This window comes from Colias croceus, chromosome 7 (genome assembly GCF_905220415.1).
Source record: "Colias croceus chromosome 7, ilColCroc2.1".
NCBI classification, from domain to species: domain Eukaryota; kingdom Metazoa; phylum Arthropoda; class Insecta; order Lepidoptera; family Pieridae; genus Colias; species Colias croceus.
The window spans coordinates 4,087,809-4,159,897 of record NC_059543.1 but is presented as its reverse complement, the minus strand read 5'-3'; the positions used below and the strand labels follow the sequence as shown (position 1 = coordinate 4,159,897).

At 34.0% G+C, this 72,089-nt stretch overlaps 3 protein-coding genes across 17 annotated transcripts; all 3 read left to right on the top strand.

Moving 5' to 3' along the window:
• The first annotated feature begins 1,178 nt into the window (after positions 1-1,178).
• LOC123693358 (protein spaetzle-like) lies at positions 1,179-9,056 on the top strand. 4 transcript variants are annotated; one of them, XM_045638418.1, is made up of 6 exons: positions 1,179-1,387; positions 5,051-5,126; positions 6,068-6,198; positions 6,479-6,592; positions 8,432-8,532; positions 8,838-9,056. In XM_045638418.1, exons 1-6 carry the CDS (start codon positions 1,352-1,354, stop codon positions 9,010-9,012), a joined length of 633 nt encoding a protein of 210 aa, XP_045494374.1. In that variant the 5' UTR covers positions 1,179-1,351; the 3' UTR covers positions 9,013-9,056. The 4 variants fall into 4 exon arrangements, with proteins under 4 accessions (XP_045494374.1, XP_045494373.1, XP_045494372.1 ...); XM_045638417.1 differs by having other exon boundaries at positions 6,050-6,198; XM_045638416.1 differs by having other exon boundaries at positions 5,051-5,177.
• A 4,662-nt stretch (positions 9,057-13,718) lies between these two features.
• LOC123693298 (protein spaetzle-like) lies at positions 13,719-24,399 on the top strand. The gene is made up of 9 exons (XM_045638318.1): positions 13,719-13,770; positions 14,012-14,060; positions 14,974-15,065; positions 15,171-15,281; positions 15,527-15,627; positions 16,063-16,110; positions 16,551-17,025; positions 23,808-23,864; positions 24,373-24,399. Exons 1-7 carry the CDS (start codon positions 13,744-13,746, stop codon positions 16,723-16,725), a joined length of 603 nt encoding a protein of 200 aa, XP_045494274.1. The 5' UTR covers positions 13,719-13,743; the 3' UTR covers positions 16,726-17,025; positions 23,808-23,864; positions 24,373-24,399.
• Positions 24,400-26,726: 2,327 nt separating this feature from the next.
• LOC123693338 (calcium-activated potassium channel slowpoke) lies at positions 26,727-70,872 on the top strand. Of its 12 annotated transcripts, XM_045638393.1 has the most exons (27): positions 26,727-27,552; positions 47,868-47,929; positions 48,189-48,285; positions 48,560-48,671; positions 49,426-49,577; positions 50,682-50,849; positions 51,725-51,816; positions 55,379-55,489; positions 56,137-56,242; positions 57,076-57,228; positions 57,539-57,694; positions 58,567-58,679; positions 58,974-59,129; positions 59,783-59,859; positions 60,993-61,061; positions 61,527-61,577; positions 62,587-62,649; positions 63,324-63,362; positions 63,637-63,769; positions 64,735-64,800; positions 65,493-65,664; positions 65,938-66,162; positions 66,705-66,999; positions 67,530-67,666; positions 68,084-68,220; positions 68,549-68,774; positions 69,334-70,872. In XM_045638393.1, exons 1-27 carry the CDS (start codon positions 27,238-27,240, stop codon positions 69,448-69,450), a joined length of 3,600 nt encoding a protein of 1,199 aa, XP_045494349.1. In that variant the 5' UTR covers positions 26,727-27,237; the 3' UTR covers positions 69,451-70,872. The 12 variants fall into 12 exon arrangements, with proteins under 12 accessions (XP_045494349.1, XP_045494340.1, XP_045494341.1 ...); XM_045638384.1 differs by lacking the exons at positions 51,725-51,816; positions 61,527-61,577 and adding an exon at positions 53,170-53,261; XM_045638385.1 differs by lacking the exons at positions 51,725-51,816; positions 61,527-61,577 and adding an exon at positions 52,462-52,553.
• The last annotated feature ends 1,217 nt before the right edge of the window (positions 70,873-72,089 follow it).

Sequence of the window (72,089 nt, the reverse complement as noted above, 5' to 3'; positions counted from 1 at the left end):
GATAATAAATTTACTCAATTAGCTGACCCATTAAATTTCAAGCCACCACTTGATTTTTTTGATACTTTCGTGACGTGATATTCCACTATTTTTATTTCTACTTTTTTAATTAAAAAATACATAGATCCAACAAAAAATTATAAATACCATCTATTATTCTTCTTTAACTATTACTTTCTAAAATTTACAACGCTCCTGAGGGGATCCTAAGACCTTTCACACTTTTAGAGCACTTTACGATTACATTGTTGTATGTTGCTAACAAAGTTTTTATTTTAACGATATCTAGGCTCAAGTTCAACCTGATAATTGGATGTAATGCTTTGAGAATGCGAATAGATTTGTAGTAGGTATTCGTCTCTACATTAACAGTAATTTTGGATACATGTTTCTAAATGCATACTTAGGGTAAATTATAAAGTTGGTAACTACTACAGAGTAAAGAGAAATAAATAAATATTGAACTATAATTCTATTTATATTTAAACTTCTTATATCTTTGCAAGACACAACAAAGCTCGATTTTAAAGATCACGAAAAAGTGATTGTGTGGTGAATTCCTGAAATCGTATGTAGAGGCCCAGAACCTTTACATGAAGTATAAGAGATTCCCGATTTCTATGAATAATGTGCCTTTGTGAAAATTGTTTTAATATACCACTTTTAATTTTAAATACGGTAATACTGTGCCTAAATTCCATAATGATCCTAGAAAAATACCTACCTACCTATTAGATAGTAATTAATTTGACAGCTATTAATAAGTCGTTTAAATAAATTAAACTCTACCAATTAATGTTCATTCCTTTATAGATAGAGATATTTGAAATATTTAAATTATAATTACCAAGTCATTAAATAATTTTTATATAGTTTGGTAAAATGTCAATTAGCTAATGCCCAAACTATGAACGTACAATTTAAAGTACATTACAAATAAATTTACAAAATTGATGTAGGTCCAGACATAAGTAATGTTTATTGTTTTCTCAACGCTCCATGAACTTGGCTATACGTAAGACGGCTCAATTAAACGTGATAATAATACATCAGATATCAACAACCAGTCACCTCAGAGCTCCACGATCAGCAGGTACGGGGAACGGGAGCAACCGAACAATATAATGTGGAGGTCATGATAAACTGGTTACCGTTAATGGCATGCGATTTAGCTTCTACCGGTCATTTCCAACCAGTTGTCATTCGAACGCACCAACTAGTGAATGTGTGAACTCTACCACAGACTAAATAACAATTTTGACAATTTATTTTGCCAACAGTCCGAACGATGGATAGATTATTTCGATAAGTTTGAACGTTTGTGAGATCATGATTTGATCTGGATTTAGTGATGGCTTGGATATATTACGTTTTGTGGATATATCTGGTACGTATATTCTTTAATTATTTCAAGGTAGTTTTATCGCATAATATATTGATTCTTAAAATAATCTGAGTGCCCTAACGATCGTGCTTTTTTTATTATGTTTAACAACATTTTTTATTTATTATTTTTTCTTATCAGTTGTCCATGTAAATGTAATAATGGCTAAATGGTTATACAAATTACAAAACAGGTTTTATATTATCACTTCACAATAAACCTCTAGGTCTAGGTATATATATATATAACATAGACATTTAAAACATTGTACATGTACATGTACAATCACTTAACTCGTAGGTCATCCTTCATTTTCTATTTTTGCACCTACGTATCTAGAATAATAAATACTGTGCTAATAAAATACTGTGCACTGACTGAGAGATTAATTTTAAGGGTGCAATTAAGTCTATGTAGTGAGGAAGATGACTAAAAACGATAAATTTTGATCATTATAGGTTTAAAAACTGATTGATATTGCAGTACATAAAATATTGTAGTACATTATAATCAGTATACATATCCTCATCGTGTATTTTAATCCATTTTATCCACACATATAACTAATGTTTTTCTACACTGGTCCCCAAAACAAACGTGCCGTGTTGACTAACGATCAAAAAGTAAGAGTTGCGTTCACTTTCTTTTGATATACATATTTATTCGTCTATTATGAATATATTAATATGACTTCGTGCGAACGCTAAGAATGAAACAAATAAATGCAATGACCGTGAATTCTGTTTTGTTATGCATTCACAGATATGAAAACAGTTTATATATTCAATAAATAGGTAGTAACTACCTTAATAGTACGTACGTAAACACGTAGGCCAGAAAATGTAGAGACTTGTAGAGACTTTTTCTCTTCGTTTTAAATTTTATGTCACCTGCAGATAAACCTACTTCGTTAATTAATGTATTTTTCTATGACCTTCTTATTAAAAATGAATTAATCAACCAAATAAAACTTTATATATCCTAACTAAGTACCATACTATGATAAAAGTTAGTGTTAGGTATACGCAATTATACGATTCGGGTCAGGTTCAGGTGTTTATTTGACCTAGAAAATCTGAATAAGTGACGTTTAGATTTAAAATGTAAATAGAATTACATGTACTAAAATATCCACTGAAGTGTTAATAATAAATGCACATTTATATTGGGACTGCAATAGCGGTTCGTCGTCATGTCATTAGCGACCTGCGTCATTGTAAATCGAAAAATAATGTATTCTTTAAATATTCGTTTCTATATACCGTTTTAAACTACACAACTACACTAATATTATCTGAAGAGTTTGGCTGTTTATTTGGTTTTACGTGCTGATGTCTGAAACAACTGTTGCGAAATGAAAATCTTTTTATCCGACTTCAAAAAAGGAGGAGATTCTCAATTCGACCGTATATAATATATATTTTATATAGTTAGTCAATTTATCCATGATGGCTCAAAGTAAGGTTAAAAGGCGATTTTGACTATCAGGTACGACAATAGGAGTGAAGTAGCAATGAAAAATGTTGCAAAAATATTCGTTTGTGGCTAGACGAAGTGGCGTGGGCTAGCAAGTTTCTGTATAAAGCTATGTGTACTACCTATTTGTAAAGCGTATGGTAGGACAGTTAAATATTTAAATAACTGCAGCTGGAGGTAGAGCTTCTAGTTTATATTGAGACACTAGTCCTTCACAACGAAAATGCTACATCCTTTGTAATACTTTTAAGTTGTGAAGGCAAATAAATGAACTTTTTATTTTTATTTTATTATATTTATAGTGTGATTATAAATAGATGAATGGCATTATAGCTTATAGTCATTACTTCATAAACATAATACAATATTAATATTATAATATTATATCTTACGTAAATGTTGTGGACATGGAAATCTTATAGTAGGTACAAGATGTCATGAAATTGATTGCATTTGCATCTCGGAAAACTAAAAATAGACACATTCACCATTCGGATAATCGAGCAAAAAATAATTATTCAGACTTAATAATTACATTTTTTAATAAGCTCAATTTTAAATAGGTTATCAAAAACAAAAACTCAGAGCATTTTTAAGACGAAAGATCTAAAATTATTCACAATACAACACAGTAATTACAAATTGAAATACGGGAATTAAAACTCTATAAATTCGTTTTTTGCAAACCTTTATAATCAAGATAAGCAAATTGATTACAGCTAACAGCTAATGGCCAACATCGGACGGATTTTATGACTTTACGCGTGTTTTAATCATAAATGTTTCGCATTCATATCGTATCGGTAGCTACCTATGCTACAAGTTTTTTAGGCTCTTTTATAGTTAAATATTTTATTTTTATTTCTTGTTTTTCAATTAAAATTATGTTGAAGGTTGAAAAAAAATGGTCTTAATGACCTTGAAAAAATATAAACTTTCATAATAGTCAATAAAGAGTTTTGAACAGAGTCATTGAACTTATAGGTCGTATACATAGATTCTATATATAATTTGATAATTAAATGAACTTATAGGGCCTTAGGTATACGACCTCTTTTAGCTCTTTCTAACTGGTTGCAAGGTGCCTTATATACAGACATTTCAAAGTGGTTAAGTACGATAAAAATGACCTCTTTTTTCTACAATAATAGGAAGGCAGATCACTCAACCACAAAATAGATTAAACTGCGATTTTAAAGTTGTGTTCTCATCATAAATTATTTATTCATTTTTTCTTTATTATACTTATTAATGCATAGGTAAACGTACGTACTGTCCGAGTTAAATATTTAAATTATACTGATAACGTTTAGCAATTGTTATTACATAATTATTCACGACAAACTTACAGCCTTACTTTTACAGATTTGCTAACTAAAACGAAGTGTAAATAGAGTCTACAAACATATTGGAAAGGTCAAGGGTGCAAAATCGCGCAAAGTATGAGGAAAACCTGTATTAATGAAATGTATAATAATTAATATGTAATAACACCTACTGACTTGTACCCCTTAAACATAAATAATAAGTATACTAAGGTTGGTATACCTTGGACATTTAAAATGCTCATGGCGCCTCGTTTGGCTTCAAGGCTATTTTTTTGGGGGTAGGTACATAGGTACCTACATATTTCTCTATATGTACTAAATCTAACGCATAACTTAAATAATTTGGTATAAATGTATTATGAATTGAAAGTAGACAATCATTAATTAATCATTTTTACATAGAAAGTTTGGTATGGTTTTGGTTTTGGTTTCGTAAATTTTCGTATTTTTGGCCTTAATGCATAAATTTATTTTCAACATACCTATTTTTGTTTTGAGAAAAAAAATAACCACAATCTCGTAACTTTACGTTAACTTAACATAAATTATTTTAATTTATTTCATTTACATTCTGATTCAATGAAAAAAACAACAAATCTACTAGAGTAGTACAATTTTATGGAGCGTAAAATTATACGCACAAACGTACGAGATATTTTCCATTGTTTTTATTTAGTTTTTAGTTTATTTTCAGTATGTATTCGTATCAAGGACTATTTCGTTGTACCAAATAATCTTCTTGAGAACCACATTAGTTTTGCAAATAGATCCTTCCCTCACAAGTATCTCTTAAATAAACAGGATAAATAGGCTCAAAGTGTCATCTTGGTTTTCCGTAACAATCAATGTGTTGTTATTTTAGTTACAGATAACAAGCTACAAAGCCTACGAAGAAACAGAGTGGCGGAGCGGAAGGGCACCACATTTCCAAACCAATGGTTCGTACAAAATCCTGAATAGATTTGTGAAGCCTTTTATCAATAGACGAGGTTTGTAATCGACGATACGAGAATCCAATTACGCTTTGAACATTTAGCTAATATTACGTTAAGATGTAGTAATTTCTTTAATACGTGCGGGCTACGGTAGAGGGTATATTCAGCTTATAACACAACTAGTTTATAATAAATTGTGTTTTGTAATTAAATGACCCCTGACATTTTAAATAGTAAATGTAACTGAGATTCGAACTTAAATAAAGTGATTGTGTAGCAATATCAACTTAAAAATTATAACATAAATTGGATCTAACATTTATTGCTAAAAGTAAAACAAAATTAGTGATGTAAAAGGTTTCGCTCAATTTATTTTATTAACCAACAATGAAATTAATTATTTGCTTTGTCTTTTTTGCTCCTCTTGACATTTGCCGCCAAGTACCTATTATTCCTCATAATCCATACTAATATTATAAATGCGAAAGTAACTCTGTTTGTCTGTTACTCAATCACGCCTAAACTACTGAACCAATTTGCATGAAATTTGGTATGGAGATATTTTGATACCCGAGAAAGGACATAGGCTACTTTTTATTGCGAAATATGTACCACGGGCGAAGCCGGGGCGGACCGCTAGTTATCTATAATATAAAAATGAATCCAAAAATGTGTTGGTAAGCGCATAAATTTAGAACAGCTGAACCGATTTCTTTAATTCTTTTTTATTATATTCCTTGAAGTACGAGGCTGGTTCTTATGTAGAGAAAACCTGAATATGTACCACGGGCGAAGCCGGGGCGGACCGCTAGTAAAATATATTTACTTTGATGGGGTATTTAAAATATCTATGTAATTAACACATTAGTACCACAGAAAGAATGAGCAATTGTGTAACTTACTTGCTTTATTTCCAACATTTTCAGTAATGGAGAGTCCTATAGTATTTCCAGATCTAACATCGAGGTCGGGTAGTGACTTTCAATTGCAAATACCTGAGGAATGTAGACGACTAGGAATATGTGAAGACATCCCTAACTATCCGGAGGATATTGTCTCCAATGTTATACAACAGGTAAAATATTATAACCTATTATTTCTTTGTAACTTTATACTTGTTTATTGATAGGAACGTTTCAGTGTAGAATAATGTACTTACAAATTACAATAGATAAGCTTTCCGCTACCATTCATTTATTTACTACTTATAAATATTTACAATCATTCGTTAGACAAGTGTATGTATATATATATAATTATATACATATATAGTATACACACTTAATTTTGATCAAAAAACGTAAATATCTTGATGATAATAATATAATATACATTTACAAATTAACCATTTTCAGATTGAAAGGGATAATAAAACTAAATTCAATAGAGATGTACTGGAGCCTCCCCAGATCGCTGAGAGAATAGGCCCTGAAGAGGAAACTATTGATTTATGCGTTTCTTCCGAAAGGGTAAGTTTATTTTACGATAATTAATTAATATATGAAATAATCATGAGTAACTTGTTATTTTTACCAGTTTTTACAACAGCAGTATACTATTAAACCATCCATCAGCCGAAGGACGTCCACTGCTGGACATAGGGGTCCCCCAAGGTTTTCCACCGCGATCGGTCCTGTGCCACCCGTATCCAGCGGCTACCCGCGACCTTCACCAGATCGTCGGTCCACCTTGTGGGCGGCCTACCAACACTACGTCCTCCGATTCGCGGCCGCCATTCGAGGACCTTTCCGCCCCAACGGAAAAAAAAAATAAAAAAAAGCCGCTGGATGCGGGTGGCACAGGACCGATCGCAGTGGAAAACCTTGGGGGAGGCCAATGTCCAGCAGTGGACGTCCTTCGGCTGATGGATGGATTAATAGTATACTGCTGTTGTAAAAAATGGTAAAAATAACAAGTTACTCATGATTTTTCCATATATACTTTGTTAGCCTATAACTCTCATACCCCATGGATATGGGCATTAATTTTTCGGTGGGGTAAATTGTGCAGTACATACGTGCATACTCTGGGTTTTTGGTCCATACATTTTTGGACCATCACCTTTGCTTCAATTTAATCAAAAACTTATTAATAATATACTGGAAGTTAAAAATTACAAAGAGAAAAGAATATTATTTAATAGAATTATTTTGAACGATTTCGTTGCGGTTCATGTGCGAATTGTATTGACTTAGTTATTAATAACTGTGTCAAGAAGTGGTCAAAGGAAGTTAACAGTAACAGTTTCAAATACGCATCATAATGGTAGTTAGTATGAAGTAGTAGAAATGAGACTTTCCCATGAAAAAGTAGCCTGTATCACTCTTAAGTTTTGTAACTATATCTCCACACAAATATCACATCTATACTAATATTATTAAGAGGAAAGGTTTGTAATTATGCATGTATGTATGGTTTTCACGCATAAACTACTGGACAGATTTCAAAAATTCTTTCACCATTAGAAAGCTGCATCTTCACTGAGCAACATAGGCTAGGTTTTATCCCGGAAATCCCACGGGAACGGGAACTATGCGGGTATTTCTTTGACTGCGCGGGCGAAGCCGTGAGCGGAAACCTAGTCTACCATAAAATCACTTCATTGTGCGGTGAAAGAAAGACAAACAAATAAAAGACACACGTTCGCTTCGCTAGGGTTTTTTTTTACACTGTACAAAAATAATCTAGCTAGATCAATTGCCCCGTAAACTCTTTCTATAGGTACTAAGTTTCATTAAAACGTTGCAGCCCTTTTTCCATTTCAGATTAAATTCCTTGTAGGTATTAATTAGATAGGTGTAGTGTGGAAATTAAGAATAAATAATCTCGATCGAATTATAGAATAGCAATAGATACAACTAAAGGCATAGTTTGTGGTTTAATGTACCTACTTTTAATTACATCTTTCCTACCGCAAATTAATTAGAGGCTAGAGGGTAATAGAGAGCAAAAAACAAATTAAATCATATTTTAAGTTGATAAAAAATATTTAGAGCGTATGATATGCAAAATACCTTTATTATTCAAAGTTCATGGTAAACTTCCTTATACCTTAAATGAAGCAGTTTAGACAACAAAGTTTTTAATAAGATTTTACAATATTGTACGTACTTGCTGGAGCGCGCGGCTTTATTCACGTGATACCACGTGGTACTCATAATATAAACAATACTAACATCCATACATTCTTACAAACTTTTGCGTTCATAATATTATTATCTTGGATATGTACCCACTTTTAATTAAATTAAATAGGAGTCTAATTTTTAAGTATAAAAATATAAATAAAAAATTATTTTTATTTCCAGATATTTGTACCAAAAGTGGCACAAGATGTTAACAAAGACTGGTTTATAATAGTTAACGACAAGCAGAAGCCCAGGCAGACGTTCCGTGTCGAAATATGCAAGTAAGTTTTATCCATTTTTTTAATCACTATGAGAAGATAAGTCATATGATTAATATTCGAGGGAACAACTCAGCACGAATTTAGAAAGATTTAGGGTTTGATGTGCACCTATAGAAAAGTAATATGTGTAATATTGTTTTTCTAGTACCTAGATTCCATATATTGTATTTTCAAAGTACTCCCTAAGATTTTTTTTTATAATATCAGTCATCTGACTTCCATAGTTATTCCACTTTGCACTAGATGGCACTGCGCGAACAAATGTTACATCCAGAAACTTTTAACACATTAATTCACTTTTTCAGAGGCGGCGAGAGCGCATCGTGCTCTTCAATAGCGTTTTTTCAAAAGGGCTATGAGGCTAAGTGCATACAGAAATACGTCCTCCGCAACATGATAGCTCTAGATGACAACAACCAAGTCATCGAGAGGCCCTTCCAAGTTCCCAGTTGTTGTTCCTGCGTGGCTAGAGTCGTGTAATATTTGTATTTAATGTAATTTATGAAATATAGTATTTAAGTATTTTTTGTGTTTTATTTTATTGCCTATTATTGATATGACCAAATCAAATTAGCTCTATAATTGCATACATATCATACATAAGTGATGTTGAAACAAACAATGTATAACTTAATGAACATTCGAGTATACTTTTATCTTAATAACATTGCTAGTATCTGTATGATCCAGATTTTAAAGTATTTTTTTACATGAATCCTATATCGATTTATCGAACCCAAAACACAAATGTTCATTAATCATGCAATGCCACACCGCCATCCAGTTTCAAATTCAGTAAATTTTCTTTAACTTTCTGAGACAAGTGTTTCAAATTTAATAAGAAATAATTATTATTTAAGTTTTTAAAGCATATTTTATTCACGAAATATTTATATCATTGTGTAGATAAATTCGAATGTGATAGCTGAAAAAGCCTACACTAAAAAGGTCCACAATATAAAATAGAGTAATAAAACGAATAAAACATATCTAATATACAGGGTGTCCCAGCAACGGTATACTAAGCCCCAAGGAGGTTATAGTTTTGCATACGCTGAGTACGTAAAAAATACTTATAAAATTCTAGACGAATTTTTTTGACAAATAGATGAATTCTTAAAACTCTATGTGTACACCCCTAACAAGCAACCCGCTCAACTTTGCCACCCGCACGTGAGCTATCGTTTAAGATTAGGGTTCATACGCACTATGCGGGTAGCCGTCCGGCTGACCGCAGGATGCGGTTGCGAATGCGGCCAGCCGGACGGCTACCCGCATAGTGCGGTTGAAGAACCGTTGCGATTTGCGGTCATGTCGATCCATTTCAAAGATGGAAATGGAAGAAGTTGCAGCTATTTACTACATTTACACACGTTACGTATAGAAGAAAAGCAAAGAAAGAAGTACTGGGTGCATCCTTATTTGCAAACACGAGATGAGAGCAAGCATTTTGCAACCACGTGCACACACTCACTCAATGGCGGGCAGCCGCAGACTGAACCGCACAGTGCGTATAGCAACCGTCCGGCTGGCCGTCACTCGGGCCGCAGCTCTCCGAGCAACCGGAGCGGTCTGCGGGTAGCCGCATCGCAGTGCGCATAGAAATGAATATTACGTACATAATTGTGCTTGCGGTCAGCCGGACGGCTACCCGCAACGCGGCTACCCGCATAGTGCGTATGAACCCTAATGTTTTCATAGACAAAATGCTCACATTAGCGAAGCGGTATAGGTATGCCGGCTGCGCGAAGCTAGAGAAGAAAACATGGATTTTAAGGAAAAATAATGCAAAAAATTTTTGGCGTAATTTTGTTGTTTAAGTATTTTTTACGTGATCAGTGTATGCAAAACTACAAGTCCCTTCGCGCTTAGTATACCAATAGTGGGACACACGTTGTATAAACTACTAAGTACCTACTTACCGATGAAAAGAAAGCATTATTATGTAAATGTGAACTTTAATTTTATACTTTTCTGCCCATGAAAATTTCAAAATATGAACTTCAGAATGAAAAGTGTGGCCGATACTGGGCCGAGATCAATTACTGTACGCCAGCTTTCTTGAATCATGGGTCATAGGTCAAATAAGACCGCATTCAGTAGATAATGCATTTCATTACTCAATGAATGAATCATTTTCATTGGTAAAAGCTAATAATAAGTAATCTAATTCATTTGACTTTACTTATTATTGAACAATGATATCATCGGATGACAGCATTTCATTTAGTACGGTCAATGCCCTGCCAACTCTTTTCCCTTTCATGATCTCATTTATGTGACCTATAAGTTTCGTCCTACCAAATTAATTAAAACCTCCACCATAATGTCCAAGTAGTATGAAGCTAGTAAGTTAATTTTAATTCAAATTCAAATCATTTATTTGTTAGAATTGTGGTAATACAGAAGATGAAAATGAAAATGAAAAATTACTTTATTAATTACAAGAAATGTTACATAATATAGTTACATGACGTGCTGCATTGAACCCCACACTAGGATCCCCTGTGTTGTGGGGCTCAATCTCTTTCGCCGTATTAGGTACATAAAAATATTTCAAAGTTTAATTGCCATTTAAATATTAAGTGTGCATATGTGCGTGTGTGTATGCGTGCGTGTATATGAGTGTGTGTGTATGTGTATGTGTAGATGTTGAATGAGTGATTATTTTAATAGTCGGTAAATGTTTGAATTTATATTTTAATCAAGATATTATTATAACGAGATTTTCAGTTTCTAAGTAGTCTAGATTTAATAGCCAATTTGTAACATATTTTTTACAGCGGAACTTGGTCATAGGAAAGATATTTAGTTTTTTGTTAATTATGGAGTATAAGTGAGGACCCATGAATATAAACGCCTTGCTACCGAAAGACATATTACAGCTATGTTTCCTCCATGCAGGATTTCTTCGAGTGCGTTCGTTCGTTATAATTGTGTTTGGAGCTATTTTATGGAATTTTAGAATTACTGCTAGTATGTATAGCTGACGCACCGTTAGTATACCAGCCTCTTGATACAATTCTTTGGTGGGATATCTTAAATTCTTTTTAAATATGGTTTTAAGAATTGCTCTTTGCGCGCGCTCAACTTTTATAAGATGACATTTTTTTGCGGAACCCCAAGAGACGAGACAGTAGTTTAAAATAGATTGACAAAGTGCAAAATAAGTCATTTTGATCATTTTGATATCTGCAATTAGTCTTAGTTTTCTAAAAATGTAGGTTAATTTTCTCACACGTGTCTTTACTAAATCAGTTTGTAAATTCCAGGTAAGGTGTTTGTCAATAATCACACCTAGATACCTTATATAGGTGACATTTTCCAGAGCAGTACATTTGCAGTTGGAAGTGTCATTTTGACATCTATGTATTGTTAGGGATAATTCTTTCGGGGCATTGGTCCTATTGCTTATATTAAAATTCATAAGTTTGGTTTTACCTATATTGAGGCTAAGCAAGTTGTGGTGGAGCCAGTTGGCGACAGTTTGCATTCCGGTTTCTGCAGCGCTATACGCTTCCCTCCAAGATCTGCCGTGGAAAATCACAGCGGTATCGTCTGCGTAAGCAAAAATCTTAGCCTGGTTGAGTTTGAGTGAACAGAGTCCATTTACGTAGAGAAGAAAGAGCGTAGGACTTAAGACACTGCCCATCACATCATTTAAAAAATTGTTCACACAATAATCTAGTTACTGGCCTCTTACTGGCCTATTTGAAAAACATGTGCCCTTTGACATATAAAAAGGAAACAAACTAATCCTCTAACTCCTTCGGTAGGAGTAAGACCTTATGAAAAAATTTGTAATTCAACACTGAAAATACTTTCTCCGATTGCTGATTGACTTTATTTTATACTCGCTTAGCGCATCAATAGGTACACTTATTTTACAAATTATATGTACAATTATTGCAATCATATGTTAAAGCAATATTTATTGCTTAGTTCTACATGCAGCGGGAGCAAATAAAAGGATTCATGTATCGATTTTTCGTAATGTCAATAAATATGTAATGTGCGACTTTCAGGCCACTGCGACATTTTCATGAGTGTAGGCACTCATATAACTCTCAATGGCAAAAAAATCACTTGATAAATTATAAAATACTAATATTCTACGCTTAAAAAAAGTGTTTCAATTTGTAAATTAAAAAAAAAACTTTAAAACACTGAATATATAAATAGAAAATATTATTAAAATTAACTTCCTAGTTTCGTCTTAAGACGAACATTGGATATTTCCTGAATATATTTTCTGGTAAACGGATGATATCGCGAATTTCTCCTGAAATACTCCGGATTCGAATATTATGAGAATTATACGCTTTGCAGTTCCAATTCGAATATTGATACTATATCATATCCTTACTATTTCGACTAGACTTTATTTATAATATAATTATTAAATTTATTAGCAAGCGCTCGGGAACATACCATAATGATGCAACTATTTATATGTACCTAGTTAGGTATTAAAAGTTAAAACCTTTAATTTACTTTTGTACTTTTTACAGAATAATATTATATTGTAAATTTACCAAGAATATGGAACATAAATGAGCAATGAAATCCTGAAAATATAAATTATAACAGGACCACAATTTTTTAAATGTGCAATTACAGTTCCTTGTGTAATAATTTAAGCAGGTAATAAATATTATGCAAACTATGTTAAACATTTTTCCCTAAACATATAGGCTATTTATGCATTTATCTATTTAGCAAAAGTTACGCAAGATTTGTTTTGAAATACATAATATTATTGCCTTAAACATAAATATTAATTAGTTTTAATGCTTATTAGGTTCATCGAAGCATTTTTAATTTTTAATTCATGATTTCCGGACTGAGAATCTGTCATATTATAATAACGTAGGTACCTTTTAAAATCTATAAAATTTGATAAATGCAAGATTTACATTCACTGTAAATGTAAATCTTGGTATAGGTAATCATTGGTTTATTTTAGAATTATTTCAAAGCCTAAAATAAACCAATTAAATAAATTATTTAATTAAAGCTGAGGAAATTGGAAATATATCGGAAATCGCGAAAGATTCACAGAATAACGATAATATAATTGAATAATGAGCTTTATATGGGGACAGGAAAATATGAAATCGAGTAAGGTAAATCCAATATGGATATAGTGATATATATTAAATGGGAACTAATTCAGTAGTTCAGTTCAAAGTTTTCATGATAACGTGAAACATGGCTCATGAACGGACCTTAGTACTCGTAAGTATTTTTTTAAATATTCGTAACTATCTAATGATTTTATTTCATAATTTTTTTTTAACAAGAATTTGTTGCAGATTTTTTTAAGTAGTTTAGATAATTTATTTGAACGAAACTTTTTTTTAAACATTTTACGAGTATAGATAAATAATACGCAAAAATATTAAATTAAATAATTTCATTGTTCGATCAAAGATATAACATACATTAATATAATTAACATTTAAATACTTATTTTCAGATCTACATGCACGTTTTCATCACATTTACAGGAACTTTGGCCCAACTCGGTATGTATAATTGAGTGCCCAAAAAGTTAATAATGTAATGGATCTATTATTGCTAATATTTATGTATGAAACTGAATATTTTGTTCTATGAAAGGGATAAACTGACAAATAGTATTATAATTTTAAATGCCTTAAGTATAGTGTCCTTCGTCATTTTATTGTGGTGAACGTGGCAATGGATACACGCAAAAAAAACGCAACGGTTATTACAATACATAGATGGCTTGATTTCTCTTAAATATTAGTATAATTAATTTTGTCATAGAATATACTAGACAGCAAAAAAAAATAATTATTCTATTTATTAATTATAACTTATTTAATAATTATAAATTTTGTACGTTAAAGTAAAAATCTATATTACTTACATATAATAAATCTGTAGAAGGGTCAATTCTGTACACTGAAAATATTGAAAAAATAAATACCAGGGGGGAATACTGGATCGATATCAAACCCAAATATGTGATTAAAAAAATTTTTGTCTGTCTGTCTGTCTGTCTGTATGTGAAGGCATCACGTGAAAACTAACGGTTCGATTTCGATGAAACTTGGTATAATTATACCTTATTATCCTGGGCGTAAAATAGGATACTTTTTATCCTGGAAAAATCCGTAGAAAAAAAATTATCTTTATTTTTCAGTTTTATCCATACCTACATGTTGTTTTATTATAGCCGTATTTGGGAACAATAGATATTTATAAGACATCATTGTCAGAGTTACTCAAAATGGAGGAATAAACCATCCACGCGAAGACCGACATCCGCGCGGACGGAGTCGCGGGCGGAAGCTAGTTTATTTAATAAAAGTATCTACGTATAATCGTTGGTTGCTACGGGAAATGATTTTATCAATGACCTATTTATACTAGGATTTTATATATATTTTATAATCTTTTGTTTCATTATAGATGTGAAGATTCTTACAGAAGAATGTTTAACAGGAATTTGTGAATATGTTCCAAATTACCCAGAAGGATTAGCGTTAGATCTTGTAAAAGAGGTTAGTACTTAACAAAAAATAAGCACACGCATATCCCTATGGAATATATATTTTTTTCATGTTCTGTGATTTTTTTATATTGAATTTTATTATATGTTATTTCAGCTCAAAGCAAGTAAAAAAATTTCAAACGAGGATTTACTTGCAAATACATATGAATTAAATGACAAAACTGATAGTTCCCGCGAAACTCCTTTGTGCAAATCTGAAGAAATAGTAAGTATCTAAATATTGGCAATTAACTCATATTAGTAATGAAATGCTACTATGTACTGTTTGTATAAATAATGTAAATAAGTTTTACACTACATACTGAGGATTCTTCGTGCTTTGATTTTCTTTTATCGATAACAGGTAATTTATTAAACTCAGGATGATACGTTTTTGATGAAAATTATTTTTTATACTGTACATACCATTAGGTACACACATAAGTAGTAATAATATAACCATTATTTTAGATTTCTACTCCAAAAGCAGCTCAGAGTGCGAATGGCACGTGGTATTACATTTTAAATCCAAAATATGAGTTGATACAAAGATTTCGTGTAGAAAAATGCAGGTAAGTCTTTTTAATATGTAACTACATGGCTTTCTTTCTACCCCTGGCTTCGCCCGCGAAGAAGAAAAACCCGCATAGTTCCCGTTCCCGTGGGATTTCCGGGATAAAACCTATCCTATGTCTTTTCTCGGGTATCAAAATATCACTATACCATTGAGTAACAGACAGACAGAGAGTGTTACTTTCGCATTTATAATATTAGAATGGATTAATTTGTAGACACATAAATAAAACAAAAAATTATTCAGTATTTCTTATTTTATGAAAAATATTTTACTCATAAGTCATAACTTATTGGTCAACAGAATATATCTAATTTAAATGAATTGGTCTAAGATTCCATCCTTTGCCCATCTGTTTATGGGATGATTTGTTTTTATTATCATCCTCCTATTTATATTAATTTTAATAACTAATAAGAATCTCCTGTTGCAGCTCTAGCAATAGTAGAAAGATGAAGAGGGAAATTACTTCTTATTATGAGTGAGTACACTTGTCTTTAATTAAATTTTTTCTTCATGTTAACATATATTCAAGTGCTTATAATCAACTAGTGGTCCGCCCCGGCTTCGCCCGTGGTACATATTTCGCAATAAAAGGTAGCCTATGTCCTTTCTCGGGTATCAAAATATCTCCATACCAAATTTCATGCAAATTGGTTCAGTAGTTTAGGCGTGATTGAGTAACAGACAGACAGACAGAGTTACTTTCGCATTTATAATATTAGTATGGATTTGATTATTAAAGTCTTATGGGTTTTTACTATTTCCCAAGTAGGTAAAAAGGTTCAATGGCCAACAAAATTTGGGTTTTAGCAAAAAATCGGTGAACGCACTTGCAGTGGGATCTCGTACTAATAATAATCAATAATTTAAAAACAGAATATATCGTCTATCTAACATGTGTACCTATTTGTATTCTAGAGAGAAAATGAACTTTGGGATCTGTGCTGATAGAGTGCGCAACCGAAACTACGAAGGATTATGCGTGCAAAAGTACGTCCTCCGACAAATGATGGCAATTTCAGGAAATTCGGTTTTTTATGACTACTTCCGCATCCCTAGTTGTTGTTCCTGTGTAGCACGGTCTTTAGAGTAAAAAAAAATAACATGTGATATTATATTATTGTATTTAGCGTATATTAGGTTCATTTTGAAATTCTATGTCATTAGTCATTAGTACCTACCTACTTGTATTCAAGTATGTGTAGCTGTGTTTTTGAAATTAGATATTATTTATAGGTAACTGGAACATAATATGGTTAATAATTAATATGTGGTTTTACGACGAAAGCAAGGCGTAATATCACAGTAGTCAGTATGTAACATATTATTCGTATCTGTTTACCGTGGTAATGGTATCGAGAACGTGTTGTGATGTCAGTAATTTATAAACGCAGTAGGTATGACGCAGTTTTACGTTATTATAGAGCATGGTTGTATTTTGTGATTGTATAGATTTAATATACATAACTAAGTAGGTACAATATTTATTTATTTTATTTGAATTTGTTATAGATTAACGGCATATATTTGTGAGACACCGTAAGTAGAACATAATGTTATTACGATAAGTACCTATTTAAGTTGTACCTACCATTACGCACTTACTATAGTTGTATCTATTGATAATAATTTATAATAAATTTAAAATGTGATAAAGTCTATTGAAAAATTAGATAAAAATGGTTTATAATTAGTTTTAAGTTAAATTGACGTTTATACAAAACACAAACATGTCTATATTATTTTTTAATTATGAATAGGTAGATATAATATATTTATTTCATTTACAATAATAAATACTTATAATAAGCTTAGTAGTTACCTAAAGTTTTTTTTCCAATCATATTTTATTGTGTATTTTATATTATAATATAATAAATACTACCTAATACCCTTTTATTTTTAATCTATAAGATCCATAAATTATGTATGGGGGGCATTTCACGCGAAGCGGACACAGATTTCAGGGTCAGGTTTCAGATTTCGGTTATATTTTAGTATGTTACACCTGTATAATCTCGGTATGTACCTATACGAAAAATTTTTGTATTTCGAAGCTTAGTTTTCATAATACAGGTCTTTGAAGATGTCAGTAGGCGCGAGGTATGGGGGACTTTGAATGTAATTATCAGTTCCAGAAAAGTAATTTTTAAATACATTGATGACTGAAAAATATACTCCATGAAATAAACTTTATATGCTCATATTTCTAATTTCGAATTAATATTTAAAAAATACTTTTCTTTGTCATTTTTTACAAACTTTGCGTATTTTTAATTTTTTTTTAAAATAAAAAAGGGGCACTCCTGGGAAAATTATTTTAATCTAGCACAGCGCTTTTCATGCTCATTCATATATTTTTATTATGTACTTTTAATTTCCGTGGTTTTAAATATTTTCGATTTTATTAATTTTAAAGATTTTAATGTAATATTTTTTTAAAGAGTAAGGGTTGGCTTTAGTTAACTGCCGCACGAATTTGTTGGAAATATTTATATTGTTAGTTAGCTAGGTAATGTAAGATTGTAATTCCAAAATATTATCGTTAGGAAACTTGTAGTTTTTTAGTTATTAATTTTTAAAGTTAATAATTTTTTGTGCGAAAAAAGCGCATTTATCCGTTTTGTTGTGCAAAAAAGCGGACCAAGACGTTCCATTTCACTGTACTGTGACTTAATGCAGCGGCGGGCGAGTGCCAGAAGCGACTTTAGGGCGATTCCCACTCAAAAAAAAAAATAAATCTACGTAGGTTAAAAAACTATTAAACTTTTATTTTTAATATCCAAATAGGTAGCGAGGAGCGAAGCGACGAGCGTGTTAGTTTAACTCTTGAACTGCCGCCAGAAGCGACTTTAGGGCGATTCCGACTCAAATAAAAAAACTACGTAGGTTTACACAACTTGTTTGTATTTTATTTATGTATCGTAAATTTTTTGTTATTATCGTCTAATGCTTAGTTAAAATGATTTTACACCAATTCCATACATTTTGAGGTTAGAATAGGAAAATTGATTTTTCTCCAAAACTATTGGTTTCCTAACTTTCCCCTTTTGGGGGGAGGGTCCCCCCCTCCTCCTCCCTCCTCCCCTCCCACAAAAAACCTATAATACGTGCGGCAGTTAACTAAAGAAACCCCAAGAGTAATAATAATAATTAATCTTTAACTAAAACACTATTAAAACCCACGATTAAAAACTAAACTTTAATTATTCAAACATTGTTCAACCTATAACCACAGAATACATAATAGTAGCTAAACGCTACAGAACGGACACTCTCCGCCTCCCGCCAAAATTAAACACTTACCTCACCCCGCACGATCAGACATGTTATGGTACCCATTTCCCCGCAAGGACGATACCAACGACGTCTTATGCCGGCACTTCACATAGGCCAACGCGTTCGCAAGCGCGTTGGCACATGCACTTGTCCAATGTGTAGAACGGGCGTTCGCGCGCTCGTGGTAGGTATTTGAATGTTGGCCAGCGCGCTCGCGAGCTTGCCGCGCGGTGTCGGAAACATCAAAGGACACTTGTCGCAAGCTTGGCGCACCATCCACACATTGGCCGCGCGATCAGTTTGACTGTAGCAGCTATCAGGAGTGCACGTTTTTTTCGTGCGGCGAATTAACACCTAACTTGACAAAATGGCGAACAATATGAGTAACGAGGAAACATTTAAATTTATTGAGCTCTATCAGAGTGAAAACTGCCTGTAGAACCCAAAAAATAAGTACCATAAAAATAAAAATGTTGTACCTATGTATTAAAAGTGCAAAATAAATAAGGTTCTTGGACATGCCGTTTTTCTCACAATGTTTTACTTCACAAAGAGCATCCTACTTTAATATTATTTATTTATTCAATTTATTTCAGATAATTGCAATATCCATATAATTGTTAGTATCTTGGTACCTTAAAAACTACGTTAGTATTAAAATTACACAATTAATTATTAACAATACTATTTTAAATCAAAATGTTCTTGAGACATGGATTTTAATCCAATGTCTCAAGACATTGCATTATAAATGTGAAAGTGTGTTTATTTCTTTGTTTGTTACATCCATTTTGAATACGTCCGCACATTGGCTCGAACCAAACCATACTGAACGACCTTCCAATGTGTGGATTACTCACAAGCGCGTTTGCAAGCGCACCGCCAGCGCGCTGGCGAATGCGCTGGCCTATGTGTAGAGGCGACATTAGACGAAACGCAACGAAGATTGACAACATTAATCAAATTGACATAAAGTAATTTTATTATTTTGGATTTGTGATTATCGTTTTTCGTAGAAAATGGTTAAATATTATGCTGTTTACGGATGTATTTCATCAGAAAAACGCGAATTTTTTTTTACGCTAGTCACAAATTTGCCAACCATAAAGCGTTTACACACACATTTGCAGTCTCTACAGTGTGACTGTCAAAACAATCATTTTGTATGGAGTGTCCGGGGTGTGGTGTGACTGTCAAAACAATAATTTTGTATGGAGTGTCCGGGGTGTGCTATAACGAAACGTTCGTGACCTAAGAGCAATTAACCTATAGAGTTCTTATATTAAGACAGAACAAAATACATATTTTCTAATCTACTTACTCTTAGTCAATAACAGCATAAGCCAGATTGAGATAGCGATAGAGTATCTGCACTGTCTTCAAACGTAGCGCGCCGGCAGTCAGTTTGTTTTCCAACCAGCTGGTGGGCTCAGTGCGTCAAGTGTTTTTAACGAAATATTTAGAAAATATAAAGTGTACAGTGTTTCTTTTTATTTGTCAGTGTGCTAAAATAACTATTGTATGTTTAGCAACCGGCTATCACTAGTCGAATGGGAGTTTTGGATAAAAACAATGTAAAAATATCTTTCCATCGGTAAGTGATTTTCAGCAAATTGATAAATATTTATGTTTTAAACCTATTTGAAGGTTTTATCAAGCGCTTTTTTGTAATTTTATGTTGTAACTGTAACATTTACCCACTTTATGGGGTTGTGGAATATAAAATAATGAAATAATTTTTAAAAAACGTCACAATAATATCACGTTTGGCATTTTGTTTACCACCGTAGTGTTGTAACACATCTAGCGTATATTATCGATTTATGACAAAAAATCTATTTCATATTAACGTTGATTTATTTATTTTGTTTCATAAATCAGATTTATATGTAGTTGTTGTTGCAAATAATAGATGTAAATTTTTTACCGCAGGAAAATAGAACATACCACGTGGTTGTTTTATTTGCACTATGTGTTTTAGTTTTCGTTTGTTGTTTATTAATTTCTCTTTCAGATTATTAATAAATTCATTTTGTTTTAGATTTCCAGAGCTAAATAAAAAATGGGTATAAAACGTGAGACATGAGTTGATTGGACGCCGCCACAATTTGCAATATTGTGTTCACTGCATTTCGAGCCTACTTGTTATCAAGATGGATACTCTAGAAGAATTGTGCAATCTTACGCTTACCTACGTTTTTTTTTGTTCCTGTAGATAATAAATACATTTGATTAAAGAGAGTGAATTTTTATTTTGAAATTTTTTACACATAAGTTACCTACTTTAAATGTGTAACTATGTGAAAATTAAACGGTTGATTAAATGACAGTTCTCATAGATGAGAAACTACTATTGAAATACATACTTAATATACATGCGTTTTCAAAGAAAAACCCGCATAGTTCCCATTCCTGTTGGATTTACGGGATCAAAAGTAATTTTTCCAAATTTCATTTTAATCGGTTTAGTAGTATTCGCGTGAAAGAGTAACAAACATCCATCCTCACAAACTTTCGATTTATTAGTAGGATGTTAGGAAAATGTTTTCATTAAGACTGTCCTTTTATTAACTTGTTAAAATGCTGCATGATTCCTTCATGCTGACTGTGCCTTTCTCCTCACTCCTTTAACTTTATCATCATTTCCTTCTTTATTTTAAATTACATTTCAAGTTTTAAAATTTCTTTTATAATGTACTAACTTTCCGCCCGCGTTTTTAAAGAAAATCCTGCACAGTTCCCGTTCACGTGGGATTTCCGGGATAAAACCTAACCTATGTGTGTATGTACAAAATTTCATTGTAATCGGTTCCGCAGTGAAAGAGTAACATCCCTTCTCACATAATTTCGCATTTATTATATACGTAGGATTAAACAAATAATGTATTCAACTGAAATTAATTATAAGTTTTGTTTTTTTATTATTTATTATTTCACGAAACCGTAAATGCAAAATACATTCACGATTTTATCGATTGAAGCACATCCCATCACTATCACTTTCTATCTATCTAAATACGTACCTATAGTAAAAATGGTGCCATGACTATGTTGAAACGTAGCTTGTTGTCTATAGCTGTCTCATTCTTTCATACGACGTTTTCTTTAGATAGAGAGAAACAAATATATGTAAATTGTATACGCTCGATACAAGTACTCTATAGGTTAATTGCTCTTAGTTCGTGACATTGATAACACTTGACAGTTTGACATTGACAGCTATCAAAAAAAATCAAAACATTACAGGTTACCTCAAAGAGTATAATGTATAATAGGGCATAGAGAGCCCTCTTGAAGCATATGAAGGCCAACCTATTTGACTTTGACTGGCGACAATGAGCCCTCTGGATTTTGGGGTTAGAACTAATTCCATATACCTACATACATATAATAGGTATATTTTTTTTATCACTACTCTTCTATAAATAACGACGCAATTTAATTTGAATAATCATTTCAGGCAAAAATAATATGTGCCTGGAATAAATGCTCACATATTATATTTGCGTCGTTATTGAAATAGGAGAGCGATATTGTTTCAGAGAATACCTACAACTGATTTATTATCATTTATTTTCAACATTTTAGAAATAAGACTAAGATCTAAATGATTACAAAATGGATGGTTTTTAAAGATTTAGGTGATTTAAAAAAAAACTTTTCAGTTGTAATAATTACAAGATAATTAGCTTATATAATTAGTATTTATATTAGTTTCATTATATGAATATAAATACGGAGTCTTTAAAAATGAGATATTTGGAAGTGCTAAATAGGTATAATTCAGTCAAATTTCTTAAAACAAATTGAAGTACTTACTAAGGATAATGAAGAAAACGACAATAAAAGAAATTAGTTCTTTATTTTTTAAATGCTTTCACATATTGTAATATTACATATTTTTAAGTACTTATCTAAAACAAAACTGTCCGTGCACATAATTTTCAGTAAAACGTTTTGAAAGCCTGAACGTAGGGCTCGATTCAACGCACTTTCACCACACTTTCACGAGAACTATAAACTTCACACGATTATCAACAAAATGAACTAATTAAGTAATTTTAACGTAAATAAACTTCACCGTTCACGTATAGTCGCCGCCATTTTATGACAGAATTATCAAATACAAATTACAAAAAAAAAGTTAGTCAATGTTACCAATTAATAAATCATATTTAACACTTTTCATGTAAATTAAATAAGACGTTTTCAGTATTTTATTTAGTTAGACGCACTATTTTTTTATGTAAAATATTTTCCTGAATAATTATAGTTCTAGATAAGATAGGTACTGAATTAAAAATCTGAGATTATTGTTCTAATTCATTTAAACTTTGAATAAAGAAAGGTTTTCATTTGCCTTATTTTACTGCATTGATTTCATATAGGACAACACTGAGAAGCTTTCAGAAGATGTTGCAAGTTTATTAATTTGATACCATATGAAGCGATTGAAATCGCAAAATTATTTATTGGAATTTGAAAAAAAGTAAGACATGCATTCGATCTATTAAAATAAAACAATGTTTAAAGAATAATTTCCATTTATTTAAATATCTTTATTCACTTTGCAAAAACTTCGGAAAGTGCGATGCCATCTTTTGGGGATTTAATATAAACTTATTTAAATAAGTTTTTACTCGCCAAAGTATAGATCGCGTGGCTTTCTTTAATAAATGTCAGTTTGTTCTAAGTGTCCCCCCCCTGGGTTACCTGTTAGGTACAGCTAGGCACGGTAGTATTTATTTACAGCAACACATCGGCATTTTCGCAGACGTTTTTAGAACAATATTTAATTGGCGTATGAACACAAAGTACTAATATAAATAAAACTATAATAGCATACGATGCTAGCAGCTTTTAACAAGAAGCATTTGATAGCTTTTTATTTTACAGTTTTTAGGCCGTATCTTATTTTCGCCAACAACATGTCTTCTGGTATTGTAGATGCCGGTAAGTATCTAAGTGTTAAATATTTGTAGATAATTATTACTGAAAAGCATTCTGTTTACTTAAGTAAATACAAGGAATTTCATTTAAACTCTGCGGGAAAGGAAATCTGAATTTCTTAAAGAAGCCCTTTCAGATACTTCATTTAGCATTAGCAGCTAATTTTATTATTTTAATTGGCATAAATTCTTCAATACATGCTATCAATACCAATATAAATAATAAGATAATCGTTCAATAATACTACCGTCATATTACTATTGTTCTCAAAAAATATGAATAATAAGCATTCTTAAAATAAAGCTGAAAAAATGCATTTACATATTAACAATAAGTATGATCAAACCAAAATTTATAAAAACAATTCAGTATCTTTAGTATGCACCTCTTACCCTGTTTTAATTACATACTAGCTGTCCGCACTGGCTTTGCCCGTGGTACATATAGAATAATAGAAATTTTGATTTGATTTAGAATAATATAAAGCAATTAATAATTATCTTCTGTTCAGATAAATACTCTGTGGCCTATGTCACTGTTCCAAATACTGATGTTGGTAAAACCATTGGTCATGGTCTTGTGAAGAACAAATTAGCTGCATGCGTTAACATTATACCACAAGTGACATCTATTTATGAGTGGAAGAATGAAATTAATGAGGATAGCGAGGTTTGTACTTACCTTTACTTGGACAATATAAATATAAGTGAGATATCAAATCTTGCAGATTCTTTAAGGTAGAATAATTCTAAATGCACTGTCGTTTTTAAATTTGTCTACTCATATCAACTTCTTTCATAGTTAACATGAATGAAAAGTTTTTAATTTGAAGTTATGTATTTAAGGATACAATGGTTAGAAACTGATATGAATTGACAAAATGCAGCTTGATGATCTACAATTATATTTAACGATAGAGACTAGACGAGCTTAGACGAGATATCCTCAATTTAACTCAAATAAAGCTGATTAACAATAACTATGAAGGGTAGTTTTCATAATGTATTTTATTATTAGATACCTTCATATTTCTTAGCATTTATTTGTAGATTTTGAGGATTGGGAAACTAGAGAAATAATTGTTTAACTTTCATAAAATAAATTCTAAAAATGTTGATGATATTCGGAATGTTCTCTTTTGTTTATTTATATGTTTTTTTTATCAAGTCGCTTCGATTTGTATTTTTTGATTTATTTTTATAGTCAAACTTGCGGTCCGCCCCGGCTTCGCCCGTGGTACATATTCACGTTTTCTCTACATAAGAACCATCCTCGAACTTCAAGGAATATTATAAAAAAAGAATTAACGAAATCGGTTATGCCGTTCTCAAGTTATGCGCTTACCATTTTGGGATTCATTTTTATATTATAAGATTTATTATTTTTAAAACCATTCCTCACTTAAAACTATACCAGATTTGTAACTACACATTTAAAATTTCTTTATTACTAATTGAGTTATTTATTTCAGGCACTGTTAATGATAAAAACACGCACATCTCTCGTCGACCAACTTACGGAATTTGTCCGTTCAAACCATCCTTACGAGGTATGTGAAGTAATCTCTTTACCAATCAAAAATGGAAACCCACCCTATCTAAAATGGATCGGAGATACTGTTCCTGATAAACAGTAAAAACTAAAAAGTAATATAATATTTAATGGTATATAAGAAGAAATTTGTTTTCTATTTAAGCTATTTCGTCATTATTTTAAACATAGTTATGTATTAACTAGCTTTCCGCCCGCGGCTTCGCCCGCTTCGTCCAAAACCTAATAAATTATAATTATACTAAAACCTTCCTCTGTAATCAATAAAATTTATATTATAATAACTATTAAAAAAAACCGCATCAAAATCCGGTGCTTAGTTTAAAAGATTTAAGCATACATAGGGATATAGGAACGGAAAAAGCGACTTTGTTTTATTTATTATAATGATGTGTAAGTAGTTTATTTGAATATTATATGTATAGTTAGTACCTTCTTGAGGATTTTTTTATTATTCAAGCTGTTATGTATGTGTAACTATTTTGTTATTATTTAAAACATATTAATGTAAAGTGTGTAGTTGTAAAAATATAACGAATATGTATATTGTAGACAAAAATGCATTTATGTAAAAAATAAGTATTAGTTTCAATAAATTGTGTAATAGTATTCATTGTGTATTTATTTTATATTTCCTTGTAGTATATAAACAAATATCTTATATATTCTATTTATATGATTTAAAAACAGATACAATTGATTAAAATCCATACTAATATTATAAATGCGAAAGTAACTCTGTCTGTCTGTCACTCAATCACGCCTAAACTACTGAACCAATTTGCATGAAATTTGGTATGGAGATATTTTGATACCCGAGAAAGGACATAGGCTACCTTTTATTGCGAAATATGTACCACGGGGCGAACCTCTAGTATAATATAAAAATACGTACTTATTTGTTATTACATAACGTTCATTTTGTTTTATAACTTTGAATCAAGAGCCATTACCTACATAAAATTATAAATAGCATATTCTGTGAAGATACCTATCTTTTATAAATTCACCTTTTGGTAAATATATTTTATAAACTTTAGAATGTTAGTTAAAACACAGGCTGTATTTTAAAAATGCAATACTCATTCTTAACTTCACTAACAATACGCATAGAAACTGAAAAACAAAGCGTGCCGCGTCCTTGTGGAATGTGACGTTCTCAAAATCGTAGCATTTCCTAACCGTCTACGAGTTTCGTAGCACAAAGCGCCGCCGATCCTATAGAGGGCGTAATACTCATTCAACAATGAAACATAGACATCCGTAGCGGCCACAAAGTAAAACCTTCCACTTTATCGCCTCCGTCCGCTTATGGCAACTCAGTTCTCTGACAGGCTTTGATACGCGAAGTCACTTAACCGTTCGGACTGGTGCACGAAGGCGGAGTTCCTTTTCGATCGTGTCATATCGAGATGTTAAATTAAAAACGTATTCGGGGCGGATGAAAATTTGAAATTGATGGTTGTCTATTAGATCGAGAGCTTCTTCCCGGGAAACACTGCATCACCCGAACGCGGTTGGATCCGTTCAAAATAGTGCCGCAGGTGGGAAAAGTGGCATTCAGGGTGTCGCGGGTCGGCAGGGTGGGTCGGAGAAGCGCGAGGATTCCAGAAGAGAAGATAAGAGAGGGTCGCGCTCCGCGGGTCGGCATGAGCGGACGGTAGCAAGCGCGCAGGCGCGGATCGATCCCGCGGCATCGAACGGCGCGGCGCCCACTCGGCACTCGGCCTCGCTCGACGACCAGTCGCGCGCGGGCTGACGTGCGAGCGCGCGCGTCTCTGCACGTGCATGGCGCATTCGCCTGGATGCCTCGCGCCCTCGGGGAATGGCTTCGTCCGAGGAAGAGGCGACAACCGCGCCGAGCCCTGAAGATGACTGCCTCAGTGTCCGAAAATGGTGGTGCTTCCTACTGTCGTCTATCTTCACGTTCCTCGCGGGCCTGCTGGTGGTGCTGCTATGTCGCGCGTGCGCGTTCGTCTGCTGCCGCCGGGAGCCCGAGCTGTCTCCGAACGACCCCAAGCAGAAGGAGCAGAAGGCGGCGCGCCAGGGCAAACAGGAGTTCGAAGGCACCTTCATGACCGAGGCCAAGGATTGGGCCGGCGAACTCATCTCCGGTCAGACCACCACTGGACGTATACTGGTAAGTTTCCATGTTTCATCTAAATATTTTTAACGCACACTCAAACTTTTCTCTAATAAATTATCACTTCCCCACGTTACGATACCTACAGCGAATTTACTTTTTATTTTCACAACCTACGGCCTACCTGAAAACTATTTTACATACTTACTCATATTATTTTACATTTATTCAGTGCACTTTCTAAGATAAAATTATAAAGTAAAACAAAGCACATCCTATCGCAGAAGCGTTCAATCAAAACATTATCATTGTGCCTATCTACCCTCTTACCAGTTAATTGTAAAAGCTATTAGGATAACGAAAAGATAAGTAATATTTTTGTTTTTGGTAATCATCACTTCTGTGTTAAATGCCGCATATTCTCACTTTTTAAAGTAGCCTTACCCGTAAGGTTTTATAATACATTCTTATTCATTTAAATATCTAGATTATAATCTCACAAAAACCTACAATATAGTCACTAAAATAAATGCAACTTTTGCTTCGTTTATTTGCTCACATATTTCGACCAATAACTTATGCATGTAGAATAGTTCCAACGCACACATTTGCAACATTGCATGTTAAGAGTTTCTAGCTTGAAACTCCAGAGGGAATGTATCTATGTTTGTCTCTATGACGTCATCGTTTAATAGGGACGCAAGCGCGATTTCTTATGTATATTATATATACGAATTTAGCATAATTTTATATTAAAGAATATTCATGTGTATTATTTTGTACAGGAATGTAGGTACTTCTCATTTCAAGTAATAGGTAGGCAACTGATAATCTTTATAAATTAAAATTTAATGAGCATTGCATTACAATTGAATAATCATTGGATAGATAGATAGTTAATGTAAACGATCAAACATAACATGAAATATAAAAAAAAATCTAATCAAAGTTAATAACCATCCCAAAGAAACATTTTTATATATATTTCCATAATATTACCTTGAGAACATTATGAGTAGTTTATATTATAATCGATGCAGTACGATGCATCTTTTGCCGAATTATAATAAATTGATAACCAGTTTGGAACATTGAACTTGACTTTGAAATCGAATAATAAAACACGTAGGTAACATAGACAAGGATTCGTTTTTTGTAAACACAATGAATATGTATTTTTTACTATACAACGTATTATCAAAACATACCTGATTTATGAAAAGCATTATATAATATTCATATTGTATACCTAAGAATTAAGCACACAATAAAGTCATAGAATCGTATATTTCATGTAAGCATTTACTTAGAGCTGCTGGTATGTAATAACCTTAAACAAAAGAATACCACGGCCATAAACGTCCAATAACCTAATCGAATAAATTGCCTTTCCTCGCTTTCCATCGAACATTAACTAATAAGAATTCCTTAGCTATAAGCACGTGACGCGCAATGGACCCTGACCTGATTCTGTTATCGATGCCTCCTAGTTCAAGTATGTTTCATTTCGCTTTCTACCTTTCATTGCGTAGGTTGTATAGGGCTTCCTGTAGCTCTTGAACTACAACTTATCTACGTCACTCGCCAATACTGAACGAGTCTGCGTATGGAAACTGTTTACTGCCAAGTTATATGTACGTCAGCAAGCTACATGCTTGAATGTGAGACATAATAAAGGACGACATGATGTGACTCCAGATTAGATAAAACCCATTATCTTCTAAGATCGTAAACATTAAATGTACACGTATGTCTAAATCGATCTGGCATAAAATATAGGTCAACTTTTTCATGCTACACAAATTTCATTCAGAGAAAAATAATTAAAAATAGAGGCATACATTTCAGTAATTCAGCCACAAGTCACATAAAGTGTGAAGTGTTTGTGTGCTGAACAAATAGATTGCATTTTGGTTCCGTAATTGATTGATTTTATAATTGAGCAAGGTGTTTACAAACTAGAAGATTCAATTTGAGAGAATATAAGTTATGGTTATATTTCTTTTAAAATGATTGTTCATTCATTTTATGATCGTAATGATTTGTTGAGTAATATTAACAAGTAATAAAAAAGCTGTTATAATAAGAACTCGCTAATCATGCACACATACATATGTATATTAATTAGATTCTAAAATTGTTTACAACTCTTAAAACTGTAAAAGAATGCCAAGCGCATACCTTTTAACCATTACCCGTTTTAGATTGAGGTCACATAGTCAAAAGGCAATGCGAAATTGATTTGATAGGTCTAATTTTGGTTGCCCCAGACAACCCTCTAGAACGTTCGAATCTAAACCTGTCCCGGAATTGGGGATAAATGTTAACTGTATTCGGATTCAAGAGTGACCTTTGAAAAGAGGTCTGATATTTCTGCTCACCCGTCAGGTAAAATTATTTATATAGACGCCGAAATAGTCTACCCTCTGCAGACTCTCAGCCAACCTTTAGCTTTGGGAATACATTTATTTATAAAAGCATATACCTACATTATACGTGATTAATTCTGAAGAGCAATAAATTAAATGACGGCCATAAACGCACTTTTGAGACGTTAATTGCGTAGATCTTATTGCTATGTGTACATAAATTTCTACGTTTTGATAATGAACAATTTTTCTGAAATATAAATGAATGCACTTCTTTCATCTTACATCATTAGTTACTTTCTTGTAAAGGTATATAAACGTAAGCTTACATAAACAAGCGACTAAAATAAACGCACTTTACCTTCCATTTCGTGAATTGGTAAATTATTTTTATTACCGGAAGTACCTATAGAAATTTAAACCGAATCTCATTAACAAAGTAAACAATGTTTAAAATACGATACAGCTTTCAACATGCACTTCAAATTATAATTTTTTCTCAAAATATTTTTTTCCAAAATATTTCTACAAATAATATTAATTATTAACATAAATCTCGATTGTTATTTGAACATACGAAAATAAAGAAATAAGAATTTGTGTATGAGCATAGTTTTCTCAGAATTTAATATTTTAATAAGCTTTGTTTATTGCCGCTGCCCACGTTCCTTTTACATTTACTCAAAGAAAACAATGCTTTGAATTTTTATACCTACATGACTTTAGCACGAAAGCGGACAAATCCATCGATTAAGTCCCTACTTTCAAGTGGTTGTTTCTTTATAAACAAGAAAATGCTATATTTAACCGGAAAGTAACAGATGTAAAAAAGTAATAATTTTGATTAATCGATCGATGTCGTATTTTTGTATTGTGAGACCTTCTTGCAACGAAACATTTTCCAATATAATCATAATTTAACGTCTTCATCATTAATGAAAGAAAAAAAAAGTAATGCTCTACAAAATATGGAAAAAATGTATCAAGGATTTAAAAAAATGATTTATCGTGAAAGAGTAGCCATTACGACCTAGTTAAACATGAGTATTAGGTATATTGTTCATCCTAGATCGTTTGGCTAGGAAACCTTATCGCTTGCCAAATCTCTATGAAATCACTTCCTGATATACGGTAATGTTGTTTGTTCGAAAATCTATACACCCATTAGATTCAGTAAATACATTCATTTATGTAACAAACTAAAAATTAATTTAAAAAATACCTAATTTAAAAAAAATGTGATTCTGATGTAAATCTGAAATAAAAAAACATTTTTTGAAGAAACAACACGACTGAATCTACAAAAGTTTCAGGATTTTCCTAAAATAAGTTTTCATAGCTCCCCACGGTCAACCTTAAAAAAATTCTACTAGGGAATTATAACCTGTGACACGATAAAAATGAAGTTTATTTTTCTATGAACACTAGTCTGTCTAGTTTAAGTTCTGAAAACACGGGACGGGCATTCATCCTTTGCATGAGTAAAGTTTGCTAAAGATCAGAAAGTAGACCACGCCGGACGCCGGTAAAAGCCTACCCAGTATAAATGGAATTGCGCATGGCTTTTTGTAGAACTGTCCTTCTTAACTCCCACTTAGGTGGGTTTATCTCGGCTAAATGTTTTTGTTAGACTGGGAATTATAGTAGTTATGTAAAGCGGATTTTTATATTATTTATGAATGAGCTGTACTAAATGAGGCTTTTATGGTAGATGTGCTTTTAAAAACAATAACTCGGTTAAAATACGTATTTGAATCTAAATACAGCCTGTATTTTATTTGAAAAATATTGCGGAAATTAATGTGTGTACCCAACTTAATGGGTATCATAACAAGAAGTAGGTTTAGATCCAAAGTAATATGATCGTAAACCAAGTGGGGTATCTCGAAGTGATAGTTCCAAACATTCGAAGGACAAATGCCGGTGCGTGCCAGCCATTACGCAGGATTAAGTAGGTCGAATATCTAGTAAAATAAAAACGCCGTATTGACACTTTGAGATTGCCAAATGTGGGCATAAAGAATAGAGTAAACCTTTTTTGACAAAAATGCAAGACAAGCTTGAAGCGCCCCCTAATCCCTGTAAATAGGTCAATGGGCGGAGTCCTATCGATTGCCAGCACTTGTGCGGTTCACAGGAGTTGCGCTACTATATAAGAAATACAATCGTACAAAGGGGTTAAGGCTCGATTAATCGTTTTCACTGCAATCGCTTTTCCAAATCTGGAGCTGTTATATTGTCGCTCAAAGACTAAACATTGCAATGCCAGACTTGCGACTCCTATTTTTTAATCTGAAATTCCGATGCTGTAAATTTTTAATCAAGAAATGTTTTTTCTGGTCGGTTCTGTGCTCTAACTAATTGAACAGCAGTTTTATCTATACAAAAAAACCGTATATCCAAACCAAACTATAAAATATCAATAACTTGAAAAATAAATTGTGTATGAATGATTCAATCAGAAATATACAATTTTTACCTTTCTCTTATGAAATAAAATTCAGCGATACGAATAAAAATACATAGCATTTGCTATTTTTATAACTAATAGATTCACTTAATTACTGAGCGAGCTTTGAATTATCACTTCACACCATATTTTTCATTAGTCGGACGTGACACTCCCTTTAATGCAACTGTTTATTATTAGACAAAGCTAATATTTTCAGTTTACATAATAGAAAACAGACAAGCACGTGATGTATTTATTGTCTTATATCATAAAAAAAACAATTTAATATCGGAACTCGAGAACAAGTTTAACATCCTGCGGTAAATTATTTCTAGACTGCGGCCAATGCCTAGATCTAATATGTTTCAAAATTTACGCGCAACAACCGCTGTCTTGTGTTAGTTATAGCCAATTTAAATTAAGAGTTAAAATTTATTTCTGTTTATTAGGTCGCAGAAGGCTATTTTGAGAGCGATCGATTGAAAAAAAGTACAAAAAACGTGTAGCGTTCTGTCACAACGTTATTAAATATTTAACAGGCAAAGTTTGTGGCGTGTAATTCGGATCGATTCCCTTTTGGTGGAGAGAGATGTCAACATTTTTGCTAGGACTGTTTATTTTTAACCGACTTCAAAAAAAACGAGGAGGTTATCAATTCGGCCGGTATAATTTTTTTTTTTTTTTATGTATGTACGCCGATTACTCCGAGGTTTCTGAACCTATTTACATGATTCTTGTTTTGTTCGATGCGGGATGCCGGATGGTGTCGAATAAAAAGGTTTGAAGTCGGTGCCAAACACTAAGCACTCAGTATTATGCCCGTGCACCGAAATCAAACCTTTATAGTAAATAGCACATCTAAATAATATGTAGTAATTAATAATATCAAATCTATTTTATTTTTTACTTCTGCGTTTTTGAAGTCGGTTGTTTTTAACGCAGTTTTTATCCTCTAAGAAACAATCACAGGAAACAATTCTGAAGAGTCATGTCACTAGTGTAAACTAAGTCTTTGTGAAGCTGGGCCTTCACAAAGACATTTTTAGATCTTTTCATAAATTGTAGGTACATGAACTTAATTAAAATGTTTTAAAATAATATTGTGGCATCTTTATAGTCAGTACCTATATGCTATGCAATGATACCAAAAATACAACCCTCCACATTATTTTAATTATAAACTATACTAAAATAATGTATTTATATGAATAACTTGTATAACGTCATTCATACAATTTAACAAGTACCACAAAATGTACTATAGTTATTCATAATTGAAAATGAAAACCACTTAGAAATGTACTGTAATAAAACTCGGTTTAAATAAGCCATCTTGTGGGCATAATAAAGAAGCTTGCTGCACTGAAAAGTTCACGTGACATGTTTTATAATTCAAAGAACCTGAAAATTAAGTTCGTTTTGGGAGCATACAAAAATTAAAGGCAGCCCACGTAAACATTCGAGCACGTCACACGAAAATGTCGAGGTGTACTTGAATACTAATTGTACGCAAACCCAGCTGAAACTTACTGTTTTAGGAAGAATAATAGTTACCTTCATTAGTGACCTGAAACAAATTTCATATTCTTACGGGCTTGAGCGTTATTTTACGTGGTGTTTTGATTCAAAATAAATTTATGGTGGGTGTGTCATGACGGTGATTTTATTAGAGAGAAGCTTCCTTTCAAAGATAAATTTTTAAAAACAACTGCTTATAAATCTACTTATAAAAATGTATACGAATAAAACATCGGGTAAACTTCAGAATGTCATCTCGTTATAAAAAATTTACACTGAGTCTGTATTCACAGGCAGATTGGAATATCTTCTTTCGTTCTTTATTATCTAATTTAAAAATTTCTCAAAATTCTATTTTAAATCTATCTACTACAAATATCTTTTGAAATTCCTTAATTAAATAAATTATTATATGATGGGCTTGCTTTCAACACATTTCATTAATTGACCCAACCTAGTCACGGTATGTTCAATAAAAATTAATATTCATTTTCATATTTCTCGAACCAAATAAGCCTTTAAAAATAATATATACATAAACAATTTTTATTTATTTCGTGTATATGTAAATTTAATACGCAGTTTAAAGTAGATAATGACGTACCTAATTAAAATTTTACATAAGGCATGATTTGGGGCTGATTTAATTGTTAGATACGATAAATAGATATTAGATAATATTATCAATTTCTTTCTTTTGTTGCAATAATATGATTAATTTCCAAATTGATCCCTTTGCTTATTGTCAAAAACAAAGTGGTCTTTGGAAAGAACTAGCTTTACGGGAAACAAATTGCCATTTTCATATACATCCTAGATGAAAATGAACGAGAAATCGGCATCGCTTTTTTCCGCATTAGCAGCGTCATCCTGTCAGAATCAGATGACAGGGGATGTTTGACTTGCGCTTTCTGCGTATACTTTTCCTGTCATCGATTTAACAATGTGAGATAGATGTATGACGAGACTTGAGACTTCCTACTGAGTTCCGATACCACGGTACGAGAGCTTACGACGTCACGCTTGTACGTTTGGTACGTTTGGCATACTACACTTTTACATTGGCTCGAAGCCATGTCAGCTGTCCCCGTGCGTCCACTTACAATAATTTTATGCGTATTATTTATAAAATGTTTGTTTTGAAATATAATAATCACTAGATGATGCACGTGACACTTGCTCCCACGATGGTAAAAGCTATTTTAAGTGCGTTTTAATTTTACAAACATGAGCAATAGTGGTATTTACTATAATTAACCTTGTGAGTGTTGTACATTAAGATCTAATTTAAATATAGGTATCTTTAGGTCGTTTCCCTTTTAGGAAAATTGCACATCTATCAATAGTTACGTGTATGTAGTTTTATAAAAATTTTTAGTATAAATCTTTACTTTCTAGCCTTATCACGTTTATGTAAGTAAATTATCCTATCTAACTTCTATGCTTACCAGAAGCATACAATAAATAAACGGAAATGTCAGCACACCAAAGTAACTAGTAGATCTATCTGTAGACTCCAGCTCTAAAATTACATTTTTATGAGGCGTTTGACATTCGACCTTTTAACTTATAGCCATAGATTACCTAACTTGGCACCGGTATAAGAATCACACTCAGCCACTATTATCAATGGATTACAAAAGCATTCATCGCAAAAATGGGTCAATATACAAATGTAAGTAGGTCACATTTGTAGAAAGCCTGCGCTAAGTTGATCCGAAGCACTTATATGTACACAACAGATAATGTTCAATCTGTTTAAATGGTATATTTATTCTTTGTTTTTCTTTCATTATATTTGAGTGCCTGTGTGCTCAGCTAATATGATTGAATGTAGGCCTTCCAGCATTAGGTACATGTTTATTGTTTCTCGAATGACCCAAAAGAGTCTTGTTATACAAGTTCTTTTTGTACCACGTATTCTTTTATTATTTTTAGGCTATTTTGGCTACGTGTATAAGGAAAGGTTAATTTTAATTGCTAGTCGAAATCAACGAACAATATTGAATTTGCGATTATTAAATAAAGGTTCAATCACCAACAAGCTTATTGTTTATTTCAAAATTACTGATCATATTTTTGCAGTCACGGTATAGGTTGTTTATTATTTTCTAAAGTAAAACTAATGTATTATATTTAAATCATTATAATTTCTTATGAAATTGAATATAAAATCTACGTACCAACTACCAAGCCTCCTTTATAAACTTGATTCAGTTTAATAGAAGTAACTATAAATATATATGTGTAGTTCTGCAGTTTTTGGATCACTAAGCAAATAAGTTTTTGTAGTTAGACAAATCGGTAAAGGTTTTCCTTTAAAGTAAAAAATCCAAAAAAGACTCTAGAAACTTGGTTTTTTTACCAGATACTAAACTTCGCCAAAAAACATACCCTTAAATTTTGGTTATTTCTTGATACATACCTAATTAAATAAAGTAAATGGGATTTAGATAGTATAAAAAGTGTATTATTCTTTATAATAGTAATAAAATTTAGATTATCCAGTAATCAAATAATATCATACCCTAAATAGCTTCAAATATATCTTGCACTGCAACTGCCTCGTAATATCTTACACAAATAGAATCGACAAAATTAGACAATAATCTAAATCGCTTCTATAATAGGTATAATGATCATTTTCATGAAATGTTCTTATGAATGGTAGTAAATGTTAAAAATATGTAAAAATATGACGTTTCAAAAGTGCTTCTCGAAGAAGTCTAATTGAATAAATAAATGTTTGGGTTTGAAAAACATCTTGATAAGTGTGTATTATTAAATTTCATAAAATGTACCTATATTATTTATAACGTTCAGAACCCCATACGTTAATACAAAACACACTTGGCCGGTTATCTAGTCTGGGTGAGTATGGATGACGAAGCCTAATCAATCATTCAAACGATAGGTTGGGCGTAAAAGCCATTTGCGTGTTTTTCTTTCGCAAGCACTAACCACTATTGATTTTGAATGGAAATCAAAGCAGTTTTTATATCATGTTATTCCTTTTTAATATCTCTTGGGTTAGGAAAAGTGGAAAATGGGCATTTTATTAAATAACTCAATAGAATGTAACATTTTTTTAGATTTTAGTTAAGGCACAGATTGGTTAAGGTACGGTAAAATGGTAGTTATGATATTATTATGATTTTTTCATGGCTCGACTTAACATTTAAATTTTATTTATTTAATTTTGTCGTAAGGGACTTCGTCGATTTTTATACTCTTGAGAATATGGATAAGTATTAAGATTATAGTGCACTGTTTTTTAAATAAAGAAAGCATAGCATTAAGAATAATAATATTATGTTATAACTCATGCACGCTACAAAAAAAAATCAAGTTACGATAAAATTTCAGCACTTGAATAACAGCTAAGTAAATGCAGGTTATTGACCGGACAGAAGAAAACGCTTCGCCAAAAAACTATTCTTGTAAAATGGAACAAGTCTTAGGGGAACCATTTTATTTCTCAGAAAATTCTCTGAACATTTTAAGAGGCGTGGTCTTAATAATGGAAAGCTTTGTGCAATTATACTCGGAGAGTGAGAGTGGCTATTTCGTATATTTTCTTGGTATTTTTATTCATAATGTTTACAGTTTAAAACGTTGTCAATGAAACAATTTAAATGAATTAGCTGAACGACGTACTTTTTAACGTGTTATTTTAAAATTATAGGTACGAAGTATTTTCAATAGATATTTACGTAATGTAGATTCTTTAAAGGGATTTCAGTAAGTTGATTAATAGGTGTATTTAGTTTACAACTTAGGTAATATTCGAGATGAAACTGATCGTTTATAATGATGTGAAAGTAAATAAGCAAACTATTTCGCAAATGGGTACTATAAGTCAAAAACCAAGTAATTTATGAAATAAGTATCTTTTTTTTAAATATAAACTTGATTGAAACAATTCGCTAGTTGTTGTGAAAACCGGCTACCAAATAAATTTCATTATTGTTTCTTGCAAATAAAATATAAGTTAATTAACTTAAATTTTATATTGCGAGCTTTTCGCTACGGGAAATATTGAATGCACCAAACACTTAAAAATATGAAATACTCGTTCGCGATTAATTTAAATTCAATGCAAAACTTGAGCTATTTCAGTAAAAATATAATTACACTGTTCAATTTGCAGAAGGATCCTCAAAATTGAAAGAAGTAGATATAGCCGCCAAAATAAAATATTTTATCTATATTTTTTACTGTTTTTGGTGTTTTCATTGAAATCATTGCTATAGTGAGTTAAAATGAAAAAATCCGTTCCATTTAAATTATAGAATATAAACCTTTCAGTTCGTTACGTAAATAATATACCACAAATAATACAGATGATATTTAATATACAAAATAAGCATTGTATGCAATACAATTGATATTAACGACCATAACAGCTTACCTTGTGAAGTTTAGTGTCAATTAGCTGGCTTTAAAATTACCTATATCCCATTTTATTGACCATCAAGTGAAATGAAGTGGCAGAACTGTACAGATAAAGCCTGCATGTGGCAACTGGGAGCATATATTTATTTTACAGGCCGTCACCGAAATGCAGCCCGCATTACTGTGAAATAATTGCCTATATATTACGAAACGTAACTTCATTTTGAAGGCTTGCAACCTTTTACGGTGTCAAAGGATTTTGAACGCATTCCCATACAATCTGGACACTATTGGCCTGGATTCACTGAAAGCTTTTGAAGGATCCTTATTCTGCATGCGAGTGGAGCAAAATTTTGAGCGGAAAGTGGAACTTTTTTAAGTGTAGGTTGCAATGCAATTTCAGTGTCAATTTCAATTGGAAACATTCTGAAGTGGATGTGTTCCAAACTTGTAATACACTCATTTGCTTTACATTATTAAATTAATAAGTAATTAATGGATATGTATTTTCGTTGCAAACGTGTACTCTGAATTTTTATCGTGTGATATTCTTTAAAAAGCTTTGCATAATTATCCAAAAAACTAATCAAGAATTAGTCAATTTGTAGCCGATTTCTTCTTTAATTGGTTTTAAATGTTTAATTATCAAAAGATAATTTTTCTTATTCTGTGACTCGTAATAGCAATACCTGTTCAGTCTTCTTAGAATCGATAAATTACAATTTTTTTCCAACGGTGTGGGTTCACCTTCAAACTACTCGTAGTTATTAGAATTGGATATTGAATAAGAAGCATTTAGAAAACGTTTTCCTTAAGCTTTATTGCCATTCAAAATACAGATTTGACAATATATAAGCCAATTATTTGGAAGAAACTAATGTTAATTTTTTAAGACTTGGTTAGTGTTGTATCAGTATGGCTGCCGCTGACGGGGTCGCGGATGAATTCTACACTCAACACGCATGGGCCCGTCATTAAAGCGGCTGGACGGACCATAATATAAGAGGAGGAGGAATTCGACATAACCCACGGCCCCTTCCCTGGAGGAGATACTCATGCTATATTTACCCAAAAAAAAAAAGGTTGTTGGTGTATTTTTCCGATGTTGTTTAAAATTGAATGTCAGCTCTAGCAGGCAAATAAAATTTGGCCTAGCACCTTGACCCAATGAAGATTTCTTACGTACATTGTCACGCTATAAAATGTCTGTTGCCCGTTTTCAAGACAAACTCTGGCCATTAAAACCTGAACGAATAATTATTTATTAATACAAGTTTGAGTTGAAACTGCGCTGTGTCCACAGTACATGAGTGTGCTATAAATACATGCGCTATATTTACCACGGCCATGTCACATCTCGCGACATCGCCTATCGGTGTTGATATATTCGACTTTATGGACTACCGGGAAGCATCACTCTATGTGGTATGCGTTTTGGTATTTAAATTACTAATGATGATCGACTTAAAGGTGGTCTAATTAAACTGTTATATAAACTCGTTTGAATATAATATAGTATAAACTCGTGCCATCCATTCATTTTATTCATATAAACAAGGTTGCTCTGTAAACAAGCATTTCCTTTCATCAAACAAACAAAATAAATTGTACAAAATTCTCGCAAAGCATCGGTCAAAAAATTTAAAGCCAGATTAATTGTAACACTTCAAACGCTTAACCAGAATAAATATTTCTATACCACGCTATACTATGAGAGTACGTTATTCAATAGAAGCGCCAAACCAAAACATTTTTCCGCCACTGGACGCAAATGAACTTTTATTTATTTAAATATAACACAGCAACTGCATACAAATACAGTCCGAAAATATTATACAAATTTTATCTCCAGCTTTTGTGAAGCCGTCGATTGTGTCGCATTTCAACGTGGGATTTTTGTAAATTGTTTTCACACAATATTGTGTAATTCTGTTATCTTTTTGACGTAAACAAAAGGTGGTTTATTTTCATGCTTGCCATTTACCTGTGAAATTGAAACTTGTAATATTAATATTGGTCATTGATATCGGTATGAAGAATTTACAACAATAATGGTAACAACATTCATCAACTCATAGCGAAAATGTCTGAATTGATCTTTCTGGTTCAATCAGCAAAAAGCAATCGTTTGATAAATGGATCGTCTAGTGCCCGGAAAAGAAACTAACTTTGTAACAGATAGTTACTACATTATAAATCATCACTAAGTAGAAAAGTTTCGCTCGCAACATTGGGAAAACTTTGATATTGATAGCATAGTTTATAAAGAAATGTCTCACCGGTATAGGTGGTATAGTGAAGCATGTTCCAATATTGAGTAGGTACCTATTTCTCCAGATGATTTGTAATTTGCAAGCTACTCTTATAAATAAATATATAAATGTATAAAATTTGGCTTTCATACTTTTAGCTTTTAAGAACACAAAATGTTGTCCGAGTTTTTTAATCAAATTGCATACCTACATCATTCAAGAATGCTTCCAGAGATGTTAAAACTTCGGTGATGTCAGGACCAATAGGTTTGAGTGGAATTATTTCGAAGCAATAAAATATCTCATAAAGAATAAACTTTATCAGCTAATTAAGAAAATTAGGTATGCGACGTTAAATAGGAACGGTTTGGCATTGCCTTATTTTGCAGGCCATTTAATGTAGACACTTGGAAATAGAGCCTTAATCGATGTGCTGAGCGTCACTTGGATTCTTTCCAAATAATTTCACACTGAATTCTGTCGAAAAGAGCAACTATGAATAAAGCGCTTATACTGTGACGATCGCAAATTTCATAAGAGAATTTCTACAATATGCATGAATTGTAAAATAATTAAAATGTATCTTATCGTCAGAAAGTTTTAGAAGCAGAGTGGAAGGAACCACGCATTAAAAGACATAAAAACTAACTGACCCATGCTTGATCTTGAGCACGTCTTTTTGTAGGTATAATACCTAGTTAGGTAAAAATATTAGCATTAGCGAGTATAGTTTTAAATGTATTGTAAATTGTATACCTTGATAGAAAAGTATATGAACGTTGCACTTCAATTATATTATAGGCACATAAATAATCAATCGCGAACAAGGGAGTGGCTAACGATAATTTGTGCGATAAATTCACCAACCAAACTGCCAACTATTTTATTGTTAACCGCGGGAACCGGCTTATTTCATTTTATGCGTATTAAATTCATTCATTCCTCTTTACTGACTAATAACTGAATGATACAAAAATAATTCACTGCTTATGATAATGGTTTAAGAAATAAAGCTTTCTGGTGTAGATCAAAAGAGCTATAAATTATTTGTTATTCATATAGGTATAGATTCATTATAAATGCTTTAAAATTTTGAACAGAGATAAAAAAGTTATCCTTTAGCTTCAAATCCACTCAAAAACTTAATTAGATTATGGCAAGATGCAGAAATTCTGACCTTTTTGAATAAAACGCCGCATATCTGATAACTAAGTATAATGTTAATTTAGTAGAAAAATCCAATAAAACCAAATACATTCAAGAAAGAATTCAACTGGAACATTTAAATTTAATTTTTAATCTGACGCTAACATTTTTGACTTTAGAGTGAGTACATGACGTACCTACCTAAGATGCAATAACGGAGGAGTAAACGCTGAACGCTTCACAAATAGGGCATGTAAATCAAGTTTCGTATAGAAAATACTTATTCCATTTATCAGAATGATGGCTCTCCTTACCATCACTTGAGAAGCTGATCACTAGAATAATACCTATTGAGATATTAAGAGGAAAAGGAATGATCGTACGCTTTTGTTTTCCTGTAACTGTTTCTATTGGGTCAAATCCACTATTCTTCTGACTACAATGTCTAAACGAATTTTCCAGGAATTTCACTTTCTACACTAGCTATACTTTCTTCGGCAAAAATTACATCTAACTAAAGAAGTACTGTATCTAATCCGTTTCTGTAACTTATGTAGCCAATTACAAAGATAAATAAATAGACACTTTGATCATGAACAACTCTTATCTTCCAAGTTGCCAATACAAATACTGTAACTGTCAGTAAATATTAACTTTCTTGATTGTTCAGTTAAATATTGTGAATTCTAATTTGAGTTCAACTTTGAATCGTCTGAATGAAGCCAAGATTATGTTAATGTATGACGAGTGCGAGTTTAATGCTCTGAGTGCGAGTGTCATTCTTTCCTTTATTTGAGTTTACCTACTTTTCTCACTTTAATTTTTAATTTGATCTATTTTATTCCCGCGAGATGTTTACAATCCCCTGGCCTGGAATTTCTTATTAAGAAAATACAGTCTTTTTATTCCATTCCATTTGTAAAACATATTATATTATCATTTGAAAGCATGCAATCGTATTACAATCAAATTTTATTAGTGCTTATTATTCAGTGTGCCAACTAATACAATCTTATAGAACTATAACTATAATTGGAGTAATACTTTATTCATAGAAAATAAATGTGATTTTTATAAAACTATTTTGTACCTACTATAATTCTCTATTATCAACTGTCGATTTATCTCACGGAAGAGTTGAAACTATCTACTAGTAAGTAGTAGGTAACTCTAAACTTTCTGGCAATCATTTATCACTTCAGTGAAATTCTTTTCCTCTATACCACACTATATATATAAATTAAACATCAAAAGACCACTAATGGGTAGATATTTTCATTGATTCTCTCTAAAGAGCCGTAAAGATGTAACGTTTGATCTTTCATGCGAAAAGACAATTTTACATTCAACGATATCAAAACGACACGACAGCGACACGATGTAGCATAGGAAGTCGCGTGGTATGCGGACGTTTCAGAGCATTACCACAGCATTACGGTTTTATAGATTTGTACAGCTTGCTTATGCCGCTTTAAATGCAATGCCCTATTATTCTTTTTATAGTATGCAGCTTTTCTTCGCGATGTTTATTTCGTTTAAGTTACAACTTACAACAGATTTTTATACAAATGAAGCAATCGTGGTGCAGGCATTGGACTATTTTCTCAAGTACCTAACTACCTACTTTTACTTGATGTAACTTTTGTATGCTGGAGAAATAACAAATTAGACTTTACTTTTCTGATGTAAGCATGATCTTTATGACCTACCTGAATGGCACAAATATTTTATTTACTTCTTCGTTACATTTTTATTTGGTCTAACACCAACCAAAAATAACATCAATTTTTGACTAAAATCAATGTGCATGACGTTTAGCTACGCTTTAATTTACCAAATTATAAAATTTCATCAACAAAGTTTATGATATTTTCAATTTCCAATTCATCAATCTCCAATTTCCAAATGATTCTTATCAAATTGCTATCCAATTTCACAATATCTGCAGCATTATGGCTGTAACATTAATTTCCCGCGTTACAAACTATTCAACTTGTGTCATTTCACTCGCACCTAATGCAGGTCGATATATATCAGACTTTTCTATTTATTGCTATACACTATACAGGTTGCTGCAACATATTGATTAACTATATTTCCGACCGTGGCTTCGCCCGCGTTTTCAAAGAAAAACCCGCATAGTTCCCGTTCCTGTGGGATTTCCGAATAAAAAGTAACTTATGTCTTATTCTGGGTTTTCAGCTAACTACATACCAAATTTCATTGTAATCGGTTCAGTATAGTATTTGCGTGAAAGAGTAACAAACATCCATACATCCATCCTTACAAACTTTCGCATTTAAAATATTTGTAGGATGACATGTGTCTAGGTGTCGTTGTATGGAAGCTTCCGACTTCATCATTAGCCTGTTTCATCATCAACCTATATCCATAGGGAGTGAGATACGAGTTTTTTAGGTCATAACATATTGTACTGTTTATCCCGTGGGGCTTTACAGTAGCATGTCCTTATTTAAAACATCTGCTCTAGGATTTTATTTCTGCCTCATGTATTTTTATAAATTGCGCTGGGGCTTATGATGTTTTTCGTAACAATAATCAGAATCTTCTACGTAGAAAACGCTTCCAAAAGTGCTTCTAGATAAAGTCTAATTGATTAAAAAAAAGTTTTAGTTTCGGTTTGAATAGTGCTAAAGGATGAAAGCATCAATAGATATATTAATAGATAAATAGCGACCATGATGTCATAAATTACGAATATGTTTGCACTCAGAAATATGAGTAATTGAATTCCAAATGCGAATTATGCAAATTTGAAACGTGAAACGCAAGCAGAGTAATCGCTTACGCTATCGGAATAATTATTGGGGATTTTTAATCTCTCGTAGAAGATGAATGTCCTATCCTACTAATATTATACACGCGAAAGTTTGTAAGAATGGTAACATAAGAAATTTGATACATTATAGACTTGATGAACACATAGGCTACTTTTTATCCGTGTAAGTAGGTACCTACCATGCTAGTAAAGCCGCGGGCTAAAACTAGAAGAATGTATAGTGGCGTCTTCTGACTTCTCTTTGAAAGTATATGGAATTTGTCTACAAGTACTTATGCGGTCAAGTATGGGCGATAAATCTATCATTTATAGCCAACAAACCGAAATCATTAGTATTTATACGATTCAATCGCTATCCCGGTCCGTAAAAAAGTTATAAAACTCCACGAACGCGAATGGAATTGTGTTATTTATGGGAAAAGTTGGATGTGTAGTGCCAGTAAAACGTACTCGTTTATTGCTAAATTTTCTAAATTTCCTATTTTGTTATCTAGGGATTGTTTTAAGCGATAAAACCCTATTTTGAGATTACAATTACTATTGTATTTCAAATCTGTTCCTATTCTTAATTCTATTCTCTCGCTGTGTATATCAAAATCACATTTGGAAATACTAAAATTGAATTATGGTCACGTAGTTTTGCTCCTATAAAGTAGACGAATACCAACTACGGCTAAAATTGATAAGTTCAATGTCAAGGCATGAGTAAGCACAGTCATATTCGATCTGCATTTGGGTAGCCATTGCGTACTGTAGACATGTCACATGGTACAATTTTTATTTAGTTTACAATTTTTTCGCGTTCAACATGTTCTAATATAAGATGTACGGTCTACTTAGTATTTATTAATCGTAAAATTTATTAAAGAAATTCAGATCCATTCAAATATTATAAATTTGATTAAGTTTGAGTTTGAGTTTGAGTTTTAAAGAAGATTTTGTTTGTTTGGTTGATCTCTATGGATATACGGGAACAGCATGGATTCGATTTGAAAAATTATTTCAGTGTTAGATAGTCCGTTTATCGAGGAAGATTATAAGGCTATATTACATCGTCGCACGCAAAGTCCAATAGGAGCGGAACTATGCGGCTTTAACCGCGGCACTGCTTTATGTCTATAAAACTAGTTATAGACGGTTATGTCTCGTCTCAATTATTATCCAACTATTATATAATGATGTACCTATTACATAATGTACTAACTTGTTATAAGAACCCCATTGTCTCTCGTGTCAAGGCTCCTGACCCGCCATGAATTTACAGTGCTTCCGCATAATTGGATATCGAATTGTTTGAACCTATTTAAATGGATTGTGACGGTTTTCAGTTTAATCCAATAAACGTTACTATTAAAATATTTTAAAGTAATGAAACAAGTTTGAATGGAATGTAGTAAATGCACGAAGTCATTGATCGAGTTCGTTCCTTACATTGTTGCACTATGTTTTCGTTTAATATATAAATCAGATTTAAAAGCTTTGCTGATCTAATTTTAAACACATTAATTTATTATAATTTGAATAAAATTAAATAAATAAAACCTCATTATATAACCTAATTGTTTTAAAAATATGTAATATTCAGGTCATATTACGGCTGAATAATAAAATATTTTAAATGGCTAGGTATAGCATAAATATGATATTTAAGTACTAATTATTATAAATCCAAATAATGAACAATGAAACAAAGTTCAATGACATTCTGATTTCTGGTGAAGTCAGAAGGTACATACAGATTAACTCCTACGCCTAATTATACATACATTTGGCTGCCTACAATAAAGGCCTGACTATATAAAATAATCATACTTCATATAATAATGTATTTAAATATTCTAAAATAAAAATTTCAAAGGGACATGTTATTTTAAAGAAATCATGGTCCAGCTGTGAAGTGAATTTTAAAACTTTGGGCTGACATTGATGGATTTGATCTATTTTAAAACACTCGCACATTTACGCGATTACTTTTTAAAATAAATAAAGTTTTATAATTTAACAACAGCTCAATATAAAAAATAATTAATTTGTTTCTATTATGTACCTATTATTATTATTATTCAACTTATCCTTAAAATAATGTTATATTACAAATGTTTATAATATATTATATGCAGAATCGTTAAGGAAGAGCGGGTCCTCCTGACACAGGTTTTTGTAATCTTACTAGGAGGACTCATCCATTTTTTGTATATGAAAACTGTGTGTATGAGAAATAAATAAATATATTTTCATTTTTCATCTTGGTTCTTATTCAAATACTATGTGATCCCGCCTTAATAGAAGAGCTTACATCAGCCTGTAGGATGACTTCACAAGAACAAAGTGACGCATAATTACAATAATGCACGATGAATATCAATTAATACCTACATACATTTGTTCATAAAGTACCTATCAAGGTACCTGTATCATATAACTTTTAATTAAAACTATAGATCTCGCTTGACCCATGGCTATTTAGCACGACAATAATAATTTCCGCAATTATTCGAGTCAGAGATTATTTATATTAAAACTGCTGTTTAACAACACATCAATTGAAATTTAATAACTCAGTGTGCTTAAATGCATTTTAATATTGCTCTGCATCACGAAAAATTATATGTAGGGAGTTACCTACATCATGAAAATTATTGCATACAGTTTATTATACTCGATTCGATTCAATTGTTTTCATGTTTTTGTTTTTGAAATGTATACGAAATGTTACTTACATGAATCAATTTTTAGAGTAAAGCGTACACAAAATGTTTTATCTAAACTCTAAAGAAAGTAAACACCTAATTTGAACCTTCAGTGCGCTACTCTAGCACGCAGTACGCACATATATTATGTATCAAGGTGGGCACACAAACCCTTTTAAAACACGTTACGTACCAATATTTTTAATAATGCTAACTGACAAACGTGGCCCTGTTTTGGTATTCTGATAAAATTTTCAAATTTTCTTTAATTTTCTTAACATTTTTCCTTCTTTATAAGAATTAGGTACCTTCTACAAATCTTTATATACAAGATGAACAGTATAGTTTTATCAAATTATAGATTACTTTTGGGTACATAATTTGTGGTACTTATAAGTAGTTCACTTTCTCACATAGATAATAACGTACACTTTCTTAACACCACACCTCATCTCGCCAAAACGTGCATAGGCATACCAAAGCAAGCAGAATAGTTTCTGCTTCAGCATTAATCATATACAAGGTCGCCTCTTTTGAAAGTGCTGACTACAATTTTCCTACGCTATTTAAAAAATATTTGAAATACTACTTTTGCAACCTTACAAAATTCAATTGTTAGGTCACCTTTAAACTATAATTCCAACCAATTTAAAAAAAAACATTATAATGATTTCAGTTCCATAACTCATGCTAAAGTATACTTATAATTAAATTTATCAATTTTTAAAATATCTTTGTTTATTTTTCCAGGTAGTTTTGGTGTTCATTCTGAGTATAGCATCGCTCATCATCTACTTCATTGACGCGTCCAGGTAAAAAACGTTCCCATACACTTTTCTCTTAAATAATTTCCTATGTAGCCGCGATATTAATTCATTCATATCTTAATAATGCTGATAACATAAGGAATACGTGAGTGAAAGTCAAATAAATGTGTTCCTCGTAACATTTGCTGCATAGATGTATGTTAGCTTTATGTATATGTCAGCTGATGATGTATTTAGATGCCTTAATCGTTCGATGTGTCCGCGCTGTCGGTGGCAATATTCTATTAACGGTTATTAATTGCAGTGAGGAGGTGGAGCGATGTCAGAAATGGAGTGACAATATTACTCAGCAAATTGACCTTGCCTTTAACATATTTTTTATGGTCTACTTTTTTATACGAGTAAGTAATCTTATCATTCAGTACGATCTCATGAAAGAAATACCTTTCGTTTGATTCATAGTATTGTTGTTTGCCAAAAGTTGGATAAATATTTTTTAATCGAAATTGGCAAACCACTTACCCACCTGATGCTCCGTAGCGATACGATTCTACGAGCTTGCCTTTATTTGAGAAATGAATGGCCTGTAATTTATTTTCAAACATTGAATTCAAGAATCAGTTATCAGATTGAACGTTTGTGATTGTGTCTTCAAAATGTTGTTTTCTTTTTCAGTTTATAGCAGCTAGTGACAAACTATGGTTCATGCTCGAGATGTATTCATTTGTAGATTATTTCACGATACCCCCATCATTTGTATCAATATACCTGGATAGAACATGGATAGGTAAGAACTATTCTTTATTAATAAAAAACAACGGGTTAACTCATCACTTGATGACACGTTTTCCCAAAATGATTCATATGTACATATCTACGACTTTAATAAGGATGTAACATATTGAAATACGAGTATAATAATTGTGAGTGAGATTTGAATTTATCTTTAAATGTAGTCGATGTTACAAAATAGTACCTATTACCTACATAACTTCACGAACTTGTGGTTGCTTCGGTTAGGCAGTTATTAAATAATTTATGCCTTTGCATCAATAATTCTAGTAAAATGTTTGACTTGGATAGATTCATACTCGTATAATAGATTTAGAATATCATCAATATTGAAGACTTAGTTAAGTTAAGAATATAATATTAGTGTGGTATTAGTATTACCGGGCGTATTACGTAGCATAGAAAATGTATAAGCTCATCGATCAGTACAACCACGCCTACATTGTTCCAACATAGCCAACACAGGCAGTGTTTCTGAAGTTCGGAATTATCTATTATTTCTTGTTATAATTGCTATCATAAATAATGTTTGAATTTATGTTGGAAACTAATAATGTTCCTTTAGTTGTATTAAATATTTTCAAATTAATGAAGGTCATGCCTATCACACGTATGGTAATTCACACAAGTTAGTTTAATATGTTATATTTAATAATCGATTGTTTTTTTATGGAATTTTAGGCTTTTTTTTTTCAGTTTATTTAGTATTTATTTATTATCAATATTAATTATTCCTTATCCACTTCCAGGGCTAAGGTTTCTCCGAGCTCTACGCTTAATGACCGTGCCTGATATTTTGCAGTACCTCAATATATTAAAGACATCGAGCTCAATTCGTTTGGCGCAATTAGTTTCTATATTTATATCAGTGTGGCTTACTGCTGCCGGTATTATTCATTTGGTAAGTGTTTTTTACTTTATTATATGCTTATATAACCCGTTTACTAAGATTGGACCTCGCTGAAAAATCCTGTGCAATATTAATCAAAACTAACATAGAATACCCAAGTTTCTCATAAACTTTGTAAATTAATAAATAAGTTTTCTTAATGATGCTTTTTTTGCACACCGTACCAATGCGGCGCAGTGACGTCATCGATGCCAGGTCCAAACTTACAGTAAACGTGTTATAGTTATTATCATAATCTTTGGTATTTAAAATTTTATAAGCGCAACAATTAAAATTAAGAAAAAAATCGAAGTGAATTATTTGACTAAAAAATTACAAGTCTTCTTTAGAAGTATTATTTTTTTAGAAATTCATCCTAATGTAATTTAGAACGTTATTTCATTTATGTATTAATTTATCTATTACATTTACAGAAACATAGTTGTTAATTATTCATTCATATTTTAATGAGGATTTATTTGTCTTATTACCATACACTGCGCAGTAGAAATCTAAATATACTCAACGTTTGATAAATGCATTATAAATATTTATATAGAGTTTCATGTGCCTAGAGAACCTTCTATGCATTGTTATTGCTTATATGGTAATTGCGTTTATATTTTATTCCTCTCATTAAGACAGACATTAAGATAAATGAATGTTGTATACAAACAACATTCAACAACTCATTTAATTGACCATATTTCACTACACGTACATAATTAAAATTATCCTTTAACAAAAGTAATTCTCAACAAAACATATTATGTAGATAAGAATATGATGTAAACACCAAAAATGTATCAACAAGTTTCTAATATCAATCAAAATATAATGTTTTTAATCAGAAACTTACACCCCTATTTCTAAAAAATCCTGCTTGAAAGTCTTAGGTAGCTACTATAACCAATATCATTGACTTTTCCATATTGGGTCTGCCCTCTGCTTAATTTTTATCGAAACTCGATCATCAGATAGTTCAAAGATTAAATAACATACAGACACAGAATACATAATATGTAGTAGCTAAACGCTAATACAGATACACCAGCTGAACGCATAGTTCACATTCAATACCTACCATGCCTAAGTGCGATTTTCATATTGTTTCAGTTGGAAAATTCTGGTGATCCACTAGAATTTGACAACGCACAATCGTTATCTTACTGGACTTGTGTCTACTTTCTTATAGTCACAATGTCCACAGTAGGTTACGGTGATGTGTTTTGCCATACAGTACTTGGCAGAACGTTTTTGGTTTTTTTTCTCCTCGTCGGCTTGGTAAGTTTCATTCTTATTTCTCTATCTAATAACTATAAGAATCTAATAAAGTATAATTCTTTGAATATAAAGTTTGACTTTGCAAGGATCCGCAAGTATTCAATATAAATGTTATGTACACATAGGTACAGTATACAATATACATATACCAATTTGAATAAAATACAATACAATAAATACTTAGTTCTTCACGCTTGCTATTCCTTGCGTAAGCTATAAGATAACAAAGCAAAAGGAAATCCGATACAGTAATAGTTTTAAAGGACTTGGTAGTGATCAGTTTAACGCACAGCTCGTTGTATGTCATAAGCCTGAGTGCACTTAGAGCATGCGAAATCGATTTCGAGGGCCAATACGGGAGCCGCTCGCGAGAATAAACGTGCAATCTTCTAACTCTGCTTTCGAGATACCATCTTCCGTAAAGAGCTTCACCCGAACGTAACTTTGCATGAGTGTTATTTTTCTTTTGCTTTGTTACGTGTACCACGAATGTGCTTCCGGACATTCTATCAAGCTTATTCGGAACAAAGAGAGTCCCACGGGCACGTGTGGGCGACCGGGGAGCACGCTTTAGGCTGGGCAGCGTGTGGTCTCCCGCGTGGCCAGCCGCAGTGGCCGGCTCCCGCGCGCGCCGTCCCGCGCCGCGTCCCTCCCCTCCCACCTCGCGATCTCTGCATGCGCACCTGTGCCTGGCTGTGTTCAGTTGCTCACATCACCGGTAGAAACACCCTCCTTTTTTGTTTATTTTCGCTCCGCTACCGGCTACACTTTACTCTGTATCACCATAGTTTTATCGAGACTCGAGGGCATTGTCGTGCACCACACGATGGTGTCCGCGCGCAGACTCGTTCGATCGACACCATGGTCTGTTGCAGGCAATGTTCGCTAGTAGCATTCCTGAAATTATAGAGCTGGTAGGAAGTAGGTCCAAGTACGGTGGCGAGCTGAAGCGTGAACATGGAAAAAGGTATCTGTTTAATGTTTAGAATGAGATGAGAGAGGAAGCGACTCACTCCCCGGCACGCGCCACCTCGCGTGCGACGGTTTGATTCGCTCAATCTCTCCGAGACGATGTGATATCATCACCCAAAGCTTGCTCAGTGCCGTCAGATGTATTGTGTTATCTACTCGCGCGTACCCGCCGACCCCTCGGCGGTGACGCGGACGTGTCGTCGCGCTCGCGTCACGTGGACACAACCACGTGACGCGGGGGCGACGCTCGTCTATCGAACCCGTCCGAGACGGCCGGCCCGTGCACGTGTTCTACCATGCGTCTATATCGATCGTCCATCGTTTTAGTTTTAGAAACCGGCGAAACCAAATTCTTTTTAAGTTCTCTTCATCGATTAGTTAGCGTATGTATCCAGGCTTTGCATGCACCCGGTCACGAGTCCCGTCACGGCTTGCCGTCACGTAGATCCCGTTAGCGTAGCTCGGCACGGCACCCGATTCCCGCACCCGTCCACACCACGCCACAGCCACACGCAGACAGACGACACTCAAGCCACACAGCCTTGTGCGAGCGCGAGGGTTGACGGCCGCGGGCCGGGGCCGGGGGGCGGGCGCGCGGGGGGGCTGTCGCTCACCTCACGGTGTTTGCTGTGTATCGTAGGCTGTGTTCGCCAGCTGGATCCCCGAGATCACGGAGCTGGCGGCGCAGCGCAACAAATACGGCGGCCGATACAACAAGGACGTCCGCCGCAGGTACCCTGCTCTCACGCCCCCGCTCCACACGGCTTCCTCTCACGGTTTCGATCTGACTTGGTTGATTGAATGCGGAGTTTGCTAATGAAATTTATTAATCCTTCACTAGAATCGGTCTCTCGGTGCCGTGGCGCATGCTCGAAGAGTTAGTTCCCGGCGGCCGCGCCCCTCTCCCCGCGTACGGGAGGCAGGCGCGCGGCCGACCGACGCACTAAATGCCTTTTATCGTAAATGACACTCGAGATACCATTGAGCTTTTTATTCCTTCTAACGAGACTAGATGTGGAGAGAGCCGATGTAAAGTTTTGTGATGCTGTCGATAAAGTAGTGTTTGGTTTGTTCGCTTGCACACGATGCCTGTCGCCACGCTGTAGCGCTAGCTCCGGCACCTCGCCACGAGTCCCGAGATCACACACAGCCAGTGCCCGCCCGCCGCGCCCGCCCCGCGCCCGCCGCGCGCCGGCCGCACGCCGGCCGCACGCCGGCCGCACGCCGGTCGCACGCCGCGCCGCGCCGGAAGCGAGCCGAGGCGCGCCGCTGCGCCTCGCCTCGCTTCCGCCTCTCACCACTCACTCGACTTGAATGTGAATGTCTTGTTTTGTCTGTCGGCGTTTAGGCGATATTTGCCAGTTGTATCCCAGAGATAATTGACTTAATCGGCACTAGACCAAAGTATGGCGGCACCCTCAAGAATGAGCGGGGACGCAGGTGAGCCGCTGTCTTCAATCCGATCCGTTGAATGTGTTCCGTGTTGTGAAATCTATATCTTCCTTTTCCTCTCTTAGCACGCTTCTGTGTTCTCACTTTATCTTTAGCGGGGCGCGAGTCCCGCGAGTTGTCTTTTATTTAAGAGTCGGTGTTGATGTAAATTGTACCTTTGACTTTGATTTAAGCTCAGTTGAATAGTAACAGCAGATAGTGGCTAGTGTTACGCTCGTCAATAGGTTAAATGATTATGTTCTGTTAGTGTACGTACGTGTAATGAATGTTTATGGTAAACGTAAAGCTTAGTAACGGCGAGTTAAATGTTGCGTGGTACAGTAGTGTGTTGTTGGAGTTGTCGTGTGTCGTGCGTCGACAGCTCCTGCCGAAGCCGAGCTGTTGATGTGGACCGGACTTAGTGAGTGCCATCCGCTCGCCTCCTTCTGTACCTCCCTCCCTGCACGATTATTGTTATTGTATTGTACTCTTGATGTTGACCCTCTATTCCGTATTGTAAAATGTAATGTAATTTATTGTTCAATCCCCCGGTATTTTAGTGTAATTTAATTTCGTAAAAATTCATAGAGCGTGGCAAGGCTGTGTGCATTGAGGACATTAACGCAAAAATAGTTTAGTTATCAACTTATCATTCGAAACAACCGAGACCATCTTAGAGAATTTTTACACTATCATTCATCAAAATTAATAATAATTAAATTGTTGATTTTTTCGTGTTTTTAACTGTAAAGATATTATAATGTAGTAATGAACTAATTTTTATGATGAAAATAAAATCAGTACCTTTGCCACACCTTAGATGAATTTGCATGAAGCTAGTCACGTTTGAGTTTTATTTTTATTTTTGTCTTGTTCTTCCTACTTTTACGCGTTTGCTTGGACTTTGTACTCTCCACTTTGTGTATGTGTACTCACAAACCTCCATCATTGTGTATCACCACTGTCAACTGTCTGTCCGCATCCACATCCTCCGCCCACACTCACTTGCTGTGCCTTACCCCATTGAACTTATTAAGAAATTATATTCATTACTTTTATTTACAAAACATATTGACGAGAGAAATAACTAAATTAAAGGCAAGCTTTCAAATATCGTCGCGATCTCCGTAAATTGCTTATTAATTCAGAAAAAGACAGTACGAATTATATGAATGTAAACTAAAAAATACTGTCAGATAGCAAACACTTTAAAATCTTTAGGACATTCACTTTGAAGTCAAATACATTTAAAAATAAACGAATCATTTGTCGAAACGTTATCACATCAACATTCATACATTAATCTTGTGTGTTGACTTTTTACTGTGGTGTGATACTTGTTTTATACTTTTCGGTTTAAGAGATATTTAAAACGTGATTAAGTTTTTTATTTTGACTAGTGTGGTAGATAGCTACACAATCCTGAACGAAACTGAGATTGTTCATCTATTTGTGACATACGTGTATTTATCGTAGAAAATAAATTTGTACTTTCAAGAAAAGTAGAATTTAAATGAGGCACAAACTGATGAACAAAGCTGTATTTGTAAATTATGGAGGTTGTCACAAACAATGCCTTTATTTTTCACTCCTTTGTAATGCTCCAAGCGTTTCAATAATGAAATTGATGTTATAGTATTATTCGTAAATGACCTTTTGAGAATTTTGTAGAAATAAAGGCGTTGTACTTAAATGTAGTTGTGGTATCACGCTTAATCATCTACTGTTTTATTTAACCCTGTTGCGACTGTTCAAGTATTTCTCTTTTGGTACATTGTGACCCAGTCTATATCCAGTATTGTATTTAGTCCCAGGTGTTAAGTAAAACTTCAAATTGCTAAACCCTAATCTTCTGTCTTCTTCTCTAAGTGCTATAGCTTATTTATATTATTGCTTTATAATATAAAAAGTAAGTAAATGAAAAGTAAAGCCAAGGCTTCAAAGTTCTATTTGAAAATAAAAATTTGCTTAATTTCTTTTGTAATTTTTGGAATTCTTTTACAATTAAAGCCACAAATCAAAAAGTACGCTTACACTCTGCTTTCTATGTCAATGCAATGCTGTAGTTGATGTTGTGTCGTATGTTACATGAGAACAGGTACTTTAATATAATTGTATGATTTCAGGCATATTGTAGTATGTGGACACATAACGTATGAATCAGTGAGCCATTTTTTAAAGGACTTTCTACACGAGGACCGAGAAGATGTGGATGTTGAGGTTGTTTTTTTACACAGGTAAAAAATTGTTTTTCTTTTAGTGCGCCCAATAATTTTAAGATTTAGACTGTTGTAACCGTAAAGAAGTGTTAAGACTTTTATATTATTTTACAAACAATTTCAATAAGGTCTTAGTATTAAGTAAATAAGAGGTGATGACAAAATAAGGGGGGTGTAACATGTGTGATGAACGGACGCTTTCAGAAAAGAGCCTGACCTTGAGCTGGAAGGTCTACTGAAGCGTCACTACACCACCGTCGAGTTTTTTCAGGGTACTATGATGAATGCCGTGGACCTTGAGCGAGTCAAGGTTAGAGTGAGATCAAATAGCGCAGGCACTAGACAGCACGGCCCTTATCATTGATGCGCGTTAAAGTGAACCAATTTTTGATCATTTATGTGCATAAAGAACAGATCTTTTTCTTCCCTAAAGATTCTGTTACATAGTCACAGTAGGATTTTGTCACGTAATTAAATGATTCTTTTATGCAATCATGGCTTTCACGGTGGGACGGCGGTACCCCCTTAGCGGCGGCGCTCCCGTCCCACCCCACTGCCGCGTTACGCGTACTGGTACTACATATAGTTGCATGGTAATGTCGGCCCGCGACAGGCGGCGGCCCGGCCCCGTGTAGTCCGTAGTGATAACTGAGCGTTGATGGCAGGAAACCGCCCGACCTGGAGCTCGAAGGCCTGTTCAAGAGACACTTTACCACTGTGGAATTCTTTCAAGGCACCATTATGAATCCAATCGATCTGCAAAGGGTAAAAGTAAGTAGCACTGCACTCTGGACGATGTGATCTTTTGGGCGTGGTGTCGGTTTGAGGCTGTGCAGTCTTTCCTATAGACGTAGCGACGCTCGTTCACTGACCCGTCAGTTGGGGAGATGTTATACGAGTCGTGTACAGTTCCCTTCTATTGCCGTGACTCGGGCTGTTTGTGTGGCTATCGCTATGTTGTTAATTTGTGTGTGGTTGCCCCGCACGTTTCCTGAGGAGCTTCCTATCCAAGCCCGCCGACTCGCCCTAATATGTGTCTATTTGTACCTAACTGGGTGTTGTATGCGATGCTGACCATATACTAATACACTAAACAATCGATATTGACTTGAACTGTACAGGTTTTCAAACAGTGCTGAAAGAACGTTTTGACATAAATGGTTGCCGATGAAAGGGTTTCCGATTTAAATTGGCTTTGCTTTGTAGAATAAAGTACAGATGTCGATTGTCGATATTGTCGAGTGTTTACGGTAAGTCTCGGTATGCATGGCTTGGATTGATACAAACTAGTGTGCATGGAATGCCAAATCATTCGCTTTTTATCAAAAACAAATATTCCTTGTAATTCTTATAGTTCCTAAATAGATGTTGTGTCGTAAGCATGATCTTTCTACTCCAGTGTCGTCCCTTTCTAGATGGTGCACCTATCTAAATGCTTTTGTGTAAACATTGTGAAATATTTAAATTCAAAGATTAAAAATACTTAACATGACTATGTCATGAAAATAATTTGAAGCATTAACAGTTGCCTTGATATATTTTTGCATTTGAAGAAATAAATTTATAAAGAATGAAAAATAAAATTTAATCGCTATACAAACCAGGTTCATGAAGCCGATGCTTGTCTGGTGTTAGCTAACAAATACTGCCAAGATCCTGATGCGGAAGATGCTGCTAATATAATGAGAGTCATCTCTATCAAGAATTACTCGGATGATATCAGGGTTATTATTCAATTGATGCAGTATCATAATAAGGTAGGTTTTATCGAACATAAATTACTATGTCCTTCTTCAAAAACGATATAATATGATTGAAATATCGGAGCTATAATTCAATCATATTGTTTCACTAGCTGGAATTTTGCTCTTTATATTTCTACTAAATGTCATACGAATTCGAATAGCTTCTTTTTCGTATTCATTTAATGTATAATTGCAAGTTTTGAAACTATTCATCGAGGTAGGAATATTCCATTTTTTATGTTATTATTACTGTTGTGCGTCAGTTGTAGTTCTATTCTTCCATCATCGAAACATTGATTTTATATTACCAATTCTTCAATAGGCCTACCTCTTAAACATTCCATCCTGGGACTGGAAGCAAGGAGACGACGTGATATGTTTGGCGGAACTAAAGCTGGGTTTCATCGCGCAAAGTTGTCTGGCGCCTGGGTTCTCGACAATGATGGCCAATCTCTTCGCTATGCGGAGTTTTAAAACGGTCAGAATATTTTTGTATACTTCTTTTCATAGATCGTAGAATTAAGAAACTGTTTTTCTACAGGTAAGGTTATATCAATACTAATAACGTAATCTGTAATGATAAATTCACAATCAACTTCAAAAAAAGAATGAAATACTTTGAAAATTTTTCTTTAAATTTTACTTTCTAGTTAGTTTTTATTTAAACTATCCCAAAACTGCTACAGCACGGGATAAATATAGTAAAGTATGATTCAGTTCAAAATTTATTTGTAAGTGGTATCCCATGGGATAAATACAGTAAGTGTTAAACAAAATTGTAGTAAAACATATTTCTGCCACATTTCCACAGTCGAAACAAATGGTTAAATGGAAAAATGACTACTTAAGGGGTACTGGCATGGAGATGTATACAGACACGCTGAGTTCAGCATTTGTCGGCATGTACTTCATACGAGCCGCAGAGTAAGTGGCCGATACGGGAAATGGTGTGACGTAGTGTCACAGGACACATTGTATATGGCATTCGCCGTATGAAATAACCGTCTTGGCTTGAACATTAATTTAGTACCGTGAATATGTTAGTACAGCACAGGAGTTCCGTAGCACAATACCTCAGAACTAATATAGGACTTGATCCACAGTTACTCCATACAAAACGAGCGAAACGGAAAAGTTAAATGAGGGCCTAAAACTTAATAAATACCTTACTAAGGAACAGATCCTTAATATTTACTAAGCATTCCACCATTGTATAAAACTCCCCAAAAATCTTGAACATATCAAATATCCTATCTTTCCGCTTCGCTCCAAAAAATAACTTCCCCTAGACTAGTCCAAAGGCTGTGACTAACTATGCACGTGCTTCACCTCACAATTGGTTGATTACAGTCGCCAGACACGCAGGCTTGGCAGAACGATTACCTACAAGGGACCGGCTGTGAGATGTATACCGAAAGTTTGTCCACATCCTTCACAGGGATGACATTTGCTCAAGCTAGCGAGTAAGGATTGAGGATTTTTAATGCGCAGTTTATGAATACTTCTGCTATTGTTGACTAATAACTAATAATAACTTTGTAAATAAATAATATCCTTATTCTTTTAAAAGTTTGATCAAAACCTTTAAATTGTTTATAAAAGACGAAACAAAATTGCTTTGTCTGTACTTCTTTAAAAACATCTCTAATTTTCTATTTTTCCCTAAAAAAATTATCTTCTGTTTGCTTCTCTCCTCTTGTGTCAACTCTAAATATTAGTCAGTTCAAGAACAAAATATAATACAATATTATCTTCAGGTTATGTTTCACGAAGCTAAAGTTACTACTGTTGGCGATCGAGATTAAGGGTGAGGAAGGAGCGGACAGTAAGATCTCAATAAATCCAAGAAATGCGAAGATACACGCCAATACGCAAGGTTTTTTCATAGCGCAGTCTGCTGATGAGGTTAAAAGGTAATAATAATTCGGGTATGCATCTTTAAAGATAAGTGAAAATATTGTATACAAGCTCTAGCAAAGAAAAGAAGAAAAAGCATGTAATGATAAGAGTCACTTAAAATGAAGAGTCTCAGGTTGCTTTCTTTAAATACCTATTATTTTATTATAAACATTTTTACTTTTGAATTTATATTTTTTTGGTTTTTATGGCATTCAAATGCTTTATAAATATAAATTTATAAAGAATTTCTATTCTTTATAAATTTATAATGCTTTATAAATATAAATTTATAAAGAATAGAAATTCTTTATAAATTTATATTTATAAAGCATTTGAATGCCATAAAAACCAAAAAAATATAAATTCAAGAAAAGGTCGTGTTCCATCGTTACAATATTGTATTCACTGAAAAGTGCTTCATATTGGTTGAGATGGTTGTTAAATCATCTCAGTAGATGGCGCGGTGTGTCCCTTAAGACACATAAAACTGAAAGGATAGAATAAATTCGATTACTCGGGCGGGTCACGAGTGGCTGAGTTGGTTAGGCATCCGCCCCGGAATGGCGCGAAGGATGCGGGTTCGAGTCCCGCCTCGTGATCGAATTTTTTCTATTCTTTATAAATTTATATTTTTACTTTTTCTACTATCTAACATTTCATATTCCAGGGCCTGGTTTTACTGCAAAGCATGTCATGAGGATATAAAGGATGAGACACTGATCAAAAAGTGCAAATGCAAAAACTGTAAGATAATTTTACTTCTATTATTAGATGTGTTATATAGTATTAAATTACCGAATAGTAATCTCCCATGATCTAGAACAAGAATCTAGAATGGTTTATTATTTAAGAATATAACTCTGTGACATACTTTCTGGAAATATATGTTGTAACTCTGAGTTGAAACTGATATAGTCACAATCACTTGATGTTTTGTTATAAATGTCACACAGCAGGGCAATAACACAATAAACTATTAACATCACGCTGTATACTTTATGTGCGAGAAAATAATAATGTTCGGCTAAACTTTTAGTGACCGCGCACCAGCGGAAGCTCGGAGCCGATATAGGTAACTTGCACAACCCACCTAACCATAAAGATTGACGTTTTCTAATTATTTTTCGTGTATATATAATTTTGCGATGCTTTAGTGTTGTTGCGTCTGTTTACCGCAGACTGGGTCGGCTTGAAGGCATTCTGAACCGTGCATTCACTTATATTTAGCGATCATTGTGTATGTCTGCTCGCCAGCGATATGAAAACATGAAACGCATTTTGACACATTTCTGTGCCTCGCAGATTACTCTTGCTCAATTCTATATTCTATATATTGACAGCAATTAGTGCATCATACAGTATTTATATAAAAATATATTTAAAAAAATAATATTTTTCGTTTACCTACCACCAGCACAGTATAAACCATTGCAACATAGTATATAAATAAATATGATGCACTTCCGGTCCAGAAAGTATTGCATGACATTGAAAATGTAGAATTAAAACGCAATCTGCAAGATGCACTTGTCATTAAAACTCTAAACACTAATTAGTTCAATAAAACGCTGTGCAAATCCACGAAAGCATGTCTCAGACAGTCAGAGTTACTAAGGGCCAGAGAACTCCGTGAGGTGTGAGCTTGTACTCTATTCAAAGACTTTGTAAAACAGTTCAGGCTTTTCCGTGTTAATGACAGTCACTAACGTCCAAAATTCTACCAACGCCTTCCATTACATCACCCTTGAATCTGGTAGATTCAAAAGTGTTTCCATAAAGTCATCATCGCCATGTCTCATTGAATCTGCCATATTCAGCACCAGGATAAAATAGCGATCTACAAATCGAACAGGACATCAGTATTTGGATTTTTCCAGATGTCGGAATGATGATGATGCAGAGTGGGATGGTGAAACAAAGTAATACTTATCGAAGTGTTCCTGATGGTACGGAAAGCATAATAAATGGCCATTGCCGTACCTCACAATATAATACTTTGTTTGCAAACTAACCATCTCATATAAATCTACATTTAAGCTAAAGTACGCTAACTCACAAATGATGCTCCACGCAATTAGTATAGCAGTGCTACATCACTAGTGATTATTAATATAGTGCTTGAAGGTCACGTGGTAATGGGCAGTATGCCCATTATAGAGTCGATAAAGAGCACACTAAGACTTGTTTCGCTTATTAAAAAGTATATTGATAATAATTGGAGCATTCTATGGATATAATACAAAAACGCATATAATCTAATGGGATATTTTACTATATTTATGTGCCGGTGAAGCTTTGCATATGTTCCGCAATACGCATACTAATTGGCCTATTTCTTACCCGATCCTTACCAAATTTAATATGTTGTCCGCACAATTGTCATTTTCTAAAATTGTTGTTTCTCGGTTCAGTGGCGACATTCAGGAAAGGCGTACGAGCCGTCCAGATGGTTGGCCGGGCAAGTACGTAACTCAGCATTGGTATCAGTGTACTATATGTCGATGTGGTGTACGCAATGGTGCGGCCTAACTCGCCATGTCCATATATATCAATATCGTGTCCGTTATTATTGTCTTGTATACGTTATCTATGTGCATTTACAGCAGTTAGATGAATGTCTATTAGCCGATGTATCCATCGGAACGAGTGTTATAATTTTATTTTGATATTGTATGGTTACTGAATTATTGTCGATACGAATATTTTTTTCTAGGTATCATCTTATCGATTTCTAATTTCTGCATCGATAGACTCTGGTGTTGATGTTGTAAAGTCTTAGTTTTTATCGATTACTTGTGCTTGGATTATGATATTAATGTTTACCGATTATGTGTAGGGTATTTTAAATTAATTAGATGGTCCTTGATAGAAACATAAGGGCCCTGCAGTGGTTGATTGACGCTTCAGATTCCGTCGAAATGGTACTTGCTAAAATGTAATGTAAGAGTTCGATTTGTTATTTACATTCATAGTAATTTCAGTACATTCGGTGCCTCATTTGAATCAATCACATCCCTTAATTCATTATCATTACCCTCTTAGATATGTCATCGCAATTAAATAGAAAAGATTGAACTTGTCATAAACTAAATGCTGACTAACATTAGTGTAGGTTATAGAGTAGTGTAGGTGTTAGTGCACTCGCTTGTCAAATGTTTTAATGTTTATTGTAGATGTTGCATGGTGCATGTGATAAATGTTTTATTTAAAGTAAAATATAATATTAATTGATATAACATTGGTTTTACCTTGGTCCCCTGTAGACTTTGTTTATCCACATGTAAACTAAAATAGTGCCTTAATTATTCGACCAAGTTGAAATCTTAATTTTCTAAGTGTCATACATTATAAAATTTTGTTATATCTGACTACATGTTACTTGTCACACGCTGTATATTTGCGTCGTGAAGTAGAATGTATTTATCGACTGAGTGTTGTATAGGAATGCGAACATGTGCTGATGTTTTGCAGATGACCACCATCCTCCCCCCACCTTCACGCCGCCAGAGTTGCCCAAGAAGGTCCATCTTCGAGGTACATCTCAGAGTCCGAGGACTTGAGTGTTTTTTATTTTATTTTTTTATCATTGGCCCACACATACAGCCAGATACGCTTGCCCATAGGTAAAAATATTGCACTTAGCTGCTTGACCATGCATTCATAGACAGCACCGAATTGGCGGAAAGCCACAGGAGATCAGAAGTTGGCTTGAGTCGAGCATGAACCTGACGACGTAGATACCGCTCGGCGCTTCTACGGGTGCATTCCGAATTCTGACACATAGAACGATCTAGAAGGAATCGAATTACATTTGTTTAAATTACCAGAGTGCAATAAGCTATGCAATACACGAAGCCAATGTATCCTTGTTTCTGCATCACACTATCACAGATTGTTATTGCAAATGTCCTTTAAATTAAAGTGTTCATTGACCTGTGCTTCTTGGTTAACTCTAAAGCGGATGTTACTATCATTCTGGCTTGCCACCCTTTGCCGAGCCTTGCAAGTATCCATGACATTGCATCTTAATTAATGTATTGATATTGATTGACTAATTTATATTGGTGTCTGAATGCAATATATGCTTCTGTCGTAGATTGATATTATTTATAAATTTAAGAACTTGATAAACTGCTTTTGTAGCTAATAATTTTGATTTTTTTAAAAACGTGGGATTAATAATTATTATTTTTTTAATATTAATGCAGGCAGTGAAGTAGCCCGAGATCGAGGGGAAGATATAAGCCGTAAGTATTTTCAGTAAATTGTTTACATTTAAATCAATTTATGTATTTTTATTCTTATGTAACTTCACATCTAGATTATCTCTCTTGACTTAGAAAACCTAGCTCTCTCCATCGTTTTAACACTTTTTATCGGTTTACTACTTCTGGATATAATTGACTAATCTGTGAGTTGAAATTACAAATAATATAAACCTTGACTTAATTAACAAGTTCTGCAACAAGCCTTAAATGTAGCCAACTTCCATACCATTAAATAACCTCAAAATGTTATCAGTGATCAATAGAAACCATCGCAACGCCGCGCCAACAACGCTCATTTCGCCCATGGCTAACCAGCTAATGAACTCGACAACAACGAGACAAGTGAATAAGGTGAAGCCAAACGTAACGAGAGCACCGCCTGAGACGTAAGTCATTTATTTCTTAAAATCCTCGCAAAAAGAAAGGTAAATTAGTTAAGGATTCGCTAAAGAAAATTGCCCTAGATGCTAAGGTTATATCAATTCTTTTCTGGTAACATTAACTGGCTAAAATGCCAATATTTTTTTCTGGTAATATTGACTGGCTAAAATGCTTCCAATTTCGAATATTGTTCAATATTGAGGACGGGTTACCTTTTGGGTATACATAGGAATCGAACGGGTTATTGCTGGTGCAATATAATTGAGATGTATGTATAAAAGTTCCTTCTCTTCTAAAGATAACTTTTGGTAACGGTTACATTTGTGTATTTTTATGTCAACAAGCCTAATACACGAAGACACTTTTAGCATAGGAAACCTGAATAAGCGAAATAGTTTTAAATTAGTTTATAATTATTATCCAACTTAATTAGGACATATTTACTGTCAATTCCACCAGGATCACAGCCATAATTTTTATCTGGTTGCTAAAATTAATACAACATCATCGAGAGCGCACATATCTATTCAAAACCGATTTCATACTAACTTTAATAATGTCTTCAGTTACAATTATAAAAGTTTTCCTGATTTCGGCTTTGGTTGGGTAGCTATCATACAATCTTATTTTTAACTTGCCCCCTTATCTTTAAATTTCTCGCAATTTAGGTTACCTTGATGTGAACCTGTGCTTTTTATGATTTCTTCCCGATTCAACAGTTTAATTTCGATTATGTCGGCTCTAAATGTGTGTATAATAAACTTTTCTTAACGTTTACTTTATTTTTATATGGCGCTTCATTAATTGAATTTAAATGTCTATGTTGTTTATAAGTGATTTCATGGGCACGATGCACTATGCACGGCACTGAGTCGAATACTTCATGACTGTTAGAATATACTAGGTCCTATTCTACGCACGATTACCGAGGCTCCTGAAAACATTGGAGAATATTTGACCCTGTTTACAGGAATCAGCAAGAGCAAGATACGAATTACCAAGCCTATCACCTAGCCTACGAAGTGAAAAAACTCATGTAATTCCAGAATTTATTTTCCAATTATTTTACTCCGTAGATAAGACTTTACTGTAGAAGTTAGTCGTTAGAGCTTTGGTATGGTGACCAGTTTTATTTCGATGAAATGTGATCTGTATGCACTCGATAGCAGCACGGCACTAAATTTTTGACTGAAAGCTTAGAATTTAGAACATTTTGTAGCGATCAGTTGCGTATAGAATATAGTGTAGTTAGTTAAACGTATATAACGTAGTAAGTTTTCAGCACTGTTTAGTATTGCAATACACGGCTAAATGGATTGTATTTTGATTATTTTACGCAATAGTTTGCTCGAATTTTTACCTCAACTTATGCGATTTCCCTTTTTTCGCATATTATTTTTTACTAAGTTTTCAAAAGGATAATGACAAATTTTAATATCGCATCACAATAACCGAAGTGCATTATAACTAACATTATCTTAACTCCTATCCTTTTGGAAAATTAGTGGCTATGAAATTTCAATTTATTTTCACTTTTGTTATTTTTCAATATTTCACCCTTGATAAATATTGAAACATGAATCACTAAGGCAAGACAAATTAACGAATAGAATATAACGTTAATTACTTCATTGTACAGAAACAATTCATACACATAATTACTGCACGTTTTAGTTCCGGTTTCCCGCCAAAACTCTGAGTGACATTTATTTTTTTTAATATTGACAGGCCAACGAGTCGGAGTAGCGGTGGTAATCAAAATAGTAATGGTGTCAGTTTGCCAGCCGGTCTGGCGGACGACCAGTCGAAAGACTTCGATTTTGAAAAGACTGAAATGAAATATGACTCTACAGGAATGTTCCACTGGAGTCCCGCCCGAAATCTAGAAGATTGTATACTAGTACGTATCTCAATACTGTTGGACATTAGTTATTAATTTATCAGAAAGTAGCTCAAAAAACGCAGTCATTTAGTTTATAAGATATAAAAATATTTGTTAATGCAAGGCAAAAATTAAGATACCATAGAATGCGTAAATATATAATTTTTATTAGTTCCACAGTATCTTGTACATGTGCAATCAAAATGTACCTTGCACTTGTATGTACCATTTTCCAGGATATTTAAATTAAATATTACATTTTCTTAAGATATTATATCTTTCTCCTTCTAGGATAGAAATCAAGCAGCAATGACCGTACTGAACGGTCACGTCGTAGTGTGTTTATTTGCGGATCCGGATTCGCCGCTAATCGGTTTGAGGAATCTCGTAATGCCGCTGAGAGCGTCCAATTTCCACTACCACGAGCTGAAGCACGTCGTCATCGTGGGCAGCGTCGACTATATCCGCAGGGAATGGAAGATGTTGCAGAATCTACCAAAGATATCTGTTTTGAATGTGAGTTATGCTTTTGTTTATTTCAATACTTGGCCAAGTGCCAAGTGATGACACAATCTGCGGAGCGGATAAATACGTAAAAATTGGAAGCATGAGTTTAGAAATTAAATGACGTTTGAACGTACTTTAGGTAAGTATATGAGAGTATATATTATTTTCCCACTAAAAATCCGACTGTGCAGATATGTTTTCTCAAATGTTTATTTCAGATTGAAAAAAAAACGACGTGTGGCACTCGGGGACTGCCGCGGTAAAGCTATTGCATGCTATGCCTTCAAGACACACCTCCGCCCGTCGGAGTGGGGGAGCGTGAGGTTTTTTCGTTACGGAATTTCTCGATTCGGTCCCCGCGCTCAAGGCCCGCAATAGAAGCTATGCAGTAGCTTAAAAAAACATGTTCATGAATTTTATTTAATTGAACCGTTTTGTAAAAATAAAATTTTATTGATAAGACTATCAATAAAATTGTATTTCGACTATGACATTCATACCCAAACTAAACTATGTACAAAACAACATCATCCAGGCCCGTTACTCCGCAGGGTTCACCGCTAAGCCGAGCCGACTTGCGTGCAGTGAACGTGAACCTGTGCGACATGTGCTGCATCCTGTCAGCGAAGGTGCCATCCAACGATGACCCGACGCTGGCGGACAAGGAAGCTATCCTGGCTTCGCTGAACATCAAGGCTATGACGTTCGACGACACGATCGGCGTGTTGAGTGCCGGGGCCACGAACGGGGCCAGCGCTGCGCCCGCGCCGCCCGGCGCTTCGCCCGCGCCCGTGCTGCTGCAGCGGAGGGGCTCGGTGTATGGCGCTAATGTGCCGATGATCACTGGTTAGTATGGAGTGATGCGCTGCTCGTGCGATAAATCACAAATAACACTGTGGCGCTTCGGTCGCCGGTACAATAATACTGGTAATGTTTACGTCGTCGATTTTTGTCGTCGAAATTCAATTTATGTTCATGTTCAACAAAAATAAAAAAAACGACGTGTGGCACTCGAGGACTGCCGCGGTAAAGCTATTGCATGCTATGCCTTCAAGCCACACCTTCACCCGTCGGAGTGAGGAGCGTGAGGTTTTTTCGTTACGGAATTTCTCGATTCGGTCCCCGCGCTCAAGGCCCGCGAAAGAAGCTATGCAATAGCTTAAAATTAAATATAGGTAATTAAAAATGCAATTTCAACAAAATGTTAAAATATATAACTTAGCTTCTCGGTTAGTAACAAACTGCCAACTGCCAACCCGGTATAAAATCGCATGTATTCTTTTTTTTAGATTTAAACCTCTGACTTTCAACAATCTTATCCATTTTAAGAGAGCTAGAAAAAAAAAGAAAAGACGATTTTTTTATTTAATTCGCAGAGCTGGTGAACGACAGCAACGTGCAGTTCCTGGACCAGGACGACGACGACGACCCGGACACGGAGCTGTACCTCACGCAGCCCTTCGCCTGCGGCACCGCCTTCGCTGTCAGCGTGCTCGACTCGCTTATGTCCACTGTGAGACTTCTTGTTTATTGTTATTTTTTCATATATTGTACTGTTTTTATGTGTTAAATATGGATATTGTGTAGAAGTAAAGTACAAATTACTTCAAAGATAGAATTTGCAGGCAGGTTTCACACCTTCTAGATGTGTTCTGCTGTTTGTCAGTTAAATAGACAATCAATTTATGAAAATAAAATTTTAAGAGAAGATTAACAGGATAACAGCGATATTTCAAAACGGTAAATTTGTTTTATCTTGTAGATGTATCTGCCCTAATATTATAAAAAAATTGTTTGAATTTTTGTGTTATTATGACTTGTACAGGATAAAGTGAACCTCTTGGTTTTAAAATTTCTTTCACTTTTATAACACCAAATATCAATGTTATATCATCTTACACCATTAAATTATAACAAACTGAATTTCCAGACGTACTTCAACCAAAACGCGCTAACGCTAATCAGATCACTGATAACGGGTGGTGCGACGCCAGAACTGGAACTGATATTGGCTGAAGGAGCCGGCCTCCGCGGTGGTTATTCTACGCCTGAGAGTTTGGCTAATAGGTATGCTTTTAGTAGATATTAAGTAAATAAATTTATGTTATTTGTGTAAGATTTCCTTAGTGTTATTTTTATTATTTTTGTACTATTTCTAATTTGGTTATAAGTGTGAAAATAAGTTTGTGTTTTTTTTCACATATTCTGATCTGAAAGAAGTTGAGCTACGAGCTCGGGTTTACTTATAATGAATATTTTAAATATTTTTATTCTATTTACTTTACAAATTACTACTGGTCCTAACTAACAAAATATTGTAGTTATTTTCTCACTTGCTCTCAAGCGAAAAAGTATTGTCATCGTCCATTATTGCTTACACATTATTAATACACAGGGACAGATGCCGCGTCGGCCAAATTTCCCTCTACGATGGGCCACTAGCCCAATTCGGCGAGGCGGGAAAGTACGGTGACCTGTTTGTAGCCGCACTACGCACGTACGGCATGCTCTGCATCGGCCTGTACCGGTTCCGAGACACGTCCTCCACGTGTGACGCGAGCAGCAAGCGATATGTGATCACCAACCCGCCCGATGACTTCTCGCTGCTGCCCACTGATCAGGTTAGGGCATTTTCTCATTAAACTACAGGGATGCCGCGTTGGTCAAATCTCGCTTTGGTGGACCACTAGCCTAAGATATCCCTCCACGATGGGACACTTGCGCAAGGCGAGTATTACGACCTGTTAGTGCTCATGCTCTGCATCGTCCTATATCGGGTCCGTGACATTTGTGTATAATTACTTCAATATTTCATCTTTGACACTGTTTGAGAAGTTCTGGGTTCGATTCCCAAGTTTATTATTAGTCATTTTAATATAAAAAGAGGTAATCTATTCTTGAAAGATATTTGTTCTATTAAAAGTGTAGCTCTGTAAAACCATACATTCCGAACCCTAAATTCCGTATCCTGCTTGCCAGATAGCATCATCGCCACTCACTCCAAGCGCTCAAACTAGCGTCATTACAAAAAAGGGCGATTTCGTTTGCGAATGCTAAATAACGCGGTAAATTTTACAATGAGATCACTTTCGTTAGCGGAGTCTAATTACGAGGCGAATTTACCAATAAGAGCAATTTTCCGAGGTTACGAGGATACAGGTTAAGAACGCGGTGTTGCAGGTGTTCGTGCTGATGCAGTTCGACCCGGGCGTGGAGTACCGCGCGAGCCGGCGCGCGGGGGGCGGGGCGGGGGGCGGGGCGGGCGGGGCAGGGGGCGGGGCCGACGACGCCTCCTGACTATTGCTGTGCAGCGCCCTCACCGACGGCCCCTACTCCTACATCTAGCCGCTCTAGCCGCTGGGGGCCGCCGCCAGACCGACAATCCCGCACACCACCGCTCCTTGCCTTTTTTGTTCCCTCTGTTTTTTCGTTCCGTTTTGTAGTGCCGATGTTTTATATGGGTTCAGGTACTTTTTTTGTTTTGTTTTGTAGTACCGTCCCCTAAGTGGAAGTCTATGGGTTCAGATTAGGTGCCCTTTTGTTTTCTATGATTTAGCTGACTTTTTGTTATGTCCTTTTCTGTTCTGTTAGTGCTTCTTTTCGGTTCTTGGTTCTTAATAATTTATCTTGAGTTCATTTTTTTATCTATCTATTGGTACCGGTTTGTTTTGCGGGAGTAATAGTTGTTTGTCACAATTTCAGCTCGGAAAAGCGATAACATTTATAAATCTGTTTTCCTTACGTATAATTAAATTTTGAAACGGTTTGAGTGAGATGAGACGCAAAATTTAAGTATCCGTAAGCAAAATGTGACAATACTTTATAATGTACAGCTGAATTTGTGACGTATAATTTATTATTCAGTGACTATACTATGGGATAAGTAAACTTTGGCTGCACACACCCAAATCGGAATTATCCCCCACGATCCGAACAGTGTACGCACTTTCCGTTTATTTTTCATTTTAAGGCACTTTCTTACCTACACTTGCTTATCGATACTTCAGTATGAACACTGCAATTAATGGATAAAGACGGGTCGGACAAATGTACACATTATTCAAATCGCGTATAGTTAGAGAAGCTTTCGATGTCGTGAATCTTAGGTATGTTAGAATGTTACAAGATTAGACCTTGCATATATTATGGTACTTTGAATCGTGTGTTCGTTTGTCCTACCTCGATACTATTTACCGATGAGGGAACATTTATATTAACCGGCAAAGGAAATGAACCTTTTAAACTTTTAATTGCAAGACCCAATTAAGAAGACATAATATAAGGTACTGCATATAATAAACATAATATATCTAGTACGTCCATTCCTTATTCTCTAGAATATAACGTGCTAATCATATAAGTTTTCTTAAATATGTATAAGCATTTATACTCATCGACTGAATGATTGAAGTTAATCATGCATAGTTCATATTTAATTGTGATTTAAGACAATCGTTATTAGTTTTTATAATTGAATTCGAATTTTATTAAATTAGATTAAGGCTTGTTCACATCTCGATCTTATGCACACGATTGTAGTTTGCATACGATTTATTTGCTCATGAGTATTTAGTACGATATACATTAGAACATTCTTTAGGGTTATTTGTTTTTAATTGTATTCTACTCTCGGCTTATTATCTGCACATGTATTTAATTTTGCGTTATAGTACATTATTAGCGTTCACCTTTATTTTTTAATAAATATTTTAATATTTTTGTTTTTCTTTTATTTTGTTTTTTGTTTTTATTTTTACATCCTAAACGGGCGGGGATTGTCAAAGTGGACGTGAAAAATGGCGCTGCACACAAAAGAAAAATGAACTGAACCATTGTGAGTTATGTCAATGGGTGTTACAAAATGCTGAATGCAAGTGTAAAATAATGCAAACAGTGTGATATTATTTTCGAATCGTCGTTGTTATTAGGGCTTCAGAAGCCTGCGGTGTATTTAGTGTTAACTCCGGGTGCTTTGACGATTGTGGACTTCTTTCATAGACAGTTGAATGTATTAGATATATTTAGTGATGCCAATTAATTGTGCGTTGGGCGAAGTTACACGCTGCCGTAAACATAATCACTAGATATTTAATGATACCTTTACCAAAGTGTATTTCGACACTTAACACTATATTTCACTTACTGTACAAATTTCCTTTCTTCTGTCTTACAGTCGCAAAACATCGAAACACGACATAAGACGACTCCAACGCGTCTAACAATTAATTAGCATCACTTCGCTTAGACATTATTAGATTATTAATTAACACATTTGCCACATCTTTAGTGATTCATCGTAAAGTTAAACATCGACATAAGTACCTTGTGCATTATGAAGCAGTTTCCACGTGCAGGATATTTGACAAATTTTATGAAATAAGTATATATTCGGAAATTGTTCAAATTGTGCTTACACACTTAATCACGTTATATAAATAAGTGCGCTTGAAAATTGTAATGGTTAGGAGTCGAGGTTTGTCAATTATCCTGTAGAATGCATCGTGTAGATATAAAATACGATAAATTGTTTTAGAGTTCTTTATTTTTAAACGATCACATAGTTTTAAATAAAGTTCATATACCTATGACACCAATTCACCGTGTTCTTACTTACAGTTACATATATAGAATAGATAAAAACCGGCCCTAATTAGGTAAATGCGTACGTTTTCTTTCACGTGTGTGTGTGTGTTGTGTGCGACGGTCCAGGAGTAATAAACGCATTAGATTTAAAGGAATTGAATGAAATACTGCCATATTTTTGTAATGCCGCGACACTCGGTCCATACCAATGTCAAAATACCCTTAAGGATATAAAGTACAAAGTCTCTGAGGCTCATTCTTTGTGGAAATGGGAGAAATGAAAATGCATCTAATGGTACCTCTACGTTATGTCGCAACAGCGGTTATTTTTAAATGTTGCGATGTTCGAAAAT

Excerpts from the sequence above, each read along its gene's own strand:
- LOC123693358 (XM_045638415.1), top strand. The coding sequence starts at position 1,352 with ATGGCTTGGATATATTACGTTTTGTGGATATATCTG. Across the intron at positions 1,388-5,050 it reads ACGTTTTGTGGATATATCTG|TTACAGATAACAAGCTACAA; the intron begins GTACGTATATTC and ends TTGTTATTTTAG. Across the intron at positions 5,178-6,049 it reads GCCTTTTATCAATAGACGAG|TAATGGAGAGTCCTATAGTA; the intron begins GTTTGTAATCGA and ends CAACATTTTCAG.
- LOC123693298 (XM_045638318.1), top strand. The coding sequence starts at position 13,744 with ATGGCTCATGAACGGACCTTAGTACTC. Across the intron at positions 13,771-14,011 it reads ATGAACGGACCTTAGTACTC|ATCTACATGCACGTTTTCAT; the intron begins GTAAGTATTTTT and ends ACTTATTTTCAG. Across the intron at positions 14,061-14,973 it reads AGGAACTTTGGCCCAACTCG|ATGTGAAGATTCTTACAGAA; the intron begins GTATGTATAATT and ends GTTTCATTATAG.
- LOC123693338 (XM_045638393.1), top strand. The coding sequence starts at position 27,238 with ATGGCTTCGTCCGAGGAAGAGGCGACAACCGCGCCGAGCCCTGAAGAT. Across the intron at positions 57,695-58,566 it reads CTATGCGGAGTTTTAAAACG|TCGCCAGACACGCAGGCTTG; the intron begins GTCAGAATATTT and ends GGTTGATTACAG. Across the intron at positions 67,000-67,529 it reads TAATGTGCCGATGATCACTG|AGCTGGTGAACGACAGCAAC; the intron begins GTTAGTATGGAG and ends TTTAATTCGCAG.